Source organism: Tripterygium wilfordii, chromosome 19 (assembly GCF_013401445.1).
Source record: "Tripterygium wilfordii isolate XIE 37 chromosome 19, ASM1340144v1, whole genome shotgun sequence".
Taxonomy (NCBI): Eukaryota; Viridiplantae; Streptophyta; class Magnoliopsida; order Celastrales; family Celastraceae; genus Tripterygium; species Tripterygium wilfordii.
In genome coordinates, this window is record NC_052250.1 from 3,187,823 (window position 1) to 3,259,911 (window position 72,089).

General features: G+C 37.8%; 5 protein-coding genes across 7 annotated transcripts in view; 3 read left to right on the forward strand and 2 right to left on the reverse strand.

Moving 5' to 3' along the window:
• Nucleotides 1–11,604: 11,604 nt before the first annotated feature.
• LOC119986148 (pathogen-related protein-like) lies at nt 11,605–12,675 on the forward strand. Its single transcript, XM_038830697.1, has 4 exons — nt 11,605–11,737; nt 11,818–11,950; nt 12,030–12,328; nt 12,411–12,675. The coding sequence occupies exons 1-4, from the start codon at nt 11,609–11,611 to the stop codon at nt 12,558–12,560; spliced, it is 711 nt and encodes a 236-aa protein (XP_038686625.1). The 5' UTR covers nt 11,605–11,608; the 3' UTR covers nt 12,561–12,675.
• A 23,907-nt stretch (nt 12,676–36,582) lies between these two features.
• On the forward strand, nt 36,583–37,272 carry LOC119985030. The gene is made up of 2 exons (XM_038829187.1): nt 36,583–37,041; nt 37,159–37,272. Exons 1-2 carry the CDS (start codon nt 36,727–36,729, stop codon nt 37,174–37,176), a joined length of 333 nt encoding a protein of 110 aa, XP_038685115.1. The 5' UTR covers nt 36,583–36,726; the 3' UTR covers nt 37,177–37,272.
• Nucleotides 37,273–49,313: 12,041 nt separating this feature from the next.
• On the forward strand, nt 49,314–51,111 carry LOC119985357 (berberine bridge enzyme-like 19). Its single transcript, XM_038829638.1, has one exon. The coding sequence runs from the start codon at nt 49,391–49,393 to the stop codon at nt 50,984–50,986; it is 1,596 nt and encodes a 531-aa protein (XP_038685566.1). The 5' UTR covers nt 49,314–49,390; the 3' UTR covers nt 50,987–51,111.
• A 4,949-nt stretch (nt 51,112–56,060) lies between these two features.
• On the reverse strand, nt 56,061–61,080 carry LOC119986072 (protein GRAVITROPIC IN THE LIGHT 1-like). Of its 3 annotated transcripts, none has more exons than XM_038830618.1 (3): nt 60,820–61,080; nt 60,205–60,297; nt 56,061–57,829 (listed from the first exon to the last, which is right to left on the reverse strand). In XM_038830618.1, the coding sequence occupies exon 3, from the start codon at nt 57,827–57,829 to the stop codon at nt 56,453–56,455; it is 1,377 nt and encodes a 458-aa protein (XP_038686546.1). In that variant the 5' UTR covers nt 60,205–60,297; nt 60,820–61,080; the 3' UTR covers nt 56,061–56,452. The 3 variants fall into 3 exon arrangements, with proteins under 3 accessions (XP_038686546.1, XP_038686547.1, XP_038686548.1); XM_038830619.1 differs by having other exon boundaries at nt 60,809–61,080; XM_038830620.1 differs by lacking the exons at nt 60,205–60,297; nt 60,820–61,080 and adding an exon at nt 57,923–60,183.
• Nucleotides 61,081–69,966: 8,886 nt separating this feature from the next.
• Nucleotides 69,967–72,089, reverse strand: part of LOC119985847 (protein transport protein Sec61 subunit alpha-like) — a 5,185-nt gene continuing 3,062 nt past the window's right edge. Inside the window, exon 7 of the mRNA XM_038830284.1 lies at nt 69,967–70,510. Within this exon, the coding sequence (XP_038686212.1) occupies nt 70,271–70,510 (240 nt within the window). The 3' untranslated portion in view covers nt 69,967–70,270. The remainder of the gene's footprint in view (nt 70,511–72,089) is intronic.

The window sequence follows — 72,089 nt, forward strand, 5'->3', positions numbered from 1 at the left end:
AAGTATATGGACTTTATGAAATAATATTTTTAAGAATGTCTTTATCGGAACAAAACTCTCTCATGAAGGAATTATATTTAATTTTCCCTAAAATTTAATGTTTCACATTAATCAAGATGAATATTAAATACATTCACCTTAGAACAAGACAACTGTACACATTTACGACTTTTTGATGGATTGAGTCACTTAATAAACTATATATAGCTAGGGCTCTTGATCTCTCTTTCCATTCAAACAAATTTGAAAGCAACTCACAATAAATATTAAAGTGAGTAAGAGGAGAAAAGATCAAGTAATTTCTGCATATTTGAAACTTGATTAGGAGAATAAAGGCACAAAGAAGCATATCAAGATTAAGTCTTTCTTGTGAAAAATACTATAGAATATGTATAATGTGGTAATACTATACAATACAATTACATGTCACTCTAATTGTGCGTTTGGTACGAGGGTAATGGGGTGTAATAGTTACAAGGGTAATTAAATTTTAAGTTTATTTGTGTTTGTTGTGTCAGTATAATTTTTACTCCTGTAATAAATTTTAGTAATTGAGCTTATTTTTTACACATAAAGTTTACTAGTGGGGGGACCTGGGTAATAAAAAGTAATGAGAAGTTTTACTCCAACTTATTACCCCTTTAAATAAAAAATTCTAAAAGTCCATAAGTTTTATATACACATATATATTATATATTATATATATGTATATATATACATATATATATATATACACAGACACGCACACACATATACACACACACATATATATACACACACACACTCACATATGCACTGTCTGTGTGTATATACACACACACATATACACATACACACACATATGCACTGTCTGTATATATATATATATATATATATATATATATACACATATGCACACATACATATATATATACATATGCACTATCTGTGTATATATATACATATATATATGTATGTATATATATATATACACACATATATATATACACACACATATAAATATATACATATGCACTGTATGTGTATATATATACATATATATATATAATACACATACATATATACATATACACAGACAGTGCATTTGTGTGTGTATTATATGTAATGCCCTGCTCTGCGTCATATGAGGCGAGGTGTGGGGGTTACTATTCTGGATGAAATACCACATCGGCCAGGGACGAGTCTTGGGTGCAGAATATAACACGTTGCAGACCTTAAACTATTGTCCAATCTTTTCTGGTATGGGCCAGGAGAGGTTGGGAACTGCCAGGCTGGGCTTGGTATGGGCCAAGTTCAGTGGTTGGTGGGGAGATTGGGTTTTAGTGGGTCGGGCTGTTACAGTTGGTATCGGAGCCGACCTGGTGGGTATGTGGGTTTCGTCCCTCACGTCTAACCGGGGCGCGGTGCCCGTGTCTGGCGTGACCCACGGGGACGTGGGCTCCTAAGGGGGGTGGACTGTAATGCCCTGCTCTGCGTCATATGAGGCGAGGTGTGGGGGTTACTATTCTGGATGAAATACCACATCGGCCAGGGACGAGTCTTGGGTGCAGAATATAACACGCTGCAGACCTTAAACTATTGTCCAATCTTTTCTGGTATGGGCCGGAAGGGATTGGGAACTGCCAGGTTGGGCTTGGTATGGGCCAAGTTCGATGGTTGGTGGGGAGATTGGGCTATAGTGGGTCGGGCCGTTACAGTTGGCCAAATAGTACTGGTCAAAGTCAACGTATAAATAGTAACCGGGTCCAAATAGTATCGAACCGGGTCAAATAGTACCCGACCGGGTCAAATAGTACCCAGCCGAGTCAACTCGCCGGTCAACCGAGTCAACTCGCCGGTCAACTGAGTCAACTCGGCCTGACTCGGTCAACTCGCCGGAAACCCATTTAACCCCATCGCCGGTGATCCGACCACCCAAACCTGCCAAATCTTATATCAAATTAAAGAACTCGATGAGATGAACTCATAGGTACCTGAAACAAACCAAACCGTTGCCGGAATCGGCCGGATCGACCAAAAGAAATCCGAGGAAATCGAAACTTCAAACTCCGATATCTCCCTAACCACAACTCCGATCGACGTGATTCAAGTTGGGTTAGATTCGTCTCGTCAATACGCTTCTTTTGACACCAGTGGTGTCGCTCACCGTCGTCGAACTCAGAAAATGAATAGTAACAAAGATGTACGGAAGAGAGAAAAGGAAGAAGAGAAGAAAATGCGTAAGAATTTTTTTATTTTTTATTTTTTTGATTTTAAGTTTTCTTTTATAACAATTTTGAACGCACATACAGATATATATATATATATACACAATATATTGCACCCATATATACACACACTATGTATATATAAATCAAGACTCAAATAGCAAGCCAACAAAGCTCATGCTAAGGACCCCATCACCTGATATTAGAATAACAAACAATTCAACCAAGAACATAAATACCACATCGGCCAAGGAAGGTCCCTGGGTGCAGAATATAATACGCTGCAGACCTTAAACTATTGTCCAATCTTTTCTGGTATGGGCCGGAAGGGATTGGGAACTGCCAGGTTGGGCTTGGTATGGGCCAAGTTCGATGGTTGGTGGGGAGATTGGGCTATAGTGGGTCGGGCCGTTACAGTTGGTATCGGAGCTGTAGGTTTAGAAACTTACAGTGGTTAGGTTACCTAGGTTATTTTGTTGGCTACACATCATGCGCTTCCCGGCTGACTTGGTGAGTTTTTACATTTTGGTGTTTCCTGCTTTAGATTTATGTATACGTGTGTTATATTTTCCAGATATGGTTGACACATGTAGTACTCGGGTGTGAGGGTATGGACGGGGGTAGAGGAGAACATGAGGCGAATGAGCCTCAGGGAGTAGATGAGTGGGTATGCCTGAGGTGGCTCCATTAGAGTGTGGACGAGGACGGAGAGGTAGGGGTGCGAGACGCGGTAGGGGCGGAAGACGTGGGAGAGGTGGGGGCAGGCGGCGAGTGTCTATAGACCAGTAGATGATATTAGAGAGGATCAGGAGGGATATTTAGCACCACAGGGGGTAGAGGCTGTCGTTACTACTTTACGACAGGAGGTTCGGGATGTTACTGAGTTGGTACGAGCTCTTGGGCACACTGTTATAGGACTTGTGACACAGATGACTGCTCCAGTCCCAGTTGCATTACAGGCTCCTGTTGAGGTTCCAGCACAGGTTCTAGCTTTGGGTGAGTTACAGGAGGGTGTAGGACAGATTGTGGAGGCACAGGTAGCTCCTTTGGTGATTGATACGTCGATCAAGGAGCTAGCAGAGTTACGAAAGACAAATCCTCCGGTATATAGGGGAGTGATAGATCCAGTGGCAGCAGAGGAGTGGGTTCGCCAGTTGCGCAGGAAGATGACTTCCTTACGGATTCCTGAGGAGAGGAGGGCTTTATTAGCTGCTGAGTTTCTGGAGGGGGAGGCTTTTACATGGTGGGAGGTGATGACAGTTAGTCGGGGCAGAGAGGGCATGCCCTGGGCAGAGTTTGAGACTGCTTTTCTGGCACAGTATGTACCACAGACAGTGCGTGTTGCTAAAGCTAAAGAGTTTCTTGAGTTGATTCAGTCTCCGGACATGACAGTGACACAGTATCAGGCTCGTTTTGAGGAGTTAGGGCGATATGGGGAGGAGTATATTTGTACAGAGGAAAAGAAGATATTGAGATTTAGGAGAGGGTTGTCACCAAAGATTTCACCTCATTTGGCGGCTCAGACTATCACCACCTATCATAAGTGTATTGATAAGGCACTTGGAGTGGAGATGACTTTAGTGGAGATTAAGGATTACTGGGAGATTCATAAAAGGAAGCTTGAGAGTTCTACATCTGCTACTGGCGAGAGTAGTCAGCACAGACAGAGGACTGATACTCGGGGCAGCAGCAGAGTCAGGGACAGGGTTCTCAGAGTTGGAGGCAGGGTTACCAAGGAACCAGGCAAGAACAGCAGGGTTCTTGACAGGTTCAGCAGAGGCGAAGATTGGATCAGCATGGTCAGGCTCCGAGACGGGATCAGCAGCTCCAGCATTGTTATGCTTGTGGTCAGGTGGGCCATATGATTCGGGATTGTCCTAATCTGTTATGTTTCCAGTGTGGATTGCCAGGACATATGAGGAGAGATTGTCCACAGGGTAGAGGATTTGCACCGCTAGTACCTGGAGGTCAGAGAGCTCCAGCTCCAGCACCAATTCCGATACAGAGGGGTCCTGCAGGACGGGGTAGGCCACTAGTTCAGCAGCAGGTTCCGAGAGGTGGAGTGTATGCACTTAGGCCTGATGTGGTTCCAGCAGAGCGAAATCGCTTGGGAGGTAGGTTTCTCTTATTCAGTTCTTGGGCACGTGTTTTGTTTGACACTGATGCTACTCATTCATTTATTTCTGCATCATTTGCTGAGACATTGGGTTTGGAGATTATGGGAGTGGCGAGGAGATTTATAGTTGATTCACCACTAGGACCAGGTACCGTGATTAGTGCTGTCTGTAGGGACTGTGTATTTAGTTTCTCAGACCATGAGTTTAGAGCGGATCTGTTTGTGATGCCATTTACTGATTTTGATGTTATTCTTGGATTGGATTGGTTGACTGAGTATGAGGCGATTATAGAGTGTGCTGAGAGGAGGATTACACTGACCACACCTACGGGGAGGGTTAGATTTCGTGGAACGAGATTTCTTCCGTGTCCACATTTTCTAGATAATCTTCAGTACACCGATTGTGTTATAGCGGGTTTGATTACTTCAGCGTCTAGGGGAGATTCTTCGAACCCTATACTGGTTGTGGAGCATTATATGGATGTTTTTCCCGATGATTTACCGGGATTGCCACCGCAGAGGGAGATTGAGTTTGTGATTGAGTTGTACCCGGGTACAGATTCGATTTCTATACCACCGTATAGGATGGCACCAGCAGAGCTGAAGGAGTTGAACACTCAGTTGACAGATTTACAAAAGTTGGGATTTATCAGACCGAGCACTTCACCTTGGGGAGCACCTGTTTTGTTTGTGAAAAAGAAGGATGGTACGATGCATATGTGTGTGGACTACCGGCAGCTGAACAGGGTGACAGTAAAGAACAAATATCCATTGCCGAGGATTAATGATTTGTTTGATCAGTTGAGAGGTAGTCATTATTACTCCAAGATTGATCTCAGATCGGGGTACCATCAGTTGAAGATTAGAGAGGAGGATATTCCAAAGAAAGCATTTCGCACACGGTTTGGCCATTATGAGTACTTGGTTATGCCAATTGGGTTAACCAATGCACCTGCAGCGTTTATGGATTTGATGCACAGGGTGTTTAGACCATATCTGGATCAGTTTGTGATTGTGTTCATTGATGATATATTGGTTTATTCAGCCACTGAGGAGGACCACATTAGACACTTGAAGATTGTGTTGCAGACGCTCAGAGAGCATAGATTGTATGCCAAGCTGAGTAAATGTGAATTTTGGATGACTCAGGTGAGATTTTTAGGGCATGTGATTTCTCAGGAGGGTATAGCGGTGGATCCAGCGAAAGTAGAGGCAGTGGTGGCATGGAGGAGACCGAAACATGTAGGAGAGATTCGCAGTTTCCTGGGATTAGCAGGTTACTATCGACGTTTTATTGAGGGATTCTCGCGGATTGCAGCACCGATGACACAGTTGACTCGGAAGGATACTCCATTTGCGTGGACAGATGTGTGTGAGCAGGCATTCCAGGAGTTGAAGACTCGACTCACTTCACCTCCAGTGTTGGTGATACCCGACAGGGGTATTGGTTATCAGGTATATTGTGATGCTTCAGGAGTTGGTTTGGGTTGTGTGTTGATGCAGCAGGAGAGAGTGGTTGAGTATGCTTCACGTTTGTTGAAGCCGCACGAGAGGAATTATCCCGTGCATGATTTGGAGTTGGCTGCGGTAGTGTTCGCACTGAAGCAGTGGAGATATTATCTTTATGGAGAGAGGTTTGAGGTATTTTCGGATCATAGGAGTCTCCGGTACTTGTTTACACAGAGAGATTTAAACCAAAGACAGCGTAGATGGATGGAGTATCTTGAGGACTTTGATTTTACTTTACAGTATCATCCGGGCAAGGCCAATGTGGTGGCTGATGCCTTGAGTAGGAGATTGATTGCAGCTCGATTGGCTATTCAGGAGTTTGGGTTAGTGGATACACTTAGTCAGTATCGACTAGATGTGGATGAGCGTAGAGATGTACTGAGTTTACGGAGTTTGATTGCTCGTCCAACCCTAGTACAAAGGGTGTTGGATGCACAGTTGGGGGATGCATTATTTGATGACATTGAGGATATGGAGGGATGGGTTAGAGGCATTGATGGTGGAGTCAGATTCAGGGGCAGATTAGTGGTTCCAGAGGATACTGAGTTACGCGATGAGATACTTCAGGAGGCACATTACTCACGATTTGCGATGCATCCTGGTGCTACTAAGATGTATCGAGATTTACGGAGGCAGTATATGTGGAGTGGCATGAAGAGAGATGTGGCACAGACTGTGACTCGATGTCTTACCTGTCAGCAGGTAAAGGCAGAGCATCGACGACCTGTTGGATTATTGCAACCGCTTCCATTACCTGAATGGAAGTGGGAGCATATCACTATGGATTTTGTGATGGGTTTACCTATGACTCCGCGGAGACATGATGCGGTTTGGGTTGTTGTGGATCGGTTGACAAAGACAGCTCATTTTATGCCTATTTGTCAGACAGATTCGATTGAGTCGTTGACGAGATTATATGTACGAGAGATAGTCCGATTGCATGGGGTACCGTTGAGTATTGTATCTGATCGGGATCCCAGATTTACCTCACGGTTTTGGGGCAGTTTTCAGGATACTCTGGGGACGAAACTGAACTTCGGTACAGCTTTTCATCCGCAGATTGATGGACAGAGTGAGCGGACTATTCAGATTCTGGAGGATATGCTTCGGGCTTGTGCGATAGACTTTCGAGGAGATTGGGAGACTCATATTCCTTTAGTGGAGTTTGTGTACAACAATAGCTATCAGAGTAGTATTCAAATGGCACCATTTGAGGCATTATATGGGAGATCTTGTAGATCACCGTTGTGTTGGTCAGAGGTTGGAGATAGACCATTATTGGGTCCAGAGATGGTGCAGCAGACTACTGAGGTGGTGATAGTGATTCGACAGCGGCTTCTGACAGCTCAGTCACGTCAGAAGAGTTACGCGGATAGGAGACGTAGACCTCTAGAGTTTCAGGTGGGGGATCATGTTTTCCTGAGGGTTAGTCCTCGTAGAGGAGTACAGCGGTTTGGGAGAGCGGGGAAGTTAGCCCCTAGATTTATAGGGCCATTTGAGATTTTGGAGAGAGTGGGGACGGTAGCTTATCGATTAGCATTACCCCCACAATTGTCAGGAGTACATGGGGTATTTCATGTGTCTATGTTACGGAGGTACCATAGGGACCCTTCTCATATATTAGATTGGTCTACCTTGGAGATTGGTGAGGACGCTACTTTCGAGACACGTCCTATTAGGATTACGGATAGACAGGAGAGGCGACTATGGTCGAAGACCATACCCTTGGTTAAGGTGATATGGCAACATTATGGAGTGGAGGAGACAACTTGGGAGTTGGAGTCGGATATGTAGACGAGATTTCCGGATTTATTTACTACCTACGTATGATTTAATTTCGGGGACGAAATTTTCTTAAGGGGGGAAGGATGTCATATCCTGATCTAATTTTACACTATTCGTAGTATCTTATCGTGGTGGTTGAGGTGGAGTGAACCTCTGTGTTGGTGAATCGGTATTTGAAGAGAATAAAATTAAAGTGTGAATAAATATTTTAATAAATGGGGAATTTTAAAAGAAAACTTTTGGAGTAAAAAAAAAAATACTTAAATCAGATTTAAATTTGATTTGTTATGAATTTTGAAGTAAATTGTAACAATTTAGTTGGGGGTGTTTTTGACAGCTGGGTGTTTTTGATAAGTCAAAATTGTTATAAAAGAAAACTTAAAATCAAAAAAATAAAAAATAAAAAAATTCTTACGCATTTTCTTCTCTTCTTCCTTTTCTCTCTCCCGTACATCTTTGTTACTATTCATTTTCTGAGTTCGACGACGGTGAGCGACACCACCGGTGTCAAAAGAAGCGTATTGACGAGACGAATCTAACCCAACTTGAATCACGTCGATCGGAGTTGTGGTTAGGGAGATATCGGAGTTTGAAGTTTCGATTTCCTCGGATTTCTTTTGGTCGATCCGGCCGATTCCGGCAACGGTTTGGTTTGTTTCAGGTACCTATGAGTTCATCTCATCGAGTTCTTTAATTTGATATAAGATTTGGCAGGTTTGGGTGGTCGGATCACCGGCGATGGGGTTAAATGGGTTTCCGGCGAGTTGACCGAGTCAGGCCGAGTTGACTCGGTTGACCGGCGAGTTGACTCGGTTGACCGGCGAGTTGACTCGGCTGGGTACTATTTGACCCGGTCGGGTACTATTTGACCCGGTTCGATACTATTTGGACCCGGTTACTATTTATACGTTGACTTTGACCAGTACTATTTGGCCGTTGACCATAGTTGACCGACCGTATTTTTACAGTATTTACATATATTGTGTTTTTCGGTGTAGACGGTGGTCACGGTTGAGATTCGGAGCGGGTTAACTTTTGGAGTTAGGGGTTGTCTGGGACGCATGCTTGGTTTTAGCACTCTGATTTCCAGGTAGGGGTTTCCTTACTCTTGCATGTGACTTTAGAGTTCCGGTTTACGGGCTCTGGTGATATTATGGTTTTGTCGGTTTCCGGGGGTGGAAATACGACCTATTTTGCATGTTGATTTATATTCCCTGTTATATATATCACTGTTGGTATGTTTTCTGAGAGTGAGGTGATTGGAGGTGTTGGATGTGGATGTGGATGTGGATATGGATGTGGATGTGGATTGTGGGCCCATATAGGCGCCCAAATGATCAGATATGGATTTCTAATGGATGATATATATACATATACGGACCGGATATATACCGGTGGACCGTCTGAGATGGGGTGCATCACAGGGGACGCCCTCTGGTGTAGGCTATGCTATCGGGATACCCGATCCTCATCCAGTTTCGGTGTGGACCTGGATTGGGAGACACCCTACGGGGATTAGGGTGGGTCCAGGGGTGTGATGGATTGTTGGAGATTGATGTGGTGATTACAGTGTTGGATAGCCTTATCGGCTACCATTTCACTTGATTGGATTGGTGTATGGATTTCTGGAGACCAGTGTTGGTGGTTCCAGTGTTGCTTAGCCTTATCGGCTACTGTGCTATTTGGTTGACTTACTGATGGATGTATATTTCCTGTATTGCATACTATGCGTTTCGTTTCTGGATTTATCATTATTATTTATGGATATTGGCATTTCCTCTCTACGCCCTACTGAGCTTTGTGGCTCACCCCTCTTCTTTATCCCCCTTTCAGGTGAGTTGGATGTAGGTGATGGCGGTCAGCAGCGGGATGCGTGAGCTGGTGTGTAGCCTTGGGCTGACTCTTAGTGGGTGTGGGAACTTTTGTATTGTATTGGTATATATCCTATATGGTTTGGTATCGGGTAGATATGTTTTATTCTTCCGCTATTGTATATGTAGACAGGTGGATGTACCTTGTGGATAGTATGGTAGTTCTTCTTATTATTATTATTATGTCTGTTGGGTTTAGTCGCAGATTTGGGATCTGGTTCGGGGGATGGGGTGTCCCCTGCCGGTCACGTGCCTGTGGTATAGGTATACTTCGGTATATCTTAGGAGAGAGGGGCGTGACAGTTTGGTATCGGAGCCGACCTGGTGGGTATGTGGGTTTCGTCCCTCACGTCTAACCGGGGCGCGGTGCCCGTGTCTGGCGTGACCCACGGGGACGTGGGCTCCTAAGGGGGGTGGACTGTAATGCCCTGCTCTGCGTCATATGAGGCGAGGTGTGGGGGTTACTATTCTGGATGAAATACCACATCGGCCAGGGACGAGTCTTGGGTGCAGAATATAACACGCTGCAGACCTTAAACTATTGTCCAATCTTTTCTGGTATGGGCCAGGAGAGGTTGGGAACTGCCAGGCTGGGCTTGGTATGGGCCAAGTTCAGTGGTTGGTGGGGAGATTGGGTTTTAGTGGGTCGGGCTGTTACATTATATATATACATACATATTATATATATATAAATATAAATATATAAATATATACATATTATATATATATATAAAAATAAATAATGTCGGGCTTGGGTCGGGCTCGGGCTGAGCCAAAATTGGCCTAAGGTGTCTGGCTTCGGGTTGGGCTGACCCAAAAAATGGAGCCCATGACCGCCCAAGGGATTGGGCAGGGCCGAGCTCCGACCTAGGCCCGCGGACCAAATGATGACCCCTATTCTTGTGTTACGTCTTTGTCATGGATTTGAATGTTATCAGATTATTTTGTTGAAATTGTTAACAATTGTTATTATATATATATATATATATATATATATATATGTTTGGCCGTGTGTGTATATATACGCATATGTATCTATATTTTTAAAATTTTGGTATATGATAGTCGTAAATTTTACCATTCTTTACCAAACAAGGGTAACAATTATTCTCCATAATTATTATTACCCTTGTAATATTTACATGGGTAATAAATTATACCCCCAAATTCTTACCCTCTTACCAAACGCACCCTAAGTGTGAACTTATAACTAGTGATTATATTTGATTTCCAACCCTCTTAATTTTTTTTATGGCATGGTAACTAGCCGCAAATCATGCATACCATGCAAATATTTAATAATTTTATGTACGAATTCGATAGAAATCCAACGTATGGCCTCTACGAGGTTAAGATTCATTTTCATCAATTAGACTAGGAGTTGATACTTAGACGTTACTCTAACGGTTCAGGGTAACATGACCAATCACTAAGTTAAAAGCGTGGAGTATCCATTGTTAATCAAGCAATAGCCTAACTAATTATATAATTTTGTGTCGCAGGAACCTTTGATACCGTCCTGAACCAGCGCCCACCCATTTGGCCACGAAATATCAATTTCCCCAACCACAATTAATTAAATTGATGTTCCCTTTACCTAACCCTAACATTAACGTACCTAGAAATGGTCTTGATTCATCCACATCATCTTTTGCATAATGGTTTTCATTACCTAATAATTAATTATATGTGTGTATATATATATATATATATATATATATATATATATAATCTTATCCATGTTTTACCATTTTTGTTATCTCTAGTAATTCTCTACATTTTTTTTTTAACGTGGAATCCACCCAGCTTCCCACCTAACAATTGTTTGATAAAACCCAGACCACATATAAGAATCCGCAACCCCCATGAACCAGTTTAGATATGGGTCGAGAACCAGTGCTAGAGGAAAATGCAGTAACGCTAAGACTGAGCAAGGGCTCATTTTGTAAATTGTGATAATGGAAACATCCATGACACTTTAACTTATGACCTCCCGTTTGTGCTAAGAATTAGTGCGGTTAAGTTCACCAGTCAACGACCTTTGTTTAGTAACTCTCTTACGCTGCCCAATCTTGCCCTATAAAACCCCCATGAACAGCTTCTATACATTAGGATTAAACATGGCAATCGTGTCAAGAGATAAGTACAGGTCCTTTCTTCATGATGCAGGAGACAACATACAGTGGAGACATGGAGCTCCTCCTACCTATGATGATGTTAATCACCTCTTCGAGGAAGGCCGAACCAAGGTTTAAAGTTTACACACACAACTAATTCAATTTCAATAAGTTTGAGATGAAAAAACTAAACAGGGGCTTATTGTCTGCAGGAATGGCCAGAAGGATCACTAGAAGAAACAGTGCAGAATGCTGTCAAGTCATGGGAGATGGAGCTATCACACAAGACTCGCATACAAGATTTTAAAACCATAAATCCAGAGAAATTCAAGCTCATAGTGAATGGTATATATGTCTATCTCTTTTACTTCTATTATATACATATATGACTAGCAAAGTATATATATGTATGCTATTGTGACAGGAGGAGAAGGGTTGTCAGCAGAAGAGACTCTAAAGTTGGGAAGCTACAATGCTTTGTTGAAGAATTCTCTGCCAGATGAGTTCAAGTATTACAAAGCAGAAGAAGAGACATTTGAATCATCGCACGAAGCTTTTCGATCGGCTTTGCCTCGCGGGTTTGCCTGGGAAGTCCTCAGTGTTTACTCAGGACCTCCTGCTATTGTGTTCAAGTTTAGGCACTGGGGATACTTTGAAGGACCCTTCAAGGGTCATGCCCCTACTGGAGACATGGTTCAGTTCTTTGGCTTGGCAGTTCTAAAGGTATGTTGATATATAATATATATATATATATATATAGATGTGTATATGGTTTCTAGAAGTTAATTAAACCATGGCTTGGCAGGTTGACGAATCACTGAGAGCAGAGGAGGTGGAGGTTTACTATGACCCTGCAGAGCTATTTGGAGGCCTATTCAAAGGACCAAAAGATGAAGACAAAGCTCAAGTTGCTTCAGCGTCTCAAAGCTGTCCATTTATTAAACAAATAGACTGAAATGAGTACATATACATACACATATGCGTATAGATATGTGTGAGTGTTTGTGTATGATACATGCTATGATTAATGATTAATCTACTCTAAATAACAAGCCAGGCATGATTGAAAAGAACCATTCATTTGCTCTCTTTCGTGGATTATGCACAAACAAGCAGATAGTACGCCACATCAAGTGGATAATGCTCTGAGCACTAAAATAGCCTGGAATCACTGCTAGAGGACCAAAATCCTGCAAAATAGTACTCAAGCAGCTGGCATGTAAAATAGTGCATTTTTCAGCTTTGAAAATAAGAGAAAATCAATCCATCTATCGATCGATCCAACAGCATTAAGCAGCATCACATGTACATGTACTCATATTTTCTATCAATAATACAAGTCCACTAGTCACAGAAAAGTCTCGCAGGACATCATTTGACAATATAAACTTAATCTGTACTGGATGAGCCCATTTGAATTCATCCAAGGCATGCCAAATGTGATGGTGGTCATCGTCATCATTAACCGAGCCTTTATCTCAAGGAATCGGCTATATGAGTCTATGAGAACATCATCGGAAATCCATCACATGTATTTACTTTCTCCATTCGTTTCTATCATAGGTCATATATTCATCCACTCCTATTAAATTCCGCAATACACGAGAAATGGAATGAGATAAACAATCAAAAGTATGAAAGTAATTCTTGGTAAGCGAAGAACAAGTGATGGAATCTGTCGCAACCGGGGTCACGACGCGAACCGGCGATGAAAGGATAAAAAATGATTTAGAGTCACCACCAATTGATTTAAGTGCAATTGGACACTAAAAAATGGTCTACGAACCAGAAAATGAGTAAGGGGGTCTATTGAGTGTGGGGAAGGTGTTAGACACCCCACAACTCCCTAAAAGGTTACCTAGATTGATCTATGTGTTTTTTCTTGAAAAGTTGTTTGTCCAATATAAATGATATTTTGATTTGAAAAGATAACATAATTAAAGCCTAGGCAGGAGCTGAATGTCATCAAGTCCTCCTCCTAATTAACTTCAATTTAGTTACCATTATATTTTCGAGTACAAATGATACATTAATTTGAAGAGATAACATAATTAAAGCCTAGGAAGGAGCTGAATGTCATCAAGTCCTCCTCCTAATGAACTTTAATTTAGGTATCTAGTAAATTAATTTATCATTGTGTTTAGAAATACAAATGACACTTTAATTTAAAGAGATAACATAATTAAAGCCTAGGCAGGAGCTGAATGTCATCAAGTCCTCCTCCTAATGAACTTTAATTTAGGTATCTAGTAAATTAAATTACCATTTACATTTTGTTTAAATAAGGATAGCACAATTAAAGTCTAGGCATGAGCTGAATGTCTTCAAGTCCTCCTCCTAGTTGACTTTAATGTAGTATCCATTAATTTGTTTTTATGAAGAGTTGGTAAAAAGTGCTTATTGAATTGATGGATTGGTAAAACTAAACCCCTAAACATGTATACTAATTACGTTAAACATAAATAAAACTAAATTACATTAATCTACTTTTCATTATTTCCACTACACTACACTACTTTTCATTATTTCCACTACCTTATTACATGGCTTATATTTACAAGAATATACATGCCAAATAAGATACAAATATATACAAATAATGAAATATAAAGATAAAAATACAAATACAAATATGGCCCATGGAGCCCATTAATTGCTCAAACCCGGTCCAATCTCCAAATAAGCTCTCCAGCCCAAATGAAGATCCATTGCAGTCGAGTCCATAAATCAAGCAAGAGAATGATCAAAATTAGAGGCTTAAACATAATCAAGATTCATATTAATAACAAGCTTCCATTAACAGTTTCTCTCATACGAGCATACATATAAACACTACACCAAATCCGAATGATAGGAACAAGAGCCAAAACCAACTTGCATTATATCTCTATAGCACATCATGGATTCAAGCAAGTATAATACCAAACGATATAACAAAGCTCATAGATTATCAACCAAATACAATAGCCAACATCACTGAACGAGATCAAAGCAAGCATGATCAAAATACTAGCAGAGAACCAGACCCCATTCCTTATACCCAAAACACGTTCCATATACTTTACACCAAAAACAAAACAACAAATATGTGGCATCACAACATAGATCTAGGCTGAAAAACCGATTCATTTATCAACAGGATACAAACTAATAGAATTCCAGCCAGCATATTGTAACTCATTTCATCATTACTAATCTCACAAGGCAGAGCATCGAACCACATATAAACAACATCAAAAGTGACACATTATTTTTGGTGCTAACTGCAATGCATTCTCCAGCCAAATAAACAGTAACTCACAGCAAAAATTATCGGAGGATAACACAAATGACAAATAGGGAAGATCACGAAGAACTCAAACCATGCTAGCAGGAGAATCAAACAATACCCAGGAATTAACAATCAAGTATTAAGATGAGCAGCAGAAAAACATCAAGAATAGAACCAATCATAAACCAAAGAAATTTCAGAAATATAACCAGTAAAATCAATTATCATTCTCAACATCCAAACTCAAGTATCGAAACCAAAGAGTGAACCAGCACCACCTCAAAACAAACAGAAACTCATATATCAAAACCGAACATGTTTTCAGCACAAGAATCGAATCAAAGCAGGAAAATCAGAGAAAAGAACTGGAAACTTAAGTATAAACAGATTATTACTCTTGAAGGCTAGATTCGGATTGCGCGAAACCCTCTTCTCCCGATTTCGTCTCTAGTTTGCGTCTGCCTTTCACCCTTCCTCTGGTGCAGCCGCTCTTCTTCTTGGCCTCTTCCTCTTTTATGCAACTGGTTCCCTTTTACTCCCTTGGTTCCCCTATCAAGAATCCTTCCTTCTTTATCTCTCACGGTTTCTTTCTCTGTCTGCTCTCTTCTCCCTCTTTTCTTTCTCCCTTAATCCCTTTTCTTCTTCTTTTTTTTCTTGTGCCGCCCCCTCCTTTCTCACACGATTTTCTTACCCTTTTTCCTCTCTTTTTTTTTTGTTATGCCGCCCCCCTTTGTGCGGCGAATCTCACCTCATCTTTAACTTGGATTCTATTTTTAATGTCAACATTGCCCTTTAAACCCTATTTTCCTCTCCTTTGTTAAAAACCCTCAAGACTAACATTCTTGTCTTTTCCCTACTTTTGTGAAACCCTAATAAAGGAACCACCTTTTCCTCTTAAGGATTTTCTTTATTATTTATTTAATTTTCCTATTTTTTAGATATTTTCTAGGGTTTAGTTATATTGGGTTTGGGTTGGAATTTTTATGGGCTTATGGTCCAAGAAATAGGCTTTAGGATTTTTTGCATGCTTGTGGGTCCAAGAAACAGGCTTTGAATTTTTTGTGAGATTACGGGCTCCAGAACGGGCTTTTGAATTATTATTATTATTATTGTATTTTTTAATTTTTTCTATTATTTATTTTTTAATTTAATTTAATTTAATTTAATTTTTCTTTTGAGCCGGACGAAAACCGGGTACTACAGCTGCCCCCTTTGTATGTCTTTTATGAAATAAAAGACAAACAAAGGTGTAGTCAACTGAGTTTCGTACGGGAACTGAAATGCGCGGGATCACTGTTGCCATTCCCAGCTTGGCCAACTGTTTGTGCAAGAAAATAAAGGGCACGAGATCACAAGGACATTCCCGGCTTGGCCAAATCTTGGTGCAGAAAAATAAAGGGCACGGGATCACAAGGCCATTCCTGGCTTGGCCAAATGTTTGTGTAGAAAAATAAAGGGCACGGGATCACAATGCCATTCCCGGCTTGGCCGATTGTTTGTGCAAGAAAATAAAGGGCACAGGATCACAAGGCCATTCCCGGCTTGGCCAAATGTTGGTGCAAAAAAATAAAGGGCATGGGATCACAAGGCCATTCCCGGCTTGGCCAAATGTTTGTGCAGACAAAATAAAGGGCACGGGATCACAATGCCATTCCCGGCTTGGCCAAATGTTGGTGCACAAAAATAAAGGGCACGGGATCACAAGGCCATTCCGGGCTTGGCCAAATGTTTGTGCAGAAAAATAAAGGGCACAGGATCACAAGGCCATTCCCGGCTTGGCCAAATGTTGGTTTGAATTTATGCAAGAAAATATCCATGAGTGTATGAATGTATGAAGAAAATTGTATTTTCTTTTATTTTTCTCATTTTGAAAATTTGACTTTGGTTAATTGTCGTAAGCACCATCACCCCTATCATCCTACAATCATCCAACATGAGAAGATTGCATCTTTGGATTCCACCCTATTCTTCAATCTGCCATGTTACGCTTATTCTTGTATCTTTCATTCTCTTTTTGTCTGGTCTTTCCATCGATTTGCTGCTTCCATCTTATTTCCATCAAATCCGACATACCTTTAACGCCAAACCAAAGCTTTTCGGCTCCAGAATCTCTTGGGCCCCACTATGTCTTTTAACGTCATTTAATTTCTTTTAGCTCTCTTAGAATTAAGAACACCACAATCTCTCAGGCTCCAACATGCCTTTTAGCACCATTTAATTTCTTTTAGCTCCTTTACAGTCAAGAACACCAAAATCTCTTCGGCTCCACCATGCCTTTTAGCGTCATTTAATTTCTTTTAGCTCCTTTACAGTCAAGAACACCAAAATCTCTCAAGTTCCTGCTAAGAACAATGTCCTAATACACTTGTCATGATTTTTTTATTACTTCACTTAACTTCCAAATAAATTCAATAGTATGGCAATGCTTGTACTACACGAGACTTCTGAAGGCAAGATATATAAGCAATAAAATCGTGAAGAACACAAGCAATGAATAAGGAATTTGGAAATGAACTGAATAACCTCAGAGAGTTTTATTTAGAATAGATAGATAACAGGAGAGACTGATCAAGTATATATATGATTCAAGAGGGTTAGAAATAAAGGAAATAGCAGAAATTTTTACAGGATATGAGATAACTTTGATACCGCACAAAACTGCCCTAGTTTTGTGTGCCCCCATTTTGCAATTATTGAATCTAACTACTTCCATATGAAGCTTCTCCTTCATAGACTCATCATGCATACCCCTAAACATAACCAATTCAACTTTGTACAGCCTCGCTATCTGTCATTCGTTGTATTTCCTTATATTCATCTCAAATCATCGAAAGGCCTCTGCCTCCTTCTCCTTAGTTGTTTTCACCACACCTTTCTGATCTCAATATTATTTGAAGCTCCCAGGAAGGGTTTTCACTTTAGTAGAGACTTTTCTTTTTCCCCTAATTTTTGCCTGAAGCGCCCACGAGGGGTTTTCACTTCAGCAGGATTTTTATTGCTCTAATTTTTGCCTAGACCGCCCTTTCGGGTTTTCAATCTAGCGAGCTTTTAACTCTAATTTTTGCCTAGATCGTCCTTTCAGGTTTTCAATCTAGCGATTTTTTTTTTGTTTTTTTTAACTCTAATTTTTGCCTAGACTGCCCTTTCGGGTTTTCAATCTAGCGAGTTTTTTTTTTTTTTTTGCTATGGGTAATACTTTTTGATGGCGTCTGCATTCACCGGATTAGGCAATTCTTCTCCATCCATTCTTGTCAAAATTAATGCCCCTCCTTCAAAGGCTTTCTTCACTGCATATGGTCCCTCATAATTCGGTGTCCACTTCCCTCGGTGATCCTTTTGAGGTGGCAAGATCATCTTCAACACTAAATCTCCTTCCCTGAAACTGCGAGGTCGAACTTTCTTATTATGTGCTTTCATCAATCTTCTTTGATACAATTGCCCTTTACAAATTGCTCTTAGTCTTCGTTCTTCAATCAAATTCAACTGCTCATAACGCATTCGAGTCCATTCTGATTCTTCCAATCCTGCCTCCAGAACTATTCGAAGGGATGGAATCTCCACTTCGATAGGCAAAACCGCTTCCATACCATACACTAAGGAGAAAGGCGTCTCCCCGGTAGATGTCCGTATTGAGGTCCGATAACCATATGGAGCAAAAGGGATCTTCTCATGCCAATCTTTGTAATTCTCTGTCATCTTCCCAATGATCTTCTTGATATTCTTATTCGCTGCTTCGACAGCCCCATTCATCTTCGGACGGTAAGGAGTCGAATTATGGTGATAAATTTTAAATTGATCACAAAAATCTTTCACCATTTTACTGTTGAAATTCGTGCCATTATCAGTGATAATTCTTTCTAGGACTCCATATCGACAAACAATCTCTTTTCTCAAAAACCGAACAACCACGCTACTTGTCACATTAGAATACGAAGTAGCCTCCACCCATTTGGTAAAATAATCAATAGCAACCAAAATAAACCGATGCCCATTAGAAGCCTTCGGCTCAATTGGACCGATGACATCTAATCCCCACATTGAGAAAGGCCATGGTGATGTCAACACATGCAATGGATTAACTGGAACATGTGTTCTGTCTGCATAAATCTGACACTTGTGGCATCGGTTTGCATAACTTATGCAATCCCTCTCCATGGTTAACCAATAATACCCTGCACGTATAATCTTCCGTGCCATTGCATATCCACTGGAATGAGTCCCACATATTCCTTCATGAATTTCCTCCATAATTAGTTTAGCCTCTGCCATATCAACACAACGCAAGAAAACTACCCCATCATTCCTTTTATAAAGAACATTTCCATTCAAGAAGAAAGATCCCGCCAATCTCCTGATGGTGCGCTTTTCATTCTCTGATGCCTCTGATGGATATTTTTTCTTTTCAATGTATTGTTGGATATCATGATACCACGGTTTACCATCAGGCTCTCCCTCTAAATTTGAACAGTAACATCAAACTTCTCGTTTCTCAATTTTAATTAGCTGCACTTCCCCTTTTGGGTCTACATCAAACATTGCCGCCAAAGTTGCCAAAGCATCTGCTATTTGATTTTCTTCCCTGGGGATATGATCAAACTCAATCCAATCAAAAAACTTGACTAACCTTTTGATATGTTGGTAATATGGAATGAGCTTGTCATCTTTAGTTTCCCACTCATCATTCAATTGCCTAATCACCAACTGTGAGTCGCCATAGACCTGTAGCCTTCTAATCCCCATATCGATAGCAGCTTGAATTCCCATCGTACATGCTTCATACTCAGCCACATTGTTAGTACATTCGAAATACAACTTAGCTGTAAACGGGATAATATTCTCATCAGGTGATATTAACACTGCACCAATTCCACATCCCATGATATTAGAAGCCCCATCAACATAGTCCATTTTGCCAAATCTTTCTGATTCCCCTCTTCTATCGACACAGTCATGACATCAATATCTGGAAACTTCAAATCCATAGACTGAGTATCATCAATTGCTCCATCTGCCAAATAATCTGCTATTGCACTCCCTTTGATTGCCTTCTGTGTAACATACAAAATATCATATTCTGATAACAACATCTGCCATTTTGCTATTCTCCCTGAAAGAGAAGGTTTCTCAAAAATGTATTTGATAGGATCCATCCTGGAAATCAACCACGTCGTATGATAAAGCATGTATTGTCTAAGCTGATGTGCAGCCCAAACCAAAGAGCAACGAGTTTTCTCCAACATCGAATAATTTGCTTCACAACTAGTAAACTTCTTGCTTAAGTAATAAATGGCATGCTCTATCCTTCCCGATGAATCATGCTGTCCAAGCACACATCCCATCGAACTATCCGAGACAGTCAAATAGAGAATAAGCGGCCTGCCAGCCACAGGAGGCATTAACACTGGAGGACTTTTCAAGTATTGCTTGATCTTTTCGAATGCTATCTGACAATCTTCGTTCCACTCAGTAGAATTACTCTTACGCAACAATTTAAAGATAGTTTCACAAGTAGCTGTCAACTATGAAATGAATCTAGCAATGTAATTTAACCTTCCCAAGAAACCCCTAACTTCCTTTTCTGTCCGAGGGGGTGGCATCTCCAAGATCGCCTTCACTTTATCAGGATCTACCTCAATTCCTTTCCTGCTTACAATAAAACCTAACAACTTCCCCGAGGTCGCCCCAAATGTGCACTTAGCTGGATTCAACTTCAATTGATGCTTCCTTAATCAATCAAACAACTTCTGGAGATTCACAATATGATCTTCACCTTCTTTGGATTTTGCTATCATATCATCGACATATACTGATAGGTATGATAATACCTATTGTTTTTGGTAGAAATATCCCCCTCTTAAGCTTTCTTTTGATAAATAATGAGTGTATTTATGTGTTGATTTGTATTTTGATAGGTTGATTGCGGTTTGGATGAAAAGCGACGGAAAAAGGGCTGAATTGAATAAAATGACCACCGACCTTCGTGTGTTCAAATAGTCATAACTTTCTGTCACGTTATTGGAATTGAGCGCAACAAAAGGCATTAGAAACTAGACATCGCAAGCTTTCCGTAGAATCTAAAATCATGCAAATCGGAGGTCATATGGAGAAGTTATGGTCATTTGAATCATGTGCCTAGGGGTAACGCGCCTAGGCGCACAAATTGTGCACGCCCAGGATCACTCCTGCACGCCCAGTCCAGAGAGTTGGACTTGAATTTTAAGTTGTGCACGCCTAGGATCACGCCTAGGCGTGCGCCTAGGCGTGTGCCTAGGCGTGGTGCGCCTAGGCGTGAAAACAACGCGTCTAGGCGTGAAAAGCAATTTTCTGAGGTGTTTTAAGTCGTGATTTGTCCGAGCTGCGGGAGTTTTGAGACCTAGAACTGAATTTCTGGGGAGCGAAAGCAGAGGGAGAGGCGACTCTTGGAGCTAGGAGGAGAGATTCTTCAGCTCAACTTGGATCTACTCAACTAATTGGGTTTATTCATGATTTTCTCATCTCTCCTTTTATGTTTTTCTCTCATTATGTGTAACTAAATCACTTGTGCCAAGGCTAGGTTGAAGCCTTGGGTTTGATGACTTTGTTTATGACTTGATTTACATATATATGAGTTGATTTGGGTATAAATCTTGTGTTTCTATGTTTGATTGCAATTTCTTCATGCTTGTGGTGTTTGGCCAACACCTAGGTTTTTTTGGATGAAATTGTTTGGAGAATTTGCTTAGACAATAATATGTCAAGTAGATTATGCTTCTTGAAACACTTGATTATGAATGTGTCTCCCTTTAATTAGGTGACAATTTGTATGAATCCTAATCTTCATAGAACTTCATGAATTCCTATGCATGTTTAGACCAATAGGATGGCTAGAATGTATTTAGGAATATCCGACCTAGACCAATAAGATGGCTAGTAATCGATTGTAGGGAGATTTGGCTTAAGTGCGCTAAAACCGACTTAGGTACGGATTCGTTATGCCCGAATTAGCAAATATGTGTGTGAATTTGTGTCATTGCAAGTCATTTCCCAAGGGGGATTCCAAAGCCTTGGTGTTCATCTCATTTGCATTAGTTGCATCCCTATTCTAAGAAAATACCAAAAATACTTTGCTCTTTACTTGTCTTAGTTTAATTACCAACCCAAACAATCTTGAGTTGATCTTTACTTTGTTTGCATTGTACATACATACATACAAGTATACATTTGGATTAGACATAACTCCATCCCTGTGGATTCGACCCTTGCTTATCATTGTGCTGTAGTCGCCGACTAGTACACTTGCTAGTAAGGTTAATTTAGACCCAACATATACTTCCACTTCTCTATGCATCATGTCATGAAACAAAGTGACCATGGCTCGTTGATAAGTAGCACTAGCATTCTTTAGACCAAACGACATGACTTTATAGCAAAAGGTTCCCCAGAGGGTAATAAAAGTCATTTTCTCACGATCCTCTGGTGCCATCTTGATCTGATTGTAACCCGAAAATCCATCCATGAAAGAGAAAGTTGAATGTCTAGCTATATTATCCACCAAAACATCGATATGGGGAAGCGGAAAATTATCCTTCGGGCTTGCACGATTGAGATCTCTATAATCGACACACATCCGCACTTTTCCATCCTTCTTGGGAACAGGTACAATATTTGCCACCCATTCAGGGTATCTAGCCACTGCTAAAAAACCAGCATCGAACTGCTTCTTCACTTCATCTCTTATCTTTAAAAGCATATCTGCTTTCAATCTCCTTAGCTTTTGTTTCACTGGGGTACATTCTGGAATCAATGGTAACTTGTGAACAACAATACTTGTATCAAGACCGGGCATGTCCTGATAAGACCATGCAAAGACATCCTGGTAATTATGCAATAAATCTATCAATTTCTTCTTATTTTCTCCTTCGAAGGCAGCTCCTACCTTAACTTCCTTCTTCTCCGTTTCAGTTCCCAAGTTAACAACTTCTGTTACCTCTTGGTGCGGCTTTATTAGTTTCTCTTCCTGATTGACTTGTCTTAACATTTCAGGTAAAATCTCAATTTCTTCCTCTATTTCATAGTCAGATTCAACATTGCTAATGGGTGCATCAAAATCTGGTTCATTAAGTTCGCCATCTTCGTTATCATCATTTTTCAATCCTGAGAAAGAAATGAATAAAAATGGTTTTGAGAATGGAGAACAAAACTTAAATGGAAATGGAGAAACATGAATATGGATGACTGTCAAAAGACTTTCATTTCATGGAAAAGGGAATATGTACAAAGATTTGAACATGCAATCGCCATACTATAAGATTTATTGAAAGCAAAGTAAAGCATGCTCATTACAAAAGACCCAAATGAAGGCCGTGAGCTGGGCCCACGATGGTAGTGCACTCGTGATTACTCTTGCAGGTTCTTGAGAGGTACTGGGAGCTCCAGACTGGTCCAGTTGCCTAATTTGAAATTTGAAGGACGCGAGATGACAAAGCAAGGTCTAGCAGCCAAACTCTGTTCCTCTTCCACCACAGCAACTTGGAACTCCTCAAACTGATCACATATATTTGTCAAAATTGCCCCAGTTACATCAGTCGAGTTTCCAACTGGCAGTTTTCCAAAAACTACCCCAGTATCAGCCAAACTTATCTTGTTCTGCATCCCTCCATACACAAAACTGTTATAAAGCCAAGGAATCAATTTCTTTTCGACTTCCAGCTCCTTTCCTTCCAGACGAGCAAACCTCTTCGCCTGCTTTTCTGCTTGTGCACGGTTCCTGTCAGCCCTAGTTGGCTTATAACCCAAAGCCCAACGTTCTGGATGTTTCACCATTTCTACTGGCTTCTTAATTCCTTGTTGATTCTTACCAAGTCCTTCTCCCGGACGAAACCCCTTTTTCAACACAAATTTTGCTACATTCTTCGTAACCTTGGATACTTGTGGCTTTAAAGGAGAACGTCCTTCGTTCACATAGCTAGCACTAGCAATTTCAAAAGATTGGAATGAACTCTCAATCCCTTCTGTCGGAGCATCAATAGGAGAATTATTAGACAAACTAGCAACCATCCATTCTGACTGGCCTTTTACTATGTAAACCCTTCCATCATGAACAAACTTGAGCATCTGATGCAATGATGAGGGAACGGCTCCTGTAGTGTGAATCCAAGGTTGTCCCAATAAGCAACTGTAGGTTGGTGAGATATCCATTACCACGAATGGCACATTGAAAGTTACGCTTGCAACCTGTAAAGGTATTTCAATTTCTCCCATAATCTCTCTACGTGTTCCGTCGAATGCCCTTACTACCATCGACACTGGTCTTAAATAAGATCTGTCAATCGACAACTTTTCAAAAGTCTCCTTCGGTAAAATATTGAGCGATGACCCATTATCCACCAAAATGCTTGCTCATTCCTTTCCACGACACATGGCTGAAATATGCAAAGCTTTGTTATGCCCCATCCCTTCAGGCGGAATATCATCCTCAGTAAAGGACAACAAATGAGACGCCAACACATTTCCCACAATGCTATTAAAAGAATCTGTAGGATACGTCCGCCCGATTTAACATTCTCGTCAAGACTTGTCGATGCGGTTCAGAACTCATTATCAACTCCAAGATCGAAATTTTTGCAGGGGTTTTCTTCAATTGATCCACTATCATGTACTCACTCTGCCGAATAATTTTCAGGAAATCCTAGACTTCCACATCAGTTACAACTTTCTTTTTCTCCTCTGGGCGTACAAAAAGATCTTCTTCCGGAATAGAACCGAATTCTTCAACTTCAGGTATTGCTTTCCCTTTTCTTTTGCGTTCAGCTTCAAGATCCACTATCGGATTCCCTTCTGGCTCATTTCTCGTGTAACATCTCCCACTCCAGGTAACTCCACTAACACCAGAAATATTATCTACCATTTCTCCTTGCTTTCCTGTAACTTCAGCCTCATAATTCCATGGCACAGCCTTGTCATTCTTGTACAAAGGATCTATCTTTGATTTGAGTGGCCCAACTGGTGGCGCATCTTCCACATAATACTGTAAGACAAATTGCGGAGCACGGTTCGGCCTAGGCCCTTGATAATATCCTCCTATAACACTGACTTCATTTGATTGGCCTTTCACCTCAAACTTTATTATCTTCAAATCCATCAACTCTTGTACCTTCTCCTGAAAGCCACAACAATTCTCAATAGCATGTCCCCTTTGTCCTCTATGGAACTCACAAGTCTTCATGTCATCAAAAAGTCCACGTTGAACGGGCATATCCACTGCCACTTCCTCAACTAATCCTTCTTTCCTCAACACCATAAACAACTGGCCCAACGGCATTGCAATCTCTGATACCCATCTTTTTGTAGCACAAAATTCTTCAATGGCATTCACCCCTTCTTTCTCATGATTAGGCAATGGATTGTTGTTGACATTTGGTTTATTGATTGCACTAAGATCCAGCCATTTCGCTTCAATCATCCCCTGGACTATCCTTTTGAATTGTAGACAACCTTCAGTTGAGTGCCCGGGTGTACCTCCATGATATAAGCATGTAGCATTAGGATCATACTAATGGGGATATGGAGGTTGGTGGACCCGTCCCGGAATAGGAGCCACTGCTCCTTGCGCTTGAAGTTTCGTGAAGCATTCAGCATAGGTTATGGGCAAAGGATCGAAATGCTCAACGGGCCTTCTGGGTCTTTGGTTTTGGAAATTTGGACGAGGATTTTGGTAAGTGTTTGGGTTTTGAAAATTTTGGTAAGTGTTTGGGTTTTGGAAGTTTTGGTAAGTGTTTGGGTTTTGCGAGTATTGATTGGGTGATGGTGTATTGAATCGGGGTGGATAAGGATTTTGGGTGTGGGTATGATCATAGTAGGCTCCTGGGCTTGACATCCTTGGGGCATTGCTTCTAGGGCGATAATCTGAAGTAGGCACACCATAAACAGCTGGATTTGAATCAAAATTCACAGAATGCACTTCCGCCTTCTTACCTTTGCTTGCTTTAGCCGGGTCTAATTTATCAAGGGTGGGATAATACAGAGTACCTCTCTTCATGCACCGTTCAACTCGTTCGCCTGCTTGTATCATAACAGCCAAATTATTATGGCCACCTCCCGCCAAATTGGAAGTATAAGGCTCCTGGAAAGCATCAATGAAAGCGTTCAACAAATCCTTTTCTGAAAGGGGTGGGATTATCTGGGCTGCCAAATCCCTCCATCGATGGGCAAATTCCCTAAAGCTTTCCCCACTCTTCATTGTTGTGTTCTGCAGATCGTAAATGGTAGGGATCTTTTCTTCATTATGCTTATACTGCTTCATAAACATTTCAGCCAAATCCTCCCACGAAGCTACTGATGAAGGGTTAAGGGTATTGAACCACCTTTGAGCTGCCCCAGTCAGACTATCTTGGAAATAATGCATCAACACTTTCTCATCGCTTGCATATGGCTGCATGCGCCGACAATACATCGTTAAATGATCCAAAGGGACTCCAGTGCCATCAAACAAACTGAATTTTGGTAGTACAAAGTCATGTGGAACATTCAAATTCTTCACCAAGCACAAATTGGCTGGGTTCAGCATCCCTACAGCATTGAAACCCTCTATGGCTCTTAATCTCTTCTCTAACTTCTTAATAGCATCCATTGAGCTACTTTCTTCATTCTGGACTCCCTCAGTTACTACCCCGCCAATAAAAGTTCCCGCGGTATCAGCACCGACTGGGAAGGGATTCTCATGCCCATGAGGATCAACTTGATAAATGTAAGCTGGGTTCTGAGTCCTTGCCTGTTGAGAAACATATTGATGCTGGTGCAAACCAGGCAAAGATTGGTTACGGACAGGAGTGAACCCGGGTGGGTAAACTGGTACTTCTTGGTGCAAATGATTCTCAGGAACCTCTGGTGTTTCAAAATTTTCAACTACTCCCTTTCCTTTCATCAGCAACGCCATATTCTTCATTAGTAGGGCCATTTGCTCTTTCAGTTCAGCTATGTCCTGATTCTGACTATGCTCACCCATTTCCTGCTCCATATTCTGAATAATTCTTGATTGTAGGCGAGTCTGATAGGGGTGTCGATGGTGCTTCTCGGGCGCTATGATTATTTATGATTTTTCTGTGCATTATGAAAACAACAACATTAGTTCTCATTTATTTTAATTTAAAGATGTGCATGCATGTGATTATTATTTATGCAGGACCTAAGAAATCTTTACAATCCAAAAAAAAAAGATAATATTGGCAAAATATCATTCCATTCAAAATATTGTATCTCGAATTGTTTACATCTTTACTCATCATCAATCTCAATAACATCAGAATTAGCTGACTGTGTTTGAAATATCTTCTCCTTAAGTACATACAAGTCTTTGTGTAAATCTGTCAAAAACAAGGAAACCCCAGTCAACTCTGGCGCCTTAAATGCCCGATTTAATTTCAGATCTTGTACCCTTTTTTCATAGCTGTGAGCCCATTATGATAATTGCAATGCTCGACTCATAATTAACTTGATCTTGTCCTCTATGCCTTGTTGCTTCTGTTGAAATTCATTCAATTCATCATGTAAGAAATCATTCTGTTGATTCAATTCTTCTACCTCTGCCTCTTTTTGCTTAATGAAATCTTCGTCTGCAATACAACTTCTGGAATTTTTGACTTTCTGACAAGACATACTCCATTTGTTCTTTCAAAGAGTTGATCTCCACCTTATTCCTCTTTAACTTATCAACTTTGTCAACTATCTCCTTCTTAGCATTGTAGCTTAACTCCTCCAATGTCACAATTGTTCCCTTCATTTGAGTAATTTCCTTTCGTGCCTCTTGAAGTTCTCCTTTCATACTTCTCCCTTGCTCCTTCATCTTGATATACTCTTCCTGAAGATTGCTCCTTTCTTTTTCCATTTGCAAATCTTTTTGCAGCTTCATTTTCTTGCTCTTGACAAACTCAGCCTTCATCCTTCTAAACTTTCCTTTATACTTTTTATATTTCTCAGTCATAGTTTGCAGCATTTTCCACATTATCTTCGCCTCTTTGTCAGGATATCCAGATGGTCCTCTAACCATTTCATCATCACTTGATGTGTCCTCTATCTGTAAATCTCCATCCATTTCCTGAATTTCTTCTTCCACCATTACTCCTACATCTCTGTCTAGGACAAAATCTGGATAAGAAACCCTTCCATCTTCATCTTCTTCCTCAATGACCTCCTTAAGTATGGCTTCATTTTCCTGAGAATGCTTTTCTTCCCCATTATCTCTTTCACCTAACTTTCCTTTTCCTTTCCTTCTTCCCTCATCAGACATATCATAATCTGTATAAGATTTTCCTCTTTTTGCGTGCCATGCCTTGTACTGAACAGTTCCATAAATATTTCACGGACCTTTTCTTACTCCTTGAGGGGTACTCCAGGCCTCCACTATCTTTCGTACTAACGCCTTTGCTTTTTCCTCTTCAAGGGAGAATTCAAACTCCTTCAACTGAAAAGTGACTGGTCTACATGGATTCCCACCTATTTGTTGGAGAAACATGGCCGGTGCCTCACTTGTAATTCCCCAAAGGCCTATAAGTGGAACCCAATCGAAATCACCACACCTATAAATCAATCCGTCTGTTTTATGCCATGGGGCTCTCATGTATACCTTCTTTTCATCCAAACTAGACAAAAAACAACTCCACTTCTCCATTGAAGGCTTTAAAGGCTGCAATCTTGCCTTTTCGAAATCACTGATAGGATCTCTCAACTGACAATCATCCTTTTGGAACTGCACAAAAGGAGCCCCAACTGTCTTGTCATACTTTAGGTGACTAATAAGCCAGATCCCAAGCAACTGAGCACACCCAATAAACCTCCCTTCCGTAGAAACACGACAGTGATTAAAGGACCGGAAAGTCGCACATAATATGGCAGGCACTGGAGTCGCTTGATGCTTAACATGATTAACCATCTTAATCACACCTCTATCTATATTTCCACCAGCACATAGAAAAATCACGGTACCATATATGACAATTGCAAAAGCAAATCGTCCTTCTTCCTTGTGGAAATTCTCTTTAGCAAAATTCATCAATAATTCTTCTGGAAAAGTCCACCTTGCACCCTTTATACTTCCCATTTCTTTAATCTTCTTCACTGGTAAACCCAAAAGCTTAGAGATAACTGCTTCTGCGAAAGTTTTTTCTCCTGGGTTATAGATTTTATTAGCGTGCAAGGTGTACCCCAATAATTCGACATACTCTTCCATCAATGGTGATAAATCTATTGACCCAAAAGTGAAGCAACGGTATGCTGGATCCCAATACTGCATAGCCGCCTTCAGGAGAGTTACTGGCGTCTGAATAGTCAACAGATGATCAATTCTCCCAAACATACTCCTAAACGCTTTCTTTGTATTCATATCCTGCTTCTGCCAAAACTCAGACAAAGCTTCCGGTGCTCGAGTCTGGAATGAAACCTTCTTCACTGGTCTCAACGACTGATCTTCTTTCAAACTTTCTCCCAACTCTTCTTGTAGCTTATCTAACTTGTCTCTGATTTCTACTGGATCACCCAACTCCACCGTGCTTGTTCCTATGGGCTTGATCATTCTGCCAATATTATCTAGTTAGATTGCAAAGATGTGCTCTAACGTGTATGCATGATCAATGATAAAGAAAGAAAAAGAAAAACAATCATGGATATTAACCTGCACAGGTTAGGTTAGGATACAAGCAAAACAATATACATGAGGGAATAAGTTACATCAAAAATAATGAGCATGATTAAGGCATATAACAAGGAATATAACATGCGAAATAAATAGTTAGGGATAGAGACGCCCCCTTTGTTCCTAAGATGGGTAATACCACCTAAAAATTTCTGAAGGTCTAGAACCATGACTACGGTTTATCTATGGTGCATATGGGTGGTTTAACTAACTAATCACGAGGTCTTTGGATCAGGTGGCTTTTGCTCCATTGGATCACAAAAGCCCATCCCTTAATGTCATAAGAGGACGTCAATCCAGGAAGGTGTCTTCCCCCACCCATACAGGGAAGTGAATCCCATGAAAGTGGTATATCAACCTTCACTAATTACTAAGTAACCCGGGTATAGGGTTATGTGTGTGCAGTGTAAGTGAATGTGTGTGCGGGGGCATACAAACCAATATCCCTAACATTTAAATCTCACAAGGCCCATATCTGATGAAGAAATCTACAACATTGAACAAATTCTTCAAATTTAATATACAAATACAAATAGGAACTAACATAAAAACTATACAAGAAAAGCACAAAAATCAATCATACAGGTTCAACCCCTTTGGTATAAAAACCAATGTCCCCAGCAGAGTCGCCAGTTGTCGCAACCGGGGTCACGACGCGGACCGGCGATGAAAGGATAAAAAATGATTTAGAGTCGCCACCAATTGATTTAAGTGCAATTAGACACTAAAAAATGGTCTACGAACCAGAAAATGAGTAAGGGGGTCTATTGAGTGTGGGGAAGGTGTTAGGCACCCCACAACTCCCTAAAAGGTTACCTAAATTGATCTATGTGTTTTTTCTTGAAAAGTTGTTTGTCCAATATAAATGATATTTTGATTTGAAAAGATAACATAATTAAAGCCTAGGCAGGAGCTGAATGTCATCAAGTCCTCCTCCTAATTAACTTCAATTTAGTTACCATTATATTTTCGAGTACAAATGATACATTAATTTGAAGAGATATCATAATTAAAGCCTAGGCAGGAGCTGAATGTCATCAAGTCCTCCTCTAAATGAACTTTAATTTAGGTATCTAGTAAATTAATTTATCATTGTGTTTAGAAATACAAAGGACACTTTAATTTAAAGAGATAACATAATTAAAGCCTAGGCGGGAGCTGAATGTCATCAAGTCCTCCTCCTAATGAACTTTAATTTAGGTATCTAGTAAATTAAATTACCATTTACATTTTGTTTAAATAAGGATAGCACAATTAAAGTCTAGGCATGAGCTGAATGTCTTCAAGTCCTCCTCCTAGTTGACTTTAATGTAGTATCCATTAATTTGTTTTTATGAAGAGTTGGTAAAAAGTGCTTATTGAATTGATGGATTGGTAAAACTAAACCCCTAAACATGTATACTAATTACGTTAAACATAAATAAAACTAAATTACATTAATCTACTTTTCATTATTTCCACTACACTACACTACTTTTCATTATTTCCACTACCTTATTACATGGCTTATATTTACAAGAATATACATGCCAAATAAGATACAAATATATACAAATAATGAAATATAAAGATAAAAATACAAATACAAATATGGCCCATGGAGCCCATTAATTGCTCAAACCCGGTCCAATCTCCAAATAAGCTCTCCAGCCCAAATGAAGATCCATTGCAGTCGAGTCCATAAATCAAGCAAGAGAATGATCAAAATTAGAGGCTTAAACATAATCAAGATTCATATTAATAACAAGCTTCCATTAACAGTTTCTCTCATACGAACATACATATAAACACTACACCAAATCCGAATGATAGGAACAAGAGCCAAAACCAACTTGCATTATATCTCTATAGCACATCATGGATTCAAGCAAGTATAATACCAAACGATATAACAAAGCTCATAGATTATCAACCAAATACAATAGCCAACATCACTGAACGAGATCAAAGCAAGCATGATCAAAATACTAGCAGAGAACCAGACCCCATTCCTTATACCCAAAACACGTTCCATATACTTTACACCAAAAACAAAACAACAAATATGTGGCATCACAACATAGATCTAGGCTGAAAAACCGATTCATTTATCAACAGGATACAAACTAATAGAATTCCAGCCAGCATATTGTAACTCATTTCATCATTACTAATCTCACAAGGCAGAGCATCGAACCACATATAAACAACATCAAAAGTGACACATTATTTTTGGTGCTAACTGCAATGCATTCTCCAGCCAAATAAACAGTAACTCACAGCAAAAATTATCGGAGGATAACACAAATGACAAATAGGGAAGATCACGAAGAACTCAAACCATGCTAGCAGGAGAATCAAACAATACCCAGGAATTAACAATCAAGTATTAAGATGAGCAGCAGAAAAACATCAAGAATAGAACCAATCATAAACCAAAGAAATTTCAGAAATATAACCAGTAAAATCAATTATCATTCTCAACATCCAAACTCAAGTATCGAAACCAAAGAGTGAACCAGCACCACCTCAAAACAAACAGAAACTCATATATCAAAACCGAACATGTTTTCAGCACAAGAATCGAATCAAAGCAGGAAAATCAGAGAAAAGAACTGGAAACTTAAGTATAAACAGATTATTACTCTTGAAGGCTAGATTCGGATTGCGCGAAACCCTCTTCTCCCGATTTCGTCTCTAGTTTGCGTCTGCCTTTCACCCTTCCTCTGGTGCAGCCGCTCTTCTTCTTGGCCTCTTCCTCTTTTATGCAACTGGTTCCCTTTTACTCCCTTGGTTCCCCTATCAAGAATCCTTCCTTCTTTATCTCTCACGGTTTCTTTCTCTGTCTGCTCTCTTCTCCCTCTTTTCTTTCTCCCTTAATCCCTTTTCTTCTTCTTTTTTTTCTTGTGCCGCCCCCTCCTTTCTCACACGATTTTCTTACCCTTTTTCCTCTCTTTTTTTTTTGTTATGCCGCCCCCCTTTGTGCGGCGAATCTCACCTCATCTTTAACTTGGATTCTATTTTTAATGTCAACATTGCCCTTTAAACCCTATTTTCCTCTCCTTTGTTAAAAACCCTCAAGACTAACATTCTTGTCTTTTCCCTACTTTTGTGAAACCCTAATAAAGGAACCACCTTTTCCTCTTAAGGATTTTCTTTATTATTTATTTAATTTTCCTATTTTTTAGATATTTTCTAGGGTTTAGTTATATTGGGTTTGGGTTGGAATTTTTATGGGCTTATGGTCCAAGAAATAGGCTTTAGGATTTTTTGCATGCTTGTGGGTCCAAGAAACAGGCTTTGAATTTTTTGTGAGATTACGGGCTCCAGAACGGGCTTTTGAATTATTATTATTATTATTGTATTTTTTAATTTTTTCTATTATTTATTTTTTAATTTAATTTAATTTAATTTAATTTTTTTTTTGGGCCGGACGAAAACCGGGTACTACAGAATCCCTATAAATTGACATGATGGCTGACATTACAGAAGTAAATGATGTAGCCAGCATAAATAAATTGCGTTGATTTACTTCAAATACTCATCCAATTTGCTGTTCCAACCAAATTACAGGAAGGAGATTTTCTCAATCTTGCCATTTAAAATTAGCACATTCATTGACGTAGTAAATAAAATTTTCCACTAGACGGGGCCTGCACATTTCAAAGTAAAAACCTACAATTAATAAATTGGATCTGACTAAATTCCTTTAGCAAGGATTTCAAATACTCTAGGTATTATATGTGTTATAGCCTTGACCTTTTCATCATTAATCAAAGTCATAAGGCTAGAGGTATAAGAAAAACACTTCCCAGACGAACCAAAACAAAGTCCTAAGGTTTTCGGTTTCCATATCCAAGGGCGAAGTCAAGACATGAAATGTGAGGGGTCGTCGGGGTGGACACTAGATTTTTTATGTCAGGGTGGCAAAGTTGAGCAGGGGTCGAAATTTTTTTTGGATTATCTATTAATTATATTACTTTCGAAAGTAGAGAAAATAACACTAAAAATCAAAGGTTTATAAAACAAGATAAGTAGTAATTTTACATGTCTTCATATTTCAAACATTTGAGTATAATTTTTTACAATAGAACATATAAATTGAAAAATTCAAGGGGTCTTTTTATGTGTACTATAGATTTAGCTCTAATTAAAATTATTTTCTCACTTGTACGTAGCCTCGCCCCTGCCCATATCACCTGTGGCTAGGGTACTAGCAAAACACTTCCTAGATGAACCAAAGCACCAATTTTGAAGTATTTTGCAGCCAATGAATAGACTTAATATATAAAAAACGTCAACACTAGCAGAAATTATGATTCATATATTCCAAACTCATTGAGAATTAATGCCTCCTGACGGCAGAAACACTGACCATCAGACTGTATTGGTAAACTATGTCCAGAAATTTAAAAGAATAGGTCCATTAGAACCTCAAAAATTTATCCATCCAGATCATCCAAAGCAGGTTCTATCCGGAATTCCTTCTAGAGTCATTTCAATATCAAAATTGGTAAGCACAACAAGCTCTTGTTTTTAATTCTTTCCATCTCCACGCATTCTTTGAATTTTTGAATCTTAGCGGTAAAGCTCTGATAAACTTAACTGTTACATGAACTCGATCTATTGATTATTTCATGCCCTTCACTACAACTAGATTGATTATGTGTGCAACACATCTCACATGCACATAATCGATCACCTAGCACAAGACTAGCAAATCCCCTCTTCAAATAGTTGACAAGATGATCATTGACACTAGCATTATCCACTATAATATTGAATAATTTCTTGATCTCCCATTCTTTTAAGCAATTCTTGATAACTCTACCTATAGCCTTACCTTTGTGGCTAGTAATTGTGGTGAAGCTGATAATTTTTTTTAGCAAAGTCCACTCACTATCAATGACGTGAGCAGCGATGGCCATGTAACTTTGTCTTTGCTCCGACGTCCACGAACCTATGGTTAAAGACACTTTTGATCCATTATTTTGGAATACCTTCTTCATTTTGTTCTTCGCATCCTCATACATCTCAAGGACGTTCTTTCTAATAGTTGTCCTTGAGGGCAACGAAACTCTTAAATCGTGGCTGCTCAACAAATTTGAAAGGCAACTCGCATTCAATAATCATACAAGTTAACTCAACCTGTATGACCTTTGAATCATAGTTGATTGACAAAGCAATTAAGAGCTAAGCACAACAAAAATAATAACAAATGAAAGCAAATAATGATATCTATTGGATTTTTTTTTGTGAAATACCGCTGAAATATGTTTTACATTGGAATTAAATCTTGCGCACACATATACCTAACTCAGTCGATTATCAATCGAGTCACTTCTTGTTGGTATTGATGCCTATTGGATTAATAGTTGATTATAGCCCACAAATTTTCTATCGGAAACTTCTCTCACTTTTCTTAGTTCGAACTCATTCTTTTTCTCTAATACAAAAACGTCTTAGTCTCCGACGTCTGATAGCATTGGGTTTTGGTAATTTATCTTTTGATTTTTCTTGTTTGGTTGATGAGTGAATTTATAACTCAATAATTGAGAAATAATTATAATTTTAAAATAAATATTGACTTTTGGACCATTGGATTGCTTAATGAAAGCAGAGCCGTTGGATCAAGGTCACGTACTTATTTTTCGATAAAAATATACATTAATCTCTTCACTATACCATTGATTTCAATTTTGTCCTTAATTTTTTTTACTCTTAAAATCGTCCATCAACTATTCAAAGGTACCGCATTCGTCCCTCAAATGATTTCGACATCAGAAAAATCATACGTGCCATCCCAATTGACGTAATTTTTACACCTATCATCCAACTTGGCTTAACTTTTACACATGTCATCTCACAAAATCCCCAAAATATCTAACTCTTCAAAATCCCCAAACTATTTTGTTGTATAATTTAAGCACTAAAAGTGCTAGACATTAACAATTTAGGGATAATATCTTTTATATTTGTCAAAGTTTACCAACAATGATTACTCCGATATGTCAAATAAATGTCAAGTTGGATTTTTTCGACTACTCTCTCATTTGAAAGACGAAATAAATATATTTCAAAAGTTGAAGGATGAAATTGAGAGCAAAAAAAAGTTTAAGGACGAAAGTGAAACTAGGGATATAATTGAGGGACCAAATGTTATATTTTACCCTTATTTTTCCTGCTCTATATTTTTTAAAAAGGTAAAAAAAAACAATGTGAAATGAAAACCAACTTGTCACAGTTATTTCAGTTATGGTTTTTTACTGCTTGACGACATCGTTTGACTCATGATATTTATCATAACCAAGACGGCAGCCTTTTAGCTCTTCTTGTTGCACTATCTCATGCGACGACGACGTATTGTTTATTTTCTACCCGTTGCCTGACTTGACAGCTGTACATGTATTATTTTATTTTCAAATCTCTGATAGTTACCGTTGCATGTAAACAACCAGAGATAAGCTCTCTGATACTCTCTTTCCCTTCACTTTTTTTATGAATGAAATTTGTTATTGATTTCTGTTTCAAAATTCTATCTTTGCTCAAGCTATTTTATAACTGTTAGCAAAATTATATATGAAATCTCAAAGTATATTTGATTATTTCATTGATTAAATTAATTATTTGCTTGATTATACCTATTTTTTAACCGAGAAAGATATTATACAAGTTTGTCTTTTGGACATTCGATATGGGTGTAAACTTGGACCATCAGGCCCGTGCGCACAGAAGTTTCCTACCTAACGACAAGGTAAGTTGGGTTAAAGCCCAGCGCTTATATCAGAAAATGTAGCTATGATGGAGATTCCAGCAACTAGTATCCACGTTATCCTAACTTTATACGTACATGATTTCATGTACATTATATTCGACAAATGGAATACAAAAATTCACTTAAATCTTATGCGTCCAACTCAACAAATCGGATAACTGGGATACCAATTACTGGGATCTTTATCATTTTTGTAGAAAATTTAAACAAAAGAATGTATATAAATTAAGATATGTGACATTTTTCCCCAGTAAGCTGTGGAGTCATTCACAACTTTTTTGAGAGAAACTTAAAAACTTGTATTGTGTCTCTCTCTCTCTCTCTCGATACTACATGTTATTTCCTTTTCTTTCTCTCTATATAAATACACACATACAGAAACTTAGAAACTTCTATTGTGTCTCTCTCGATCTGTATATTGTCTATCTAAAATGGCTATGTCGGAGAGTTCATCGTCGTCGTCCCCGGAGAGTTCTTGTCCTTCGATTCCAAGTATTCAAATGGTGTCAAAGTCAGTATCAGAAAGGCTTCTAGGGAAGTTTTTTGATGCATCACAATATGACTTTGATTATGAACAGAGTGGCTTGTGGTCTCCTCCGATCGCCGCTCGTCGGGTGTTCTTGGACTCTCCGGCGGGGAATATATGCTCAGAAGATGAGATGTACTCTAAGCTCAAGAAAGCCAAGAAGAGGAGAAGAAGAAGAAGAAGAAGAAGAAGAATCACTACTTGTTTTTTCATCAATATTGTATGTCCTTAATTCTACATTTAGTCTATTTACTATCTATTAATGTCTTTCTTCATTTATTTTCTATTTTTTAGGATATAATATATATTAATATTACTTTACTTATTCTATTTGCAGGATTTTTGGTGTTCTTGAAGAAGACAAATTTGATGATTCCTATCTTGCTAGCAAAGGCACTTAATCTTGAGAGTTACGTATCATCTAGCTAGTCAAAAAGGTTAAAGTAAAAAACAAAAGAAAAAAAAAAAGAAGAAGAGGAAGAGCAAAGTATGTTGTTGTGGCAAACAATTCGAAATTTCTATTTAATAATTATTAGATTGTAATAATTTTACTATCATTCCATTTATATAATTGTAATGCATAATCTATCAATCTTATTTGTTTTCACATAATTAATCATATATACCCCAGTTTATTCTTATATATTTTATTTTGAGAGCTACCACTCCATTTATTATTTAATGTAATGGTTGTATATATATTAATTAATATTATTTTTTGTGAATCTATGTCACTTTTTTTAAACCAAGAACCAACACCATACAAATATGTCATTTGAACATCCGATATAAACCTAAAATTTGGCCGTTAGGCCCACACGCATAGAAGTTTCTCACTTGATGACAATAAATTTGGACAAAGCCCAACACATGATCACAAATGTATCACCTCCAATGGAATCAAACTCAAGACCTCTGGAAATATCATCCCACTTTATGTCATAATTAATTTTATTAGAAGTACTTATATTAATTAATCTTGTGTGTGTACACACATATTGAGATTCTAAATATAAAGTGATTCATGCATGGCGATAGATTGTGTTTTTCTTGTCATTGCAAATACAATGACTTATCAGCAGAGACATGCTCTGCATGATCATAGGCATAAGGCATGCAAAGCAAATGGAATTTCCGACTGAATTTGTCTGCTAAAGCCTTGTCCTTAAGGCAGGTGGTGTCAGATGTGATGCATGACTGCTATTCTTCAATTGATCAAAGATTTAAAGGTACTGCAAAAGCTTTATCTATCTTGTTGGAACTCACACAAAAGTCTCACATTGAAAAAATAGAAAGAAAGTGTGTGGTTTATAAGGCATGGGGAATACCTAACTCATTGGCTTAAGCTTGTGAGTTAAGATGAGATTTTCTCCATTGTCAAGTAAACCCACATGTTTTAGGCCCATATAACATGGGCTCACCCTCGATCCAAATTTCTAACATATCTCACCATGAACCTACTCTTCTTTTCTTTTGTCTGTTTATAACTTGAACAAGATAACAAGATTGCTCTCCCGTATTTGGGCTGTAATACAATTTTGGATCGAAAATAATTATTTTTTTTTAAGAAGATCATAGATGTGTAGTATTCGGTCTAACGAATCCAACGTGATAATCCATGTCACCCCACCCCAGGGACGTCCTTGCATATAAGTTACCTGCTCAACTTACTAACCATTAGAGTATTTTATCCACACTGTGGGGTTCATGTCCGCGGATGTCATATTTTTATATATTTGTGAGTGTGTTGTTGCTTGTGAGTGTGTTGTTGCATCACCGGAGTTCTAGGTGCCATAAAAAAGAATCAAACAAGTTTTTGGTTATTTGTCTTCAAAAAATGTTAGGGATTCCAGTAATTAATCTTGTCTCTTGATTGATGTACGTGTGGGGTTTACAAAACATTGTGAGAGAGTGACATGTCAATCACTGGAATGATTGAGATCCCATCTACTAGTGGGATCCCTAAAAATTCTGTTTGTCTTTTCTTTTTATCCTTCCTTTTTTTGCAAGTATACAAAACCCCACGTTTCTTGCAGCAACAGAATCTTTGGTTAACATTTATCTTCCAATGAAGATATTAATAGAAATAGTTTCTTAAGGCTCTATAATTTAAGCTGTAAATTCCGGTATCTAAAGACAATTTTCCAGCAAAAGATCCAAACATATAATCATAATATCAACCTAGTACCACACAGGATTTGAACCAACTGAGTGTCTAACTTGATATATTTGTGTTTGCTACAAATGTATCTGCCAGAATCGAATACAGTGAATACAGAAATAAACTATCAAACAAGAACTCGACAGACCATGGTCTACAGAGGAAACCTCTAATGGGAAACATAATAGGAACATTTGCTTTAAAAGCTTTGACTTGCACTTAAGTTGCCTAGTATTCAGAAGCCAAAGAGACAAATGAATGAATAATTACTTAAAACACAAAACTTACTACAGTTGCTAATGAACAGATTCAGAACAATCTCTTGAGGAAATACAATGAGGATTATGATACACGAACCCAACTTAAAATACGTAAAAATTGGAACTTTTTGACAAATTACAGGACCCATGAGCCAAAATCAACTCTAGAACAAATTTCATTGCAGAGAAGCATACTACGTCGAGATTGCAATCCACCTACCAACAAACCAAAATTAATCACACAATAAATACCCATTTTCCATTTGATTCAAACTACAAAGAACCTTAAAAGCAGGAGAAGATATCAACGATAGCAGAAGAGTTAGCATACGTTACTTAACAAAGTCGTTCGATTTCTCTGCAAACACTCGAGAAGAACCGGAGGCCGAGGCTTGAAGGTAGCCAAGTGGACTTGGGTACCTCTTAGCGAAATTATGGAACGACACCGTTACAGACTTACAGCTTGCGTGACGAAGTTTGGGCCTCAGCAGGCCTTCTTGAGCCCGAATATTAATAGTTTAATACCTTTGGGCCGAACAGGTAAAAGAGGGATATAATTCTTTTTACGGAAAATGCAAGAGAAAAACCTTTGTTGGCATGTTTTCAAAATTCATCACATATGGAAACAATTCTTTTGTCAATTTTTCCGATGTGACATTTGGGTTGGCCGAAATGCTTCCTACCCCAATCTCCTCTTCATGTGACTATATGCACTTGTGTCAGTGTCTCATTAGAGTGGTATTTTTAATATTATCATGCTTATCTACAGGGGTTCTCAAGGTTATGCTTGTTAGGTCATATTGAGAAGTGCATGTCTATGTGACATCTGTGTTAGCCAAGATGCTCCCCAACCCAATCTCCCCTTCTTGAGACTATATGCACTTGTGTCAACTCCTCATTGGAGCGGTATTTTTAGTACTATCATGTACCAAAATGCTAACAATTCAAACGGCTTCTATACGGTTATAAATATCAAATGCATGAAACAATTGATATTTGTTTCGAATAAAAAATATATGGTTGAGTTCAAAACTGATCAAAATATAAATATATGTTTTTTTCTAAATTTTTGAAAAAATATTTTGAATCCTAAAAGTCAAGACCTCATTTTAAGATCTCATAGGAGAATTTCTCTTAGTAAATAATACACAACTATGAATTTTATTGCTTATATTATGGAAGATCAAGATCCGAATATTTTAGAGAACCACGAATAACTCATATGAAAATCATATGTGTGATATCTCATAGGACTCTCGAGTTCTAGCTCCTCCTCCTCCACATTCAAATTAAAAAGACCCGAATATTTCCAAAGACCATATCTACGAATCCGGGAGATGCAATTCTTAGAGTGTACAATTCTAGTTTATTGTGGATGCATATTTTTGCATTCATGTATTTTTTGTTTGGGGTACCTCTACGATTTTCCTACTCTCCCGTCACAGTTTTATCGGGAAATGATATCGCCTCTCCCATTGCTAAAACCCATAACCTCTTTAATTTGGGAGAGAGTAACCAATTTATCAAAGGGGGAGGATAGAAAAACCCGTAGAAGTATCCCAGAACAAACAATACCTAGATGCAAAAATATGCATCCACGTTTATCAAAAATTGTAGGGTTGTTTATTGAAAAGTATATGGAAAACCCAAATATATATATATATATTTAGGCATTAAATTACATAGGACAAATTAAAATATAATTTTTAAGTCTATTTACCGAAAAATGTTCAGGAAAAATCAAATCTTTATAGTCATTAAATTATATAACACAAATTACACATCACAAATTAAAACATAAAATTATTTTGGGGCTATTTATTGAAAAGTGACTGGGAACAAACAAATATCTATATAGTCATTAAATTATACAACACAAATTACACATCACAAATTAAAACATAAAAATCTTTTAGGGCTATTTATTTAAAAATGATCGGGAACAAATAAATATCTATATAGTCATTAAATTATACAACACAAATTACACATCACAAATTAAAACATAAAAATTTTTTGGGGCTACTTATTGAACAGTGACCGGGAACAAATAAATATCTATATAGTCATTAAATTATATATCTCAAATTAAAACATAATATCTTCTAGGATTATTTGTTGAAAAGTGAGTGGAAACAAGCAAATATCTATCTAGACAATTGGTCTTTTTGAGCATCGACTAATGAATCTGTTAAGCCCAAAGCTCAACAAAGCCCAAATAGAAGTTAAAGTAGTCACTTGGAGCCCAAGTCCCTCACCTGCTTAAAGTCCAACTCATGTTGTACAGTTCATCAAATAGTACCGTTGAACAACGAATAGTTGTCTCTGTTGTCACTATCACCTCTGGTATGTTCAGAGTAAGTCTTATCTTATTCTACCTCCTTATTTATAGGGGAGTTTGTATCTTTTTGAATTAAGAAAAATCAATAGTTTCAATTCTCTTTATCGACTTCATTTGGTTTGTTTAAAATAATACTCAAGGATAATTTGATATCTATATTTTCCATGGTGGTGGAGATTTCCTCATTGATTTCTCTGTTTATTGGGATTTAACGAAACAAAACTCGAATATAGAAAACTTACGGAAACAAAAGAGAGAAAAAAGACACAAGGTTTAACCAAATTCGACACAATTTACTTACGTCCCCAGACGAAAAATAACGAAGAATTCCAACAACTCAAGAAACTAGCAAACAAATCTCTATACCGGACTCTCTCTCACAAATTACCCTCGGCGCAACTCAAACGTGCAGCTCTCCCACTCAATGCCCTCTGCTCTCCGATCTTATAAAGAAAAAAAAAAAAAAAACTCACATAAAGAGACGTGCGAGAACAAGTAACTAATTGTCACACCCACTACAAACACAAATTGTAAAGACCAACACGTCTTGGCAATTGACAATTGCTCAAGCCTTTTTCCTTCTTCCAACACATTCTCTTTGTTAGAGAAGTGAAAGGATATGTTAGAGAAGTAAAAGATCTGTATTTCACTATATGTTGATTGTGTACAACATGCCTTTATATAGGCGTTAGAAAGGAAAAGTAAGAAAAATAATGTCAATAAAGTAAATCAAAGATGTTGTTGATATCTTTGACAAATTCAAAGATTTTGTTGATTTGTCAAAGATATCATTGATATTTTGTAGATATCTTTGACAAATTCAAAGATTTTGTTCATTTGTCAAAGATATCAAAGATTTTGTTGATATCTTTGACATCCCCCCTCAAACTCAAGTTGGTGCAGTAGAAGTAAGCTTGAGTTTGGAAACTAAGTCTCTGAAACGACCTGGCAGGAGTGGCTTGGTGAAGAGATCAGCAGGTTGGTCAAGAGTAGATATTGAGCAGAGTTGAATAGTTCCCTGTGTGACATGCTGACGAGTAAAATGGCAATCAATCTCAATGTGTTTGGTACGCTCATGGTAAACATCATTGTGAGCAATGTGGATTGCACTTCTATTATCACAAAATAGAGGTGTAGGACTGGGAGATTGAACTCCCATATCTCCAAGAAGCCAACGAAGCCAAACAATTTCTTGAGTGGTAGTAGCAAGTGCACGATATTCAGCCTCCGTGCTCGAACGAGCAACTGAAGTCTGCTTCTTGCTTCGCCAAGAAATGAGAGAATCCCCTAACAAGATGCAAAAGCCAGTGGTTGATCGTCTATCAGTGGGATCACCAGCCCAATCGGAGTTAGAGTAGGCGCGCAACTCAAGTGAGGAAGTAGCAGAAAAATGAAGGCCATAATAAAGAGTTGCTTTGATATAACGCAATATATGAATGACTGCTTCATAGTGGGAAGAGCGAGGAGCTGACATGAATTGACTAACAACATGTACAGCATAGGCTATATCAGGGCGGGTGACAGTAAGATATACGAGACTACCAACCAATTGTCGATAGAGGGTGATATCACTGAGAGGAGTACCATCAGAAGGTTTAAGCTTGATATTAGGTTCCAGTGGAGTAGAAGTAATCTTACTATCTGTGAGACCAGCCCGAGCAAGTAAATCAGAAGCATACTTAGACTGAGATAAATAGTACCCGGTAGTGTCCGAGAGTACTTCAAGGCCAAGAAAGTAACTTAGAGAACCAAGATCCTTCATCTCAAATTGTTGTTGAAGATATTCCTTAAGATCAGTGATACCAGAATAATCATCTCCTGTAATAATCATGTCATCGACATAAATTAGTAGAAAAACACAGCCTAAGGCTGTCCGACGAACAAAGAATGCTGAGTCATAAGAACTGGATTGAAAACCACGTTGTTGAATAGTAGAGCTAAACTTGGCAAACTATGCGCGTGGAGCTTGTTTGAGGCCATATAAGGCACGACGAATGCGACAGACTGTATTAGGGGGATGTGAATAGCCAGGAGGAGGTTTCATATAGACTTCTTCAGCAAGATCACCATTGAGGAAGGCATTCTTCACATCCATCTGTGACAATGTCCAGCCTCTAGCAGCAGCAATAGCTAACAGACTGCGTACTGAAGTAAGACGAGCAACTGGAGCAAATGTCTCTTCATAATCAATGCCATACTCCTGAGTAAAGCCTTTAGCAACAAGACGGGCTTTGTATCGCTCAATAGAACCATCAGACTTGGTTTTTATTTTGTAAACCCATTTGCAACCAATAGCAGACTTATCTGGTGGGAGAGAAACAAGATCCCAAGTATGAGATTGCTCAAGTGCCTGCAATTCTTCAGACATAGCTTGTTGCCAAACAGGATTAGATTTGGCCTCCGAATAGAACTGAGGCTCATATAAGGTAAGAGTAGTGGCAAAACACTGAAAATCACGAAGTTTAATAGGAAGTTCTCTTACCCGGGTAGAGCGTCGAAGAGTAGGGGAACTGGTAGTGTCTGCAGTAGATCCATCAGACAAGGAAGACAGTTCAGGAGCAGGCAAAGTAATTTGAGTGTCACCTGTATGAGACTCAGAGGGAGATGGTTCATCAGGAAATAGATCAACCATGTTAGTGGGAGAAGGAAGAGATAAGAAATGTGATACTGAGGAGAACAAAGTGTTTTCCAGAAATACGACATGACGAGAAATGCGAAGTCGTTTGGAGATAGGATCCCAACATCTATAACCTTTATGTTCTATCCCATACCCAAGAAAACAGCAAAGACGAGTACGAGGTTCTAATTTAGTGTGTTCATGTGGTTGAAGGAGAACAAAACAAACACATCCAAATACTTTGAGTAAATTGTAGTTAGGAACAGACCCATAAAGACGTTCATAAGGCGATTGATTACCAATGACTGATGAAGGAATCCGATTGATGGTAAACACAGCAGTGAGAGCTGCTTCACCCCAAAAACGTGCAGGACAAGAGGCAGAGATAAGGAGAGCCCGAACAGTATCTAATATGTGTCGATGTTTACGTTCGGCTCTTCCATTTTGTTGGGAAGTACCTGGACAAGAACGCTGACAAATAGTGCCATGGTCATGTAAAATGGTTAAGAATTTAGAATCCTTATATTCCATGGCATTATCAGTGCGAAAAGTTTTAATAGGACATGAAAACTGAGTTTTAATCATCTGAGAAAATTCATGATAGATTGTAGTAAATTCAGAACGAGTTTTCATGAGATAGATCCATGTAAAACGAGAGTAATCATCGACAAAAATTACAAAATATTTGGATCCCCCCATAGAAGCAGTAGGAGAAGGTCCCCAAATGTCAGAGTGCACAAGGTCAAAAGGTGCATGAGAAACAGAATCACTATTATTGAACGATAAAGCAGATTGTTTAGCTAGAGGACAAGTTAAACAATCAAAATGATTATTAGAAACAATTCACAAATGACCATGAGAAACAAGAGACTGAATACGACTAACAGAAGCATGACCCAATCGAGAATGCCAGAGACTCAAAGAGGAAGCTGGAACTGTGGATGCAGCGAACTCATGACACGGGAGAGTAGGATGCAAGGGGTGCAAAGAGATGAGCTCATACAGTCGCCCAACTTTACGGCCTGTCCCAAGCGTCTGTCCCGTCTTCGGATCCTGTACAGAACAGCCAGAAGGAGTAAATAGAATATTAAGACCAAGTTCACATAACTGACCAACGGATAACAGGTTCAAAGTGAGTTGTGGAATAAGAAATGTATTGTACACTGATAGGTTTGGAGTAGATATGTGCCCAATATGACTAGCTTTTATCCTTGAACCATTGGCAGTTTGTATAGATGGCAAATGCGAAGAAGAGTGTGTGGAAGTGAAAAGAGTAGAGTCAGCAGTCATATGATTGCAACATGCTGAGTCAAAGAACCATGATGATGATTTACCTGACACAGTGGTGGATGCTGAAATAGAATGGTTACCAGAGTTAGAAAGGAATTGACGAAGTAGTGACTCAAGATCACTGGTCAATTGAGTGGTTGTGGGTACATGTTCAGGACTCTCCTGTGCAGTATGATCAGTTGTGGCAGCGGAAAGATGTGTTATGGAATGAGTGCCCTGAGTTGATCCACCTTTGCTGGGACAATCTTGTTCATAGTGTCTTGGTCCAATTTTACGACATATGCGACATTTGCGAGTTGGACATGTAAGTATCATATGACCAGATAGATGACAATATCGACACTTTGAAGAAGTGTCAGCTTTCTTTGTTTGGTGTACCTGAGGAGTGGCAAGTACTGTGTCGAGATGTCGTGGTTGACGGATCGAGAGCCGTGTTTCTTCAGAAACAAGATCATCAAGGGCTTGATCAAGAGTGGGTAATGGCTTCTGATGAAGTAAGGCTGCACGAGTAGGCTCAAAAATATCTTGTAAGGCCATAAGAAATTGAATCAGCCGGCGATGGTCTTTATATGTGGTAAAAGCTTTGGCATCTTCAGTATTCTTCCAGACTGGTTCAGTAGGAGTGAGTTGATCCCAGAGAAACTGCATTTGAGAGTGAAAGTCAGTGACAGTTTGTCCGGATTGTTGACGTAGCTGATTGAGATTCTGAATTATCTGATATTGATGAGAGAGATCGGTGGCAGTGTAACGATGAGCAAGATGATCCCAGAGAGTTTTGGCAGTATCAAATCGACCAAAGTGAAGATTGATGGAGGATACTGAAGTATTACGATACCAAGTGATGATTTGATGATTTTTGCTATCCCAAGTTTCTAAACGTTCAGCAAACTTATCATCAGCTTCATCTTGGGATTGTGTAGGTAGAATGAAATCACCAGTGACATATCGCCAAAGTCTCCTACCCTTGAGAAAGCTGCACATGGCTTGTGCCCATAAAACGTAGTTACGCCCATCTAACACAATGTTGATGGGTTGAGAGATATCTGATTTGTCCATAAGTGCAATAAACAGGTGCAAAAATAACAACCAGATCAAGGAATGACGAAAGAAAGGACTGCAGTAGGCAAGAAAGATGAAATAGAATTTGCAGGTGAGAAACTGATATGAAATGGGATAGTGATTACCAAGGCTCCGATACCATGTTAGAGAAGTGAAAGGATATGTTAGAGAAGTAAAAGATCTGTATTTCACTATATGTTGATTGTGTACAACATGCCTTTATATAGGCGTTAGAAAGGAAAAGTAAGAAAAATAATGTCAATAAAGTAAATCAAAAATGTTGTTGATATCTTTGACAAATTCAAAGATTTTGTTGATTTGTCAAAGATATCATTGATATTTTGTAGATATCTTTGACAAATTCAAAGATTTTGTTCATTTGTCAAAGATATCAAAGATTTTGTTGATATCTTTGACACTCTTAAATTTTTCTTTCCACTATGAGACAGTGGTTGGCCGTTCATGATCACACGGAGTCAGTTGGAGAAGAGTGAGTGGAAACATATCATAGACTATCATACTATCAATCCCATGGTAACAACTAACAACTTTGAATAGTCTAAACTCAATGTAAACGCACTGAAATGCTACATATAATTGAAATGAACAAGCACCAACTATTATTGAATATTGACTGTATATCCACTATCTGTATAAGATTTTCTTAATGGCATGTAATTGTTAATTGTTTTATAATAATCTTCTTTGACAATACTAGTTTTATAGTGAAGAACACTAATTAACCACCCATTCAAAAATCACAAAATGTAAAAAACATAATATCTTTGCTATCAAGTGGGGGGTCATGATCATCACATCAAACCAAGATTTGCTCGGTCGTCTACTGAAGCTAAGTATAGATCTCTAGCAAGTACGGCCTCAGAAGTAATCTGGTTGAAGCATCTTCTAACTGACCTCCATTGGAACACCTCCACCACACCCACCCTCCACTGTGATAATCAAGGGGCCACAAACCTAAGTCTCAATCCTGTATTACATTCTCGAATGAAGCACATCGCGGTAGATCTTTACTTTTTCCGTGCTCTAGTAAACCAAGGTGAGATCAAAGTCCAGAAAATCTCCACTGAACTTCAACTTGCAGACCTTCTTACGAAGTCTCTCATGCGACGTCGTTTTGAACAACTTAGCATCAAGATTGGAGTGACTCCAAGCCCCCTCCATCTTGAGGGGGTATAAAGAGAAGGAGCCCAACACAAACCCATAGTTTATCTATATGCAGCCCATAATAGTGAGCCCAGTTTTTTACTCAAGTCTATACGTTATCTCTTCACTTTAGTCTTACTCTGTATACCAACGGCTATTATGCCAGTCTGCACAGTCTCTATGCTAGTATGTCAAGTCTTCTCAATAGCAGTAGCTTACTTTTCAAATGTATATAAACACACTTTGTACCGTTTGACAATTAATGAAAATAATCTCAAAACATCTTCTTTAAACACGTCTTGGCAATTGACAATTGCTCAAGCCTTTTTCTTCTTCCAACACGTTCTCTTTTATTTTTCTTTCCACTATGAGACCGTGCTTGGCCGTTCATGATCCCAATGTAAACGCACTGAGATGCAACTTATATAATTAAAATGTACATGCACCAACTAAACTATTATCGACTGTATATCCACTATCTGTATAAGATTTTCTTAAAGGCATGCCACTGTTAATTGTTTTATAATGATCTTCTTTGACAATAATAGTTTTATAGTGAAGAACACTAATTAACCACCCATTCAAAAATCACAAAAAGTAAAAAGCATCATATCTTTCCTATCAAGTGGGGGTCATGATCCTCATACCAAACCAAGATTTGTCTTTACCATGTTAGGAGGAAATCTTCTCTCTCAAAAACCTACCAAACCAATCTTTAACCCCTTCGTTTGGGGAGGAGGAGAGAGATCGGACAATTATCATATAAAACCTATATTTAAAGTACATTTGATAGAGTTTATTTTGTCAAATTCAACGTTAACATTTATACTTGACGCTAGTTTAAAATGTGTGTTCTATTGTTAGGTTAAAGGCCCTTGCTTGAAAAAAAAATTAATAGTAAAGGTACATAGATAAAAAATTTAACTTAACTATTCCGCCCCTCCTAAAATATTGAGGAAAAAATAAATTGCTTGATCGAATTTATAGAGTTCATGAGATTGCTAGTTTTGTAGAGAAAATAAGTTTGACAAAATATACTTGGCGTATCACTTATGTATAAGCTAATAACATTGACATTGACTTTACTCATGACAACTGCATGTAACCATAGGGAGGGCATATTCAATTATGAAGATTGTGAAGCAGCGATTGTGAAATCAAATGAGAGATGAATGGTTCAATGATTGCCTAGTTACATACATTGAGAAAGAAATGTTTGATTGAGTTTCGAATGGGGTTATTATGCAATATTATCAAAATATGAGAACTTGATAAAAGTAATTGTAAATATTTTATCAAATTTATAGATATGATTCTTACTTTTATCTTAATGTTAACAAGTAATATATATAGAACCCAAAAAAATTTTCTCACACTAAATTTCGCCCCCTTAATATCGAATGTTGGTTCTGCCCCTGCCCTGGTATTTGTGATTGGATTATTCAATGTGTGTATCCGGATTTGTTGATTTGTACTTTGAGGAGTCCTAATGGACGGTGTCTAGATATCCATTGTACACTTAGTGAATATCATAATATGATAATATTATCAAAAAAAAAAATCTTTTCAAGAACTTTGTAAACCTATAATATTCAGTACATGAACCCATAAGACTATATATCTCTATATGTCTATGTATTAACATCAACAATCCTCAAAAACACAAAAAAGAAGGATATGCCAACACTTCTAAGCTTTCTATTGCTTCTGGTTCTAAATCTTTCTTCACCATCATTTGCAACTGATTCTCTTGATGCAGATTTTCTCCAATGTCTATCAAATCAAACCAACTCACAAGACAACATCTCCAACATTGTGTACTCTCAAACCAGTCCTTCTTACACTCCTCTTCTACTCGCTTACATTCGAAATTCTCGATACAACACAACATCAACCCCAAAACCCTTGATCATAGTAACTCCTCAGGATGAATCCCATGTCCAGGCTGTAGTGATTTGTGCAAAAGAAGTTGGGTTTCAAATCAAAATCCGAAGCGGCGGGCACGACTACGAGGGCATCTCATACGTCTCTAACATACCCTTTTTAGTCCTTGACATGTTCAACATTAAACGGATCAATGTTAGTTTACAAACACAGAGAGCTTATGTCCAGGCAGGAGCCACAGTTGGTGAACTTTATTATAAAATATGGGAGAACAGTAGAGTCCACGGATTCCCTGCCGGAGTCTGCCTTACATTAGGAATCGGAGGACATTTTAGCGGTGGTGGGTACGGTACCATGTTGAGGAAGTTTGGTTTATCCGTGGACAATGTGTTTGATGCACAAATAGTAGATGTGAATGGCAAAATTCTTGACAGAAAAGCAATGGGAGAGGATCTTTTTTGGGCGATTCGGGGAGGCGGTGGAGCAAGCTTTGGTGTTGTTCTTTCTTACTCAATCAATCTCGTTTCGGTCCCGGAAATCGTGACAGTTTTTAGGGTAGAGAAAACATTGGAAGCGAATGCTACAGATTTGGTCTATAACTGGCAATCTGTGGCACCATCAATTGATAACAATTTGTTCATGAGAGTGCTATTGCAGCCTGTGACATCAAAAACCAATAAGGGTGAGAAAACAGTGAGAGCATCTGTTGTAGCATTGTATCTTGGCAATGCAAATACTCTTGTTAGCCTATTGAATAAGGAATTCCCTGAATTGGGTTTGAAGAAGGAGAATTGTACTGAAATGGGCTGGATTGATTCTGTGTTATGGTGGGCTAATTCTGATATTGGTACTTCCCCAAATGCTATGCTAGACCGACATCCAAACACCGCGGGTTTGTTGAAGAGGAAATCAGATTATGTACAATCGCCAATTTCAAAGAACGATTTGGAGTCGATTTGGAAGAAAATGATAGAGCAAGGGAAGGTAGGGATGGTTTTCAATCCATATGGAGGGAGAATGGCTGAGATTCCGGCCTCGGAAACCCCATTTCCACACCGGGCGGGGAAGTTGTTCAAGATACAATACTCAGTGAATTGGAAGGAAGAGGGAGGTGAGGCTGAAGAGAAGTATTTGAGACAGGCAAGGGAGCTTTATAGTTTCATGACTCCATTTGTGTCAAAGAATCCAAGAAGTGCTTTCTTGAACTATAGAGATCTTGATATTGGGGTCATGCCAAATGGTACGAATGACTATAAGGCAGGGAGTGTTTATGGGATCAAGTATTTCAATGACAACTATGATAGGTTGGTGAAGGTGAAGACTGCTGTGGATCCACAAAATTTCTTCAGGAATGAACAGAGCATCCCAACTCTTCCAATTAATGTATAGAAGAAACATAAGGAGCTCTTTGATTTAGTGGTAGCATGCTCCTTTGAATTTGAACCAAAACAAGGTTGGTGTCCCCTCAATACTAATAATAATCATTAAAAAACCGTTACTTATCAGGAAAAAAACGAAAATGCTAAACTTCCATAGAACTATTTATTTATAAGTATCCACAATCCTGCCAGCTAGATATATATATGAAAATAATAAGAGTCTAAAACAGTGTAATAAAGGTTGAAACAACGTAATACGATGTTGAAACAATGTAATAAAGGTCGTGCATCGCTATCGAAATAGCAAGAAAATCCTCGACTTGGATCTTGCTGAATTTTTGTTTTCTGGCGACATTGAGAGCATATTCCGACTTGTCTCACTATCCTGAGCTCGATTATAGTGAGTTTAGTTTGCCACAGACAATTTGGATGCTCCTATAAAAACAATGTGAAAGAAGTGTAGTTCATTGAGAAAACAATGTAATAGTTAACCGGGATAATGTAATAAGGTACTCTGATATTTGGTTGCGGTTGTATTAGTGGGAGGAAGGAACATTGACGAGTGGGTGAGTGGAGTGATAGTTGAAATACTGAAGGAGGGTTGTGGGAATTTTATATATATATATATATATGGCTGTGGGATTGTTTTTTTATTAGATTTGGCATGGTGAGTGTGTTTAGAGAGGTCTTATTCTTGAAACTATTGCAACAGGTTCGCTTATAAAGTCTGATGCACATCAAAAAGAACAAGTGATTCAAAGATAATGGAATTTTGAATTATGATGTATTTAGAAGTTTAGGTCCTTTTAGTTAGATTTAGATCTTATTTGTTATTTATTTGAGTTAATATTATTGTTGAAACATGTGGGATCCAAAACAATACGTCGATCCTACTTGTCATCTCACTCATCCACACCATTAAAAATTGACCCTTACTTTACACTCTTATTTTAGTTAATGAGCCTCCTTCGGGCACAATTAAATGTGGCACCCAAGTTTTGTGGGAGAAATTCTTACATGAGCTAAGGCTGGGTTGGGCTAAAAACACACGCACACGCACCAAATTCATCGCCCCGGGCTAGGTTGGGGAGTGGGCTGTGAGCCTGGGCTTTCTCCAACAATATCATGGGCCTTGATTTCTTGTTTGATATGGCCACGATTTTCTCAGCTACCTTTCCTATATAAATTGCAGCTTCACTTCCAAGTAGCTTATCTTCTTTTGCTTCCTTTGCCATTTCGTGACATTGAGAGAGTTCCATTCAATTTTTGGGTCACCGTATAATCTTACATGAGCTAAGGCTTGGTTGGGCTAAAAACACACGCACGCGCACCAAATTCGCCGCGTCGGGTCGGGTTGGGGAGTGGGTTGTGAGCCTGGGCTTTCGCCAACAAAATCATGGGCCTTGATTTCTTGTTTGATATGGCCACGATTTTCTCAGCTACCTTTCCTATATAAAGAGCAGCTTCACTTCCAAGTAGCTTATCTTCTTTTTCTTCCTTTTCCATTTCGTGACATTGAGAGAGTTCCATTCGATTTTTGGCTCGCCGTATACGGGCAGTTATGTTACTACTCATGTGTAACCAAGGAGGCATGAGGGGCTTTTCTTCAAAACACACTTCCAAGTAGCTTATCTTCTTTTGCTTCCTTTGCCATTTCGTGACATCGAGAGAGAGTTCCATTCGATTTTTGGCTCGTCGTATACAGATAGTTGTGCTACTACTCGTGTGTAACCAAGGAGGCATGAGAGGTGAAACTGCATTATCTGCAAGCACAAAAGAAGCAGGCAGTTAATCACTTTAAGGTCAAACTTGAAATCTTGACATGGTTTGGTTTGGTTTGTTTCCATTCTTAATTTCATATTTATTAATTGGGTGAACGTATTAACCTGTGTATTTTCTTTCTTAGTGACAGAAAAACCCAAGGAGGCATGAGAGATGAAACAACATTATCTCCAAGCACAAAAGAAACACGTAGTTAATCACTTTAAGGTCAGAGGTGAAACTCGACTTGGTTTGGTTTGGCTTGTTTCCATTCTTAATTTCATATTTCGTTTCATATTTATTAGTTGTGTGCACGTACTAACTTGGGTATTTTCTTAGTGATAAAAGGTAGGTTCTTTAGTTGTTTTGAACTACCGGAACAACAAATTATTGTGTGTGTATATATATATATATATTCTGTTATGAAACATTTAATGTGGAAGACCCACATGAAGAAAATTTATTTGTGAATGTTTGACAACGGCCTCATTAAAGACAACAACGCATGAATGTATTACAACATTTAATTTAGCCTTTAATATGTAATTAATACTTCAATTACGTTTGACATCATTTAATTTGTATATAAATACATGCAATGTAGGACAAGTTTAATCATTCTTATAATAATTAGGAGACTTAGTTTAATGATTTCATTGTCTTGTTTGAAGTTTATTTCTAATTTTATTATTAGTACTTTTTGGTAATTTCATATCTATTAGGGTTTCAATTTTAAGATTTATAGGATTGTAAGCCATCAGACAAAGTAATCTTTTAAATCTTTGAAATAAATAAGCCTACGTTATTTTGAGGCTTTTTTCAATTGTTCTTGATGAAATTCAAGTTATGTTGACTTAGTCGTAAACTAGTTAATCGATCCGTACTTTCGCATCGTGTCATAAGATCATTTGTAGAGTAAGAAAGAATATCATTTGTTATTCTCTTCCATTACTCTTTCTATTTCATAATTCTATATTTATTTATATTTACAACATATTCATTATTGTTTGTTGCACTCTCAGTCTCTCATGTAAGGACGAATTATGAATCCACAACAAGACAAAGGCCGGCATCAAAAGCTAAATTAAAATGCATACTTTTCAATCCAAACAAACATGACTTAGACAAACCATATATGACTGGATCCTTATGTGTTGTTTGGCTTACATACAGCTATACATACTCAAAGCTACATAAAATCACCCCCGCCAAGACCTAATTTCATAACCCTTCTTCTAAGCAACTTAATCATACCAACCTTCTTGATATATATTATGCAACAATGGTTCGTTTGGGCTACAATATTTTGGCAATTTTCGTCGTTTTCGTCGCTCTATTAGTGTGTGATTTACCATCTTTGGAGGGGAGAATGCTGAGTACAAGCATAGAGAAGAAGGAGATGCCATTTTTGAATGCTGAACCACCTCCTTCTTCTTCTTCCGGTGGTGGTGAAATCGGTGATGTCAATGGGAGGTACTCGACGATTCATCGTGCCGAGATTATTGGAAATTCGGAGTCTGTACCAAGTCCTGGAGCTGGCCATTGAACGTATAGCTACGCAGTTTTATCTTATGGTTTGATATTATTATCATTTTTTGTAGTGTCTTGGCATTGCATTCATTTATTCTTTCTGTAAGATTTTATACTTATGGAGGGTTTGTGATATTGTAACCTATTCGTGTTACCGAGGTGGCTCATGTAAGGAAATCGACTCCATTTAGGAAAGGAATCATAATGAGATTCAACCTCATGTAAATCCGCTTAAGAATCAAGGAAAAAGAGATCTACTCCTACCAAAGTTAGAACTCCAACTCATATAGAAGGGATCTCCAACACCAGGTAAAGTATCTTGAATCTTGAACCTTGAACCTACACTCTTAATATCTACTTGAGAGAGGGCGAGAGAAAGCTTCGAGCACCCAACACTCCCCCATCATGAGCCTACTGACTTAAGCATTGAAGAGGTCCCATGAGAACTCACTCAAGCCCCTTATAGATCAATGTTCTACTATGTAGATCATCCAAAGAGACACTCGCTAACGTCCATCTTACCACCTAATACATCAACAGAAGCAAATTATTTTTGGACATCATCAGTTTAGCGCCATCTATGGAAATGATTATCTTCCCAGATAGAAAATGCTCAAGACTAAAGGTCAGGGCACCAACAACAACTCAAGGGTAAACATGTTCAAGAGAAAGCTAGGTTGTTCAACTAACAAAATCTCCTTTCTTTTGGACAACAAATCTTAGACAATCCTGATTTTTAAGAACTAATATCTGGATTTCAGGCCAGTAACCAATCAAAAATCTTGGCCGCTTTTTGTGCACAGTGAGTCTCATCTTATCACGTGTCAGTTGACTTGTAGGATTTATTTCTGGACAAACAATATTGATTGATTCTGTGTGATCTCTAATATGTGATAGAATAATGCTTGGGTTGGACTCAGGGCATCTGGACCATTCTATGTCTAAGCCCAAACCCAAGTTAGTAGTCCATGAACAAGATCGAGCAGGTGAACCATGGTCAGCATCTCAGGGTAAGAATCAAAAGATGTGTCTCCTGGATTTGGTTCCTCTCTTCATATTAAAAGCTTGTTTGCCATTTGCGAGCCTGCTCATTAACTCCTTTTTTTTATAAATGAAAACAACACTATACAAATTTATCATTTGAACAGTCTTCGAACGTCAGACCCTACTCAACTATACAAATTTAACATTTGAACATTCTAAGTTTGTCAAACCCTACTTAACTAGGCTTGGCTCATTTGTAACCCTATGGAAGGTCGAGTGGCCGGTACAGAAAATTTAATTAATGAAACCCCGTAAGATGTTTACAAACCAAGTAATCAACTAGATTTTTCTAACATAAACAATAAACCTTGAGAGGAATGGATGATGAATCTTCCATCAAGAAAGCACAAAAGCCAAAAGCCGGTCATGATATTCCCCTCCAACACCTACTAAGTTAAAAAGGCACCAGATTTTGGGTCCAAGATCCCCATATAACATAAATTGACAAACTCACAAAACCATGCCCAGAAAAGCTAGTACCACTAAAACCTACATTGCTCTATGTTAAAATATAAAGGAAAGAAACCGAAAAATCACTACACCGTTCACCAAGTAACCACACAAAGACAACTGTGTCAAGTAGTTCACCAAGTTATCGTTTCGACGATCCTAAACACCTCAACGAAATTATAGTATAGAGGTAAACATCAACCTGCATTTGCATTAAGGAACGACGTACAAAAAAATATTGCACACAAAACATAAGCAAAAAACAAAAGGAAGAAGGGACAAAAAGAGAAGACAAGAAATCCAAGGCGTATAAAGACAATAAGCATCATATATATCTTATTATTATTATGTACATATGGAAACATATAAATACGGTACTATAATGGTGCATAACAGCTAAACAATCCCTCTGTCATTTGCCTAATATTAACAAAATTCAGGTGGAAGTATCTAATATTTTAAAACCAACAAAAAGATGGTTATTGAAAAGTTGCTTCCAACACAACGCGCTTTCTTTTTCAAAATGGCCACAGAATAAATTAACAAAAAAAGAAAAACAAAAAAAGAAAGGCAAATGCTCAGGTGACCGACCATGCATCAAAAAATCAGGACATGACCTTTCATTTTAGCTGATGTTGAGGGGTCCAGACGGGTGAAGCAATTCTCTCCAATTTGATTGGCAATCAACGGTTCACTGAATGTGAGCTAGGTAGACCTGTGACTGTATGATTATTGTACCAATCTTGAATCCAGGAACGACTGTGAAGGCAACTCCTGGGTCAGATTGTTTTGCAGTACTATCCGATGAAAGGAAGACCTCATCAGCAACAACTTCCATGCACACTTCGGAGAATCGACACCCTTTTCCCACTTGAAAGATTGATCCTTCAGGCTCAAAAGAGAAAGATAAGCAATGCAGGAGATAAACCCACTTAGCCATTTCAGCGAATGAGACGAAGAATGTGGAGTCCGAGAACTGACGAGACTTCACCAGGCTTCTTTGACTCAAATTGCCAAAAAATGATGACTCCATTTGGGGGTGAATGAGTTGCATGTACCTGACACGACAAAATTCCGCAAATACTGAGCTAGGCTTTTGGAAGAGATATTCCTTCGCTTTTACGGATTTCAATTCCAAGAATCTCCGGAAGAAAAGCATCTGCTGGTTCTTTTTCTCCGCCGAAGGCTCCTTCTGAAGACCAAAGTCTGGTAGATGAAAACCATCAAACATTTTGCTGCAAAGGAATGATTCAAATGCAAAACATTTGTGGTCTGGTCTCCAGTAAACAACACCTGGTTGTATGGACGTGGCTGCCGCATCAAGATCCCAATCAGCTGCTTTCATCTCATCAATCATCAATCTGACAAAACTACGAATGGACTTGGTTGCATGCCGAAGAACAGTAACAAAGTGGCTAGGACTTAACCGTGATTGATGAAGATTGTCAAGCTTAGACAGCAGTCCACTTTGATTCAGTCTCTTCTCAAGCAACCTGTTCTGTTTGTTAGACTCCTCCAGTTTCTCTCGGAGATAAGTGATTTCAGAGTCCTTAAGTTTCGATTGAGATTCCAATCTTTTCCCCATAATCTTATAGGTTTTTGCCAGACTCTTTTGCTCCTGAATTTCAGCCAAAAGAATTGTCTTCTCAGGTGAAGGATCAAACATTTTTTTCCCGTAAAATTGCTTCAGTTCAGACAGGTTCTTCAACTCAGAAACTACCAATTTGTCAGCAGCTTGAATCCCTTCAGAATCATAAGGACACTGTGCATACTGTAGCTGAGCATACGATGCTTTAACAGAGGCAATGCTGGCAAACAATCTGCCAATGAGAGCTTCAAAGGCCACTCTCTTCCGAAACTTCTCATCATTTTCATCAAATGACTGAGGCTGACCATCTGTGTTCTTAAGTTCATTCTTTTCTTCCTTGAACTTCTCGTGGAGCGTAACTTTCTGAACCCCCTCCACTGGACACACCCCAGTTGCAGTCCGAAGGTGAAGAACTTTTGAGAAAGTGCGCGCCAATTTATTCTTTCTAGGAGTGACAGCCGATGGCTTTACAGGATCCATCTGCATTCAAAGAGGATGAGGACAGTGACATTTAGACAAACCAGGCAATAAAAATGAAGCTTATTCTCTTATAAGAAAATCGAAAAAGAGGACCTTGCAACGACGACGACGATGATGATGATGGTGTGGAAGTGAACCAAAGTGAAGAAAAGCAATATACTTTAACGCTTAGATCGAGGTCATTAATGGAGAATGTCTCTGTTCTTTGCAACTATTTCAATTGGCTCTCTGATAGAGAAATGGTGGACCCACCACACTAGAAAGGGGAGAGAGAGAGTGAGAGAGAGAGAGAGAGAGAAGGAAAGGATAAGAAGAATCTGCTTGTGGGGAGAGACTCAAACAGTAAAAAATTTGATTTTATGCTCAAACCTCCAAATGCTTGAACCTGGCAGAATGGAGACTAGACAGTAGACAACCATATCCTAGACAAGGGGAATCAAACCAATGATAGAAGAATGAACAGATCTATATTCGTAGATTAGAACACCAATCTTTCATATTTCTTATTTCCATTTATTGTAGTTGGAGTATGCCTATTATTACCCAATTCAACAATGTCTACATAACAAATTTCCACTCAAATTTAATAATATTTGATAACAATACGTTCCACTACCAGATTTTTCCTAATAATATTCAATTCAACAATGTCTAAAACAATGCAATAACTTGTGAGCTTGAACCTGGGAGGCTCCAAGAAGTCTCGTACAAATGTATTGGTATATATATGCAAGCATGCGCAGATAAAAAAAAAAGGCAAGGAAGATGATTATGGACCATAGAAATGGCTTTTACGCTGAAATTTTCACGAGATTCAGCTGTTTCATGCCAGTAAACTTAACAACTTAAGAGGTATAATTATAGTCAAGGTCTAATTAGGTGCCCCAATATATCAATATAACACAAACACCACATGACAATTTCCAAGGAAAAAAAGAATAAGAATGAAATGCCACACGACACACGCTTAATGTTTATATTCCCTACATCATTAACTCACAGCTGAAAGGAATGTTCACTGTAAATGAATAGCAAGTAGATAAAACTTCCCATAACAGTTAACACCAAACCACACCGCTTTTCAAAATAATTGAAAATTATTCTCGCACGGCAACATTCAACCCCACTATAATTTTCGAGATACGCACATTTGAAAAAACAATGTTAGCAACCATGCGGACATGTCATTTGAGACGAGACTGCACAGTAAAACTAGTCAATAATTACTGGTAGGAATATGGAAAAGTTACAACTAAATCAATACATAGGTAGGTACTTCTTGGGGACCAATTATAAAGGGTTATTGGTCAGTATAGTACTTAGTTTATCTTTATAGTTTAACAAAATAAAAAAAAAATAAAAAAAACTAGTTCCTGAGATGCACCTATAAAGTAGAATTTAATATGAGCATCCTTGCATCCATTGAACTCCAAATCTCCAATAGAAATTGAACCTATTAAGATTCAAACCATTTACTTAGCTGAAAGGCAAACAACATCCACTAAGCTCTTACAGTGGGCGGAGCAGAGATAAACAAGATGTACGCAGACTTGCCGCCACTTAATATGTGGAGACAGTGAGACTATTTCTACTAATTGAACATATTACTTCTAGGTTGCACCCCACTTTGCTACTGGGCATGAACATCCATGTAATATTTCATAAATGCTTGGACTTCATGCTAAAAACAAACATTTTGATGGTTCTTTCACTAATCACCATATTCTCTAAATTCACGTGAACCTTTTCTAAATTTAATTCCAACATAGCTCAAGATTATCTCAAGAACTTCCTTCTGAAACCAGGGAAAAAAGTAAAACAGCACTGATGCAGCACCTTTTCAAAACACACAAAAAGTAAGAGAATCTAAACTCACTGTACATGAAATCTACAAAAAAAAAAAAGGCACTTAGTGCTTACTATTGGCTAAAACAATTCTCACACAAAATGTGAACCCCATGCCCAATTGGGGGACCAGTTTACTAAGATTGGAACACAGTACCCCCACTAAAAAATAACATTACTTTATTCATAGAAGACTACAGTGGACACAATTATCTTTCAATAAAATGAAAACAATATAAGGAAGCACAATCTGATCCATAAGAAATGTATAACAAACATTGTGCCAATTAAATTCAATGATAAGAATCTGATCACGTTGTATGAAAATAAAAATAGCAAGCAGATTCCACAAGATACTGGGATGCAAGTGATTCAGTGGGGCATACACAGTACCCAGACAAGTTTCAATGAGAACATAGTAGTATAACTCATCGAAAGAAATAAAGTCCAGCTTTACTGTATTAACCAACAATTGTTATTACACACACTAGAGTAGTTAAAAGCCAAATTAGCACGATTAATAATCATACCTTCAAAATGTAATGAGATGTCAGCGCAATTCTCAACTTATCTTCATCATCATAACGTAAACAGGCTTCTATCTATGGCGACCTCTCCAAACCCTACAGAAAGCAATTAAAACAGCTCAACAAACACATCAAAAGAAAAGTTAAGGGGGGAAAAGCACATATCAACAACCAAAAATCAGCAAAAAAAAATGTGAATAGAAAAATCAAAAGCACATACAAGAGGAAATATAAGCCAACTGAACAGTTTAACAGGGAAGTTAGCAATCGAGATAACAAAAACACTTAAAACAGGCTTGCTTTTGACACAAACACAATCGAAGACGCGTAAAGCACTAGCCTTTTAAGGTTGAAAAACCATATAATGAAAAACCCTCCAAAACCCAAAAGGCCAAAACTATACCCACATGAAGAATCCCAAAACCATAAACAACACCATATCCTTAAACATGGAAACTCTCAAACCAACATTTCCACAACTTGAAATTACGATAAGAAAAACTAGAAACAGCCGATTAATGATGAACACAAACATAAACACAACGAATCAATGAGATGAATAAAATTAGAATAGCAGAAGAACTATGTGGAGGAGTTTCAAGCATACCAGTCAGTTACCTTGCTAGGAAAAATCAAAACTTCGATTCCAAAACTATCGGTATATTCAATGCCTTGAAAGTGCTTAACTCCTTGAAAGTGCTTAACTGCAAGTAGAGACGGAGACACAGAAACAAATAGAGACCCAAAAAACCCAGAGCCCAAGGAGGGAGAGAAAATAATGTCTAGAGAGAGAAAACGCAGAGAGAGAGCTCAGGGCCTCGGAGACGGAGACAGAGAAAACAAAGAAAGCAAGAGAATGCTGTGAAAAGACGAAAGAGGACAAGTCTGACAAAGGAAGCATTGGGAAATAAAACGCGTTCAAAGAGAAGTCCCTGTCGATTGAATTTATACCCGTTATACCCTTTATATTTAATTTATTTACAAAGCCGTTACGGTAAGCAGTGTTTGGAAATCTTGAGACCGAGAGGGCTAGTTTGGGAATTCAAGAAAGAGTGCTCGCGTAAGTGTAGAGACGATCTAACGGTTCATATTAATTCAGGGTTTAAAGGGAAAGTTTCGTATGTGAACACTTACACGTTAGTGGAAAGTATGAGTCAAATCAATATAACGTGGCAGTATTTCATCAAAAGTATGGGTCCCACTCGATCAGATACAACGAAAACTAAATGTGGCAGGAAAAACTCCTTGTCCTTTCAGTTTCATTTTCCAACGCTTTGAAAGTTGACAGACCGAATTATATTTATATACCAAATAATTAGGTAAAAAAATTTAATATTCATAAACAATCGAGTCACCATAAAAATATATTACATCAGAAAATTTTAATTTTAAATAAATACACAATTACACCGATAAATCACTGAATTATAAATTACCCAGAGATATATCCCAATAGACTAAAAAAAAACTATAGTTGGGAAAAGGGACGTAATGAAGATCTATTTTGTACTAACATTGTTTTATTTTATTTTTTAAATTGTTGTTTTAATTTTTCAAAATTACCAAATGACCATTACTTTTTTTTTCTTCTCCTTTTAGGTTATATTGTTTCTTATAGCCACACATCTTAAAAAAAAAAAAAGAAGGCAGATTCGCATGCCTAAATAATATGTGGTGAGAATTTCTTTTCTTTTCTTTTCTTTTGGTTTTTCTTGTAGATGATGAGATAAGAATATGTACATATGAAGTGACTGATTTAGTAAATAGATTGAGGAAGGATTGATCAATGAGCAGGGTCAGCAATTTATAAAATGTATATAAGGGAGATAAAAATTGTCTTTGAAACTTTTTTAAGGTTGTTTATTTAAAAGTTTTCGAAAGTATATAATTAATAAAAAAATTATCCGGAAAAGGGGATGGGATTCAAACTCGGGGTCCGATATTACATGTGACCCAGCTCGCCCACCGAACTACTTGAGGTCGGTATATTGTTGGACAGGAATTTTATTCTAGGGTATAAAGAACACTATCTATTCCATTTACAACGGATCCAAGTTGTACTGTGATCTCAGTGATTGCTTCGTGCAATTTATCTGGGTCATGAGTACTTGCTTGTCTGCCCCATGACATATATCGAACACCTTGTATGGCATACTTTGAAACCATAAGTTGCCTTTTGTAGTCTTGAACTTTGTCGGTTGCTTCTTTAAGTCTCCTTTTGGTTTCCCTCAAAGCTTCTTGTAGAGATTCGATGGTTTTCTGGGGATCGTCCTCGTATACGTCTTCCCTTATAGGGGAGAGGTTGAATCTGGGATCATTACCACCTTCATCTTCTTTAGAAGTAGAACCTTCATCAGTTCTAGACCTTTTTGCAGGTGGAGAGTTAGGTGTATCCATCCTTGAAGATTTCTTGAGAAAGATATTGGTTTCTGCTGATTCTTACTTTTGAATATTTATACAAATGGAATATGAAGGAAGTGTTGGAGCAAGACTTACTGTCTAGGTCAACATTGTGTTTTTGATGATTGTGTATGATTGTATACTAAAATGTGTGTGAGCATGCTTGACTTGAACATATCCTAAAATGCTAGAAAACATGCTTAAATGGTTATTTGGTTAATTGTTTAATATCTTAATTGTGCATATACAAATGAAGGCTTATGCATATCTCTATGTGAATTTGGTATCTATATATTTTTGAGATAGTGCTGGAAATTAAGTTTTGAAAATAAATATACATGGACTAAGTTAGGGCATTAATCTTCTAATGATCATAATTTATCTTACTTAGGTCCAAATGATTTGAAACTTGAACCACATGCACATGAAGGTCTAATATATGTTCTAGGACTATAATCATGATAAATTAAGTGCATCACATATATATTTGGTCATATGCTTAAATTCCGCCAAAACTAGGTTTTACCTAATTTTGTGCATATGTGTTCTTTGTGAACGTAGTGAACCAAATGAACTCCGATTTAAATGAAATTTCGTGTGCATCTTAGTTTCATCACTATGAACATATTTGATTTAGTAAAGTTCAAGATAAAAGGTCATTTACACTGAGTTTGCAAAATGACATTGAATTTACACTTAGAATTTATCGGTTTCACTATTAGTGATCAAATTGCTTGGTTGAGTGACCAAACGATTTCCGATTGTTATGAAATTTTACATGGACATTATAATACATATACAATGATTTATCATGCAGTAATATGAATTTTCTGAGTTGTTTTTCTAATGTAATTAACCTATGCGCTCCATATGAAGCTATTTGAGCTTACATACAATTGAGGAGTTCTACCTCCTATTTCCTTGTAGGTTAATCATCATTGTGGTCTCATATGACTCAGAGTTCAGTATGCTCAGGTGAATTGAAGTCCGGTTTTCAAGTATGAGCTTGGATCTCTAGAAAACCAAGAAAAACCTATGTTCATCAACCTTCCACTAAGGCATTTTGATTGATGATTGGAACTAGCCTTAATGCTGTATAATATGGATATATTGGTGCTGCCAAATTCAGAGTTTGAAGTCAAGATTGGAGGGACATGTTTGGTCATGTGAAGGATCTCTTATCTTCATCAAACAAGATCTTACACATGCTTCCTTTATTGAGGTCAATGATAAGATTTTTGTGAGAAGAAAATTGATGAAGCTAAAGGACAAATGCAATGGTTGAAATTTGTAAGAGATGAGAAAGTATATTTTGCAACTAGACAAGACTTAGATTATGAAGATATTCTTGAAGACTACAAGCTCCAACGGTACACTAATCTATGGCCGAGATTGAATTGTTTTGAATTATGAATGGATCAGATTACAACAAGACTTGAAGGGTTAAGATGACCATTTAAAAGGTGAATCCAATGGTTGTGCATAAGACCATATTCTTGCTTGCAATTTTTGACTTAAAAGAAGATCTTACTTGATTTTTGGAGTCAAAGATTGTTGCAAGTTGCTACACATTTTGAAGGAAATCATTGGAGATACCAAGGCCAAGATTTGGTGTAAGTTTGATCAAATGGTCAAAGATGACAAAATTGTTGGAGATACCAAGGTCAAGATTTGGTGCAAGTTTGATCAAATTGTCAAAGATGGCTGCAAGTGCACATGACAACTCAAATCTTGGAAAGCTAGACTTGGAAAATAATGCAAGTGCAACGGCTACATATTGTAAGGTCAAGATTTAATGATCTATTCATTCAATGGCCAAGATTTGCACATGTAATTGAAGGTCGAGATTTGAAGATAGAAAAAGATCCAATGGTGGAAATCACAAGAGCTTGGTAAATTATAAAGAAGGGTTCTTCCTCATTCCAACTTGGAGAAGCCAAAATTACATTGAAGAAATTGTTGTTCTCAAAGCTTCCAAGCTAGTTTGTGCCATTGAATCCAAGCTTCTACCCAAGCCACTCTAAAGGCTTCCTCACTATTTTGCTTTTGCAAAGAGGGAGTGCTTCTCATTTGGCTTCTTATTTTCAGATTCGAAAATCCTCATTATTCTTTATTTTCTATCCAACCCGTGAGGTGATATTGTGATTCTTGAGTGTTCCTCAACCCTATTTGCTTAGTGCAAACCTTGAGTGAACCATTTATACCGAACACTTGTAAAAGTCCCTTCATTGGGCAAAAACCTTGTTGAGGTAGAGTTTAAGGGAGTGCTTGAAACCCTTGGTTGTAAAGTTTGAAGATTGTCTTGAAATCTTCAGTTTTAAGGGTAACCTAAAAACCCTTGTGAGTTTTGTGGAGCTCTTGAGAAAACCACATCCTTAGTGGAGGTTGGAAAATCCTAGGTTGGTGAACCTAGGTAGTAGATGTAGGAGAAGAGTCTCCGAACTACTATAAATTGCTGTGTGGACTTTCTTGATTGCATTGCTTGCTTGTTGATTGATTAAGTGTTTTGATTGCAGAATTTTCTGAACCACTAGTCTGTCCGTGCACTGTTCACATAGCTAAACTTTGAATTTTAATCTGAATTTTTGATATAGTATTCATTAGGGTGTTGTGATACTGTATACCAAATTTCATTGAATTCTGACTTGATTTGCTAGGTGAAATTTGAGTTGTAAAATCTGTGCGCAGTGTGTTGTTTGAAAAAAATCTGTTTTTGCAATTCCTTGATTATTTGATAATTGATCATTCACCATATTGTATCACATCTTGCATTGAAATGAATGTTGATTAGGATAATCATTAGAGTTCAAATTTGTGTGCTAATTGTTAATTGACATTGATTTCCTTTTAAATTATAAAAAGAGATTCCTATCGGAATTTGGGGACACAATTCACCCCCCCTCTTGTGTTAAGTACGATCCATCATATATAACCAATAAATTAAGTAAATGTAAATACATATATATATATAATCATTAAATTAATTAAGTAAATATGTATATAGTCATTAAGTTAAATAAATATCTATATAGTCATTAAATTAACTTCATAAATTAAAACATAAAATATTCAAGATAACAAAAAATAATCATTTAAGTTGTGTTATACGACTTTTCATATTGTAAAAATCATCTATCATCTTGTATAAGTGTGTATCAATTAATATTTGTTCTCTTATATAAATGTGTATCAATCAATGATTATAATTTATATATTAACTAAACATATTATATAGTTATTAAAAAATATTGTCTTTTCTCAAAAACAAAATATAAGTATTTTTAAAAAATTTAGGATGGGCTTTAATCTTTAATTTCAGGGAGACCTTCACATATATATATATATATATATATATATATATATATATATATATATATATATATATATATAATGACATTGAGCATTTATACTGAGTAGCGTGATCAAGATGCTTGAGAGTTTACATTGAGCAAATATCGTATAGTTACCTAAATAAAAATGACATTTTCCCCTAGAGTAGATAAGTTCAATATGCTAGTTAGGAACATTTTTTTCCCTAGAGTCGAGAATTTACCCAAGAGACGACTCACACTAGGAGAAAATATTCAGTGGTGCGCATGCTCCACTGAATGCTCAACACATGGCGACTCTATCTCTTTCTATATGTTAAGAATTTCAGTAAACAGATAGAGAAACTGAGAAAGTGAAGAAGGCGAAGATGACAGTGTTTGGTAGTACCAGTAGATGATAAAGAAGATGCAGAGAGGTTGAAGCTTAAGAATGTCAAGGCATGACAAGTCCACCCCTAGAGGTTGATAAGAAGCCAAACTATCAATCCGCTCACATCAACCTCAAAGTGAAGGGCGACCAAATCTGTTTCTATAACAAACTGAAATGTTATTTTGGAGATCATGGACTTTTTTAGTCTTCTTTTGTGTGCGCTTTTATCTACTATTCTATTTTTATCCTTAATAACTCAAACGTAATCCCAAATCTAGTTCCCATAACATTTATGGGATTTTTATTGATTGGGATTAAAAGCACACGTGTCGAGTACTCAGTAGAGCATGCGCACCACATCAGCTGAATGGTGTGGCGCTAAGCAATCACCGAATATTTTCTCCTCACACTAATGTTCTTTCTTAAGTGGTTATTTCGAATGAAATAAGGTAAGCATCCTTTTAATATTTTACCTAGAGCCAAAATTTTCAATAAAATAGTTTAGAACATGTGTCACATCATTCAAATGTCGAGAACTCATCAAAGAGATGACTTGCGAGACCACTTTGCAACACCGCTCCACCAAATAGTATGTATAAGACAGGCAAAGGAAAAACTTCAAATTGAAGCTTTTCATGCTGGACCGTTGAGCGGTCCAACAATATAATTTTTTTCTTTTTTATTGTATTATGTTTTATTAAATTATAAATAATTTGAAATTTATTTATACAAAAAATGATTTTAATAATAAATATAAAATAATTTTTACAGTTTATAAGCTATCATCATTTAAAAAGTTTTGCCAAAAATATTAATATGTCCAAAAATTAGTATCCAAATATTTCAAATATAATGTGTCTCATGATGAATAATTTACTTTTTTTTTTAATTTAAATTTGAGGACACAAAAATCTACTTATTGCTTCACACATATAGTTGACATTTGAGATCTATATAATTATTTTTGTTTTTTTTAAAAAAAAATTCATAAGCCACACACACGATTTGAGAATGAGATCTTGGACATTGTCAGACATGAAGCTTTCACATACCATTAAAAAAAAAACAGGTAATCATGACTTGTTTCATTGTGAAAGTGAAACACCGACTCCGACAGCATACCTAGATCAACTTTTTTAGGGTAGTTTATACTAAATATTTATTCTTAATTATGGTCAACTTTTAGGAGATAATGGTCGGTCCAAAGAAAAACACACACAAAGAAACAAACAAAAATGGGGATTCGTAATGTAGTAATTTTGTTCAATCCATCATAAGAAAGTCCTAATAATCAAGAAAATCTACCCTATTAATTATTATAATCAGCTAATTACCTGGCCTTTTTATTTTCTTTTCATTAATTACTACGTACCATTTAACTTAATTATTTGTGGTCAAGATCTTGGAAAGCAACACCATCATTGAAAGATCAAGTGAAAATAACTCCCAAGCCAATCTAACTCTATTTTGGATTAGTTTTTCATGGAGTTGTAGTCAAAGACGATAATTTTGACATGATTGCACAGGGGGTGGAATGTGATCATTATAATAATATTGATTCCCGTTGAATAGGAGTCTCCAATTTGTGGGAATCGAGACTAGGTCAAATGACATTCATATATGTGATATCTCGTACAAGTCTCGAGTTCGAGTCTTTCTCATCCCATCCATTCCCCTGTAATAAAATAAAAAAAAAAGTAGCCTCCAATTTGTAATATTGACATGAGGCATCATAGATGGTTAATTGATTATTATGTTTTAAGAAAATAACATAAAAATCTCTCAATACAATATGTGTTCGTCATATTTTCCTAAAAGGATTCAATCTTCTCCGAAAACGAAGCAATGCACACACAAATATTTTGTGGGCTTGCCTCACATGTGTGCTTTATGAGTTATTGAGTAGGTCTGATAAATTTATCTAGTACACACCTAAAAGGTAATTAGTAGTTGCAAATTTTCATTATATGAAAACAAAAATACTTGAATCTTCAATTTATGACTCCATCTTATCCGCAATAGATATGAAGTGTTGGAGGTTAACTGGACCCTACATATGTATTTATAATAAATGATTATCACGCATGTCACACATACATGATTGAGATAAAATAAATGCTACAAATTGAGAGTCTGTAGCATTATTCATGAAAAAAAATATATCAAAAACTTGAATTTCGCTAACGGTTTTTTCGGTTCATTGGATAGGATAGGAGAGGGGAAACTCAAACCCTTGAACTCATTGTCATATGAATGTTATGAATCATCTCCCACCACCTTTTCTCAAAGGGTCAATACAACAATTGATGCTAAAAAAGATGTGAGTCCAGAATTTCAAAAGCGACAAATTGTGATGATATACTCTTGGAAGGTGAGAATAATTACACTATATCCCACAAGAAGTGGTGGCAATTTATTTGGGTGAATTCTTGAAAGCCAGGTCTTTGTGACTCCACTTACTTCTGCTCTGCAGCAGTGGAGGCACCAAAGTCCAATCCCAATCCCATCAAAGCATTGTCATGGTAAAAAATGGTATCCAATGAGAGAAGCAATTGATTGGACTCTAGCTAGAAAAAAGCATACAAGAAACATGAATTGGGTCAGAGTTAATCCTGAAAAGAAAAAAAGAGAGGAGAGACAGACAATGGTGGATGATATTGCATTGTTTCCATTAATAGTTGAGGAACTCACAAGGAAAAGTAAAAATGCAATTCAGGGTTCATTGGTGGTTCACTCTAGTAGGCATTTACAACCAAAGTAGGCTGTAGATTCCCCCTTTTAGTTAGTAGATCGCAGTAGACCAATTTGAATTACAGATAAGGGTTGGGTTCGAGACTTTAAAACTTGGGCTTGGATAAGAAAATAGACCCAAGATAGCGAGCCCAGCCAGACCCGGCACCACACTGCCAGGCTCATAAAATTTTACAAAAACCAGCCCAAGCCCAGTCCGGCATTTGAGCACCTCATTTAGATCACAGTGAACCCAACTTGATGTAAGACTTATAAAACTAGAAGGTGATAGTTTGATGCACAAATGGGAATTAGAACAAGACAGGAATGCTAGAGGTTGAAAATGGATTGAGAATTCAACCCTCTTAATGGTAAAGGGATAATTGTTGGAAAACCAAGAGGATGAGGAAGTGGATTCGTAGAGGTAAGTGGGTTTGTTGTTTTCTTCGCTATTCTCCATAGGAAAACATAGATATAGAAGGATGGAATTTGTACTCCATTGATGCTGAAGATGAACCGCTACTCTCCATAGGAAAACATAGATAGAGAAGTATGGAGTTTGTACTCCATTGATGCTGAAGATGAACCTCTTGTGTGGTAGGTGATAAAAGTTTTTTTTTTTCCTTAAAAGATTATTGTGTCAAGTTGAATAGAAGTTTTTCCTTCTTTTTAAAAAAAAAAAAAATTGATCTGGAACCACATAAGTATTTTTGACTAAAATTGGTTGACTTAATGCACATCAACAAAATCTAACCGACACTGTACAAAATCTACCCGAGTGATTGTTTTGTTTCATTTTGAAAAAATGGATAATGACATTGTAAGGAAAAATCTTAAAGTGTTAAAAAATAAACAACCCATATCTTTTGATGATGAAAAGTATAATTAAGTGTAAAATTTATTGTAACGAGATGACGAAGTAGACTTACTCTACTACCAACATTAAGCAAAATTCCTGACGTTAATAAGAGTTAAATGGTCTTTAAATGCTTTCGACCAACAACATCTAAAATCCACAGGATCTAGAAGTCTTGCAGCCTGATAGATTCAATGATACATGCGAAAATTGATAGTGGAGTTCATAACATAGGTACTTCAAGTACCACTTGAGGTAACTCATTTTTAAGAAACTACCCTAAAATCTAACCTCAAAGTTTTGGTGTCAAGAGGACGAACTACATACACGCTAAGCTCATCAAACCGCCTGGGAGCTTGTTGGCGCCACCAACGTGCTTGCAGCTTAGAAACCAAAGAAACCAAGTTCACTTGCCCTCTCCTTCTCAAATGTCTCGAAGTACTGATAAATGATGGTGACAGCCAGGAGAATCCCTGTCCCTGAACCAATTGCACCCATGAAATCGGCCAGCACTGTCAGAGCACCAATGCACATGCCTCCAAATGCTGCAGCAGTGGGTATGTAACGGTTCAACTCTTTCTGCAAGTTCGCCTCCCTATGCCCAGGCATAACCATTTGTTGTTCCTGGATAATGTAAGTGGAAAGATGAGATCAAACTCGGTCATACATTTTACTCCATAAGTGATATTAATTAAATGAGATTAGCTAAAACAAGGAATGATTTACTATAAATACTAAGCAGGCTGACATTCTAGTGGTGAGTAAGGCCACAGGCAGCAGATAAACTCATAAACAGCAAGAGCAGTTCCATAATAATATTTCAAATGAAAAAGTATATAAACCTCCGGTCCACATTTCACCTCAAGGACTATATATCAAAACTAGAAAAATAACATGAATGAAAACTGCAAAAATAATTAACCATAAGTAACCATTTGGTCCATTCCAGAACTTCTGCATCCTAGACACATACAAATATGAAAGAAAACTATTAAGCTTTATATCGGCAACAAGGCTTCTCCAAAATCCATGATACAATGCAAGGGCTTTTAAAAAGGTAAAAATTATCACTCAAGTTTTCGCAAGTAATTATAAAACTTACTCTCAAACTTATAGCATAAAATGAATTCATCAACATTTCTAGTCCAAATTTGGACATACTTTATAATATTTGATTCCCAAACTCTTACTCACATATATAGCAAAATATCACTAAAGAGTCAAAATCAGACAAATTGACAAATAACGACACAGTTTACTGATAAGGAGCCATTACTTTGTCCAATGGAATGGATGATCAGGCACCTCAACGCGGTATGATGTCGTTAAGCAAATTAGCAATGACCATGAAAGGCTATGGTGAAAATGGTAAATTAAAGCGATTAAGAAAAAAACACACAATTAAATACAGTGGTACCAAGAATCATTACATCATACAGTTACATCCCAGTATCCCACAGATGGACCGATTTGCAGGATTGAAGTGCAAGGTCTAAATCATAACAATTGGTGGAAAAAACAAGAACATAGATGAAATTTACCGGATTCAAATCCGTCTCTTACAAATAAAATTATCTATCCATCATTTAGTAGTAATGTCTCCCATAACTAAGAGAATGCTTATAGATGAAATTTACCGGATTCAAATCTATCTGTCTATTACAAATAAAATTATGTATCCATCATTTAGTAGTAATGTCTCCCATAACTAAGAGAATGCTTAGGGTGAGACTCCACTTTCCAGATATTCACCCTTATCATTACAACTCCTGAAGTGAGACCTAAGGTGATGTAATTTGAGATGGAACATAGAGTGAGATTCATTTAGTAGTTATGTCACCCACAAACTAAGAGAATGCTTAGGGTGAGATGCCACTTTCCAGATATTCAGACATAAGATTCACCCTTATCACTACGACACTACATCTCCTGAAGCAAGACCTAAGGGGATGGAATTTTTTCCAAGAGCGACACAGAGGTAAAATTAATTGCCACAAGGAGAATGTTACAAATGCCATAGCAATATTGAAACAAGTCAAACGACTAAAACAATAATCAAAGGAAACTAGGAAAATATCAACAGAAGATTCCTTGGTACTGTAATGGAATGAAGATTATGTGGTTTCTATCACGATTTAAAAAACTGAGTTGGATAATCGAGTGGAGGCCAGCTAAGTTTATGGTACACTATACTGGCATAATA

Coding starts and splice junctions, on each gene's coding strand:
- LOC119986148 (XM_038830697.1), top strand. CDS start 11,609: ATGGCAATCGTGTCAAGAGATAAGTACAGGTCCTTTCTTCATGATGCA. Junction 11,738..11,817: donor TCGAGGAAGGCCGAACCAAG/GTTTAAAGTTTA, acceptor TATTGTCTGCAG/GAATGGCCAGAAGGATCACT. Junction 12,329..12,410: donor TTGGCTTGGCAGTTCTAAAG/GTATGTTGATAT, acceptor ATGGCTTGGCAG/GTTGACGAATCACTGAGAGC.
- LOC119985030 (XM_038829187.1), top strand. CDS start 36,727: ATGGCTATGTCGGAGAGTTCATCGTCGTCGTCCCCGGAGAGTTCTTGT.
- LOC119985357 (XM_038829638.1), top strand. CDS start 49,391: ATGCCAACACTTCTAAGCTTTCTATTGCTTCTGGTTCTAAATCTTTCT.
- LOC119986072 (XM_038830618.1), bottom strand. CDS start 57,829: ATGGATCCTGTAAAGCCATCGGCTGTCACTCCTAGAAAGAATAAATTG.